Raw genomic sequence first — 72,089 nt, forward strand, 5'->3', positions numbered from 1 at the left:
AGAGACAGTCATGATATATTTAGGGATCCTCTACCACCCCGGCCTAACACCCATTCTATTAGTATAACATGCAATGTGGAAATGTATCAACAGCAATGGCACCAATCCACCTGTAGTAGATACTGCTGACTGCCTACCCAAAGGCCATTTTCCCCTTCTCCTATGATGGCAATGCCCTAATTTGGTTTCTCGTGTCTGCCCTTCTCCTCTCAGATAAAGGGCACCTTGGTCTATCAAGGTGATCTCATTCTCCTTCACACTAACTGGTTTAGAAGGATGGGAATGTTACCCAGTTTGGGTCAATGAGATGTGAAGAGACGTCTTTTCTGAAACTCTCCTACCTCCAGTCTTATTTTAAGAAATAATAAATCTCCATAATTAAGCTAGTCTATATTAGGTTTCCTGTTCAGGCCAAAAATTCTACAACAGTTTAAGTATTTCTCAATATGATCAAAAAATAAGCTTAACTTTCATATTTTAATATTTTATTCAAAGACTTCAGTTTTAAACATCTGTAAGACATTCATCAATCTATTATTATTTTAACATTATAAATTTAACTTCAAGTGGCAGAAGAAACAAAAATACATAATGAGACTATATTTTAGCAGTATATCTTCAAAAAGGGAAACCAGAAAACTCACTACCACCAAAACAAACAAATAAACCTAACTTATTAGGCATGTCTATGTTCTATTTTCCTTTAGGTGATATTTTTTTGGAAAACTACACTTTCAAAGAATCAGCCCTTGCAAACAGAGCAGCTAATCTTTCCAAAAGTAAAATTCCGTATCTAGATTCTTAAAACTCACAAAACCAAATGGAAATGCCTGGTTGTCAGCCAATAGTGTCATGCTCAAGTCAGTTTCACATCACATGGAATAATCTATAACTAATTTCTGTAGGCGAATTTCAATTCTAAATATTACTAAAGACTACCACTGTTATTCCCAACTTTGTTGACAATTGTCTTATTGCTGAATTGTAGATGATAAATTTTCTTTGGCAACTTTTTATATTATCAATTAACACAACTGGACAACTATAAAGGTTTGGATTAACTTAGTATTTCAAAACTTCATTATAATTATTTAAATGTAATTTCTTATAGATGCTAGAATAGGAAAGCCTCCAAACATACCTAAGGTAATATAATGACAACAAAAAAATCGCAAAATAATCACTACTAAAAGCTTTTCAGTCGTATGTGCAAGTATATAATTAAACTCAAACACCAGTGAAAATATTACAATGTTAGCTCCAATTCTCTATCAGACCTTCTGTGATAAAGGACAAAAATTAAATGTAGAAACTAACATCTGGGTATTTGTCAATTTTTCTAGAAGGTTGTTTCGTATGAATTCAAAATGGTCTAAAATTAGCCAGAATATAACATGAATTCTCACTACAATACATAAAATTAAAATTAAGAATATTGATAATAATTTTTAATTCTTGTTCTATGGAATAAGCCTATTTGGGAGGCTTGGTACAATATTAACAAGAAATTTAAACAGGTAGCTCAAATCCAGATGTATAACTAAGAAATCTTTTCTATATATAACAAAATCACCAACTTAAATTATAAATGGCTTCCACTAAATATTACCACTCCAAAATTCACACAATGTAAATTAACACAGTTATGGCAGAAAGTGCATTCTGAAGCATGTTCACATTACAAAGATAAATGATGAAGTTTAGCCAGCAAAAATCCAAATAGGCATATACACAAACAATTGTATGCAAACTTTCATGAGTAAGAGATAAGAAATGATTCATTTTGATAATTTTATGTACAGCTTGTATACAATTTAAAACAATTACAACTGAAAACATTTCTATGTAAAAGCCACAATAAAGTCAAATGAAATACTAAATAACAGTCTTACAAATTGGTCTCTCTTAGGAGGTCTCAAGAGAATAACTGAGACCTATTTATTCTAAGAAATGCCCTCTTCTTGATCAATCATTTCTGTTTTAACTGAAAAGACATCTGCCAGCATATGTTTTGGAATTTCTGAACCTCTGACTTTCAAGGCATAACAAGCATTCTCCACTTTGGCCAGACTTTGTTTCAAGGTATACAGCTTCTTAGAAACCTCATAAGGTCCAGTATTGCCAATGAATGAAAATCCATCATAAACGTGACGTAAAAACTGGCTCACTTCAAAGGGGGTGTCAATGTCTCCATTCCCCACACTGTTAATACACATCCGCATCAACTCTCCAGTTAAATCAGCCACTCCCAGGAGGTAATCAACAGGTGTGATTTTCAGTCTCCAAGTACCACACTGCTTATTATCCTGTGCATCAGAGGAAGACTGGTAAAAAAACACACACACACACACACACAGAAAATACACCATGAAAAAGAGTGAATATGCACGTATCACATTTATTATAAGGTACAAAATCAACAGCAGATCAGTCAAACTAATCTTCTCTAAATAAAATGATCTATTTTGTTTAACCACCATTTGGGATGTTATAAGAGGCATTCATGCCCTGGGTAGGGAGTTGAACTAAATGACTTCAAGATAATTTTGAAATCTAATACTGTATCATTATAAAATCAACTATTTCCAACTTCACTTGATATACAAAATAAAAGTGAAACATTCTTAAACAAAGCCTAAGGACTTTATTGCTTGATAACCACTTACTTATTTGAAGGAAAAATCATAAAGCCCTCCAAAGTTTGTGATCCACTCATTTTTTCCTAAGTCACTTAGGCCCCTTCTGGCCTCTCTTCTATTCCCACTCAGCACTGACCATCAAGATTTATTACTCTCCTGCTACGACCGCCTCGGTTCCTTTAGATTCCTATTTTTCTACTGCACCTGCCCAGCAAAAACAAAACTCTGAATCAATATTAAAATCTACTCTTGTTAGTGCTTTATTCAAGTGGCTGAGTACCACTGAGCTAAAAAATAATAATAATCACAACTCTATATAGTTTGTACTGCTACAAATTACTCACCAATCCTTTTACTTATTCTTAGATGGTTCTCTCTCCAGTTTCTTCAAACACTATTGCAAACCTTCACCACTCTCCTCAGCCCCCTACTGAATCCCAAACCACTTCACTCTCAGTAGATAATCTTGCCTACTTTCACTGGCCTGGTCATTTGCCAGATCACCTGGCACAAGCTCTCTCAATTACCTTATCCCTACAAAAATAGAAAAAACTTATTTATGTCCACATCCATCTTTACCTTCTATCCTCCAGTCTCAGATGATGAGTTGTCCCTCCTCTTGTTTGAGGTTAACTCTTCCAAATGACCTTGACCCATCTCCTCCCACCTCTTCCAGGACCTTGCTTCATAAGGTGTATGCCCTTGGGCAAGTTATTTCATCTCTCTAAACCTCAGTTTCCTCATCTGTAAAACGGGATAACAGTACCTACCTCAGAGGTTTATTTTAAGGATGAGATAACATTTACCAAGTTCTTGGCATAACGCCCAACACAAAGTAAATACTCAATAAATGTTAGCTACTATCACCATTACCATCATCATGTCAAGCTCCCCTGTCCACATAAATTTTTCCCTCTCTCTATAGGATTCTTTCTGGAAGAGGCGATGCCTAAATCGTTATTAAAAGTCTTTATGCGACTTAGCTAGGTGAAGCTGCAACTATACTGGAGGACATTTTATGCAGAGGGAACTGCAAAGGCATGCAGGTGAGGACTGTGTTCTACATTTGAGGAACTAGTGAGGTATTTCTTTTGAGTAAAGTTTAAAGTAACAAGTAGTGCAGGATGAGTCTAGAAAGATAGGCAGGGGTAAAAAGTCACATTAAGGAATTTGAACTTTACAGGTAATAAGAGAATTAAGCAAGGAAATGACAGAGTCCAATTTAAGTTTTATTAAATATTCATTCATTCATTGTACATTGTTGGACTCTTCAAAGACCATCTGGAGCAAACCCTCTCAATGTAGAGGATAAGAAATGAGGTCCAAGAAACACCATAGGTAATATAGCTAGTTAATGGCAGAACTGGATAAGTACTCAAAGTCGGCTTCCCAATTATTCTGATGCCCTGAAACTACATCCTGACATAAAAGTATCTTCTATATTTTGTTTGTATTAACTGTTAGAGAACTGGCATTTTTTTTAGAACAAGTAGATTGTGGTTGGGGGTCGGGGGGAGAGCTGCATTTCATAAGTCGTTTATAAAAATAACTTTTGCTTAATAAAATACTAATGTTCTTTGTTTCTATCATTAGGTAGAAGGAGTTCCCTGGTCATAACTAAGAAGTTGATTATGCTAAAAAATTAACAAATTTCGACTAATAAAGTGTCAAGGAAATAAATTCTGCTTCACTGATCATGTATATTAAAAACTAGGGAAAAGAAAATTACTTAAAATGCAGTTTTTCAGGATGGATCTGAAGTACTTAGGGGTGAAATATCATGACATCTATTATTTATTTTAAAGTGGTTTAGTAAAAAATATTTAGATGAAGCAAATATGGCAAAATGTTAGCTATTATTGAATCCAGGTAGTGAGTATATGACTGTTCATGTGTTACTATTCTCTCTACTTTTCTGTATGTTTGAAATTTTTCATAATAAAAAGTTAAAAAAAAATTTAAATGGTTTTGACAATATTCCCAATAAGCAAATCAGGGCAAAATACCTTTCTATCGAATTCCCAGAATTTTCAGCACGAAGAATTTTTAGCACTAAAAGGAATAATTATTAAACAAAAAAAAAGTGGGGGGGCCAGCCTAGTGCTGTAGTGGTTAAGTTCACGGGCTCCACTTTGGTGGCCCGGGGTTCACAGGTTCGGATCCCCGGTGAGGACCTACGCACCACTTGTCAAGCCATGCTGCGGCAGGCGTCCCACATATAAAGTAGAGGAAGATGGGCACGGATGTTAGCCCAGGGCCAATCTTCCTTAGCAAAAAGAGGAGGACTGGCAACAGATGTTAGCTCAGGGCTAATCTTCCTCACAAATAAATAAATAAATAAACAGAATAATTATTTATGAATGTGGTCTTAACAACTTGAAAAGTGTTTATGAATATTATGACATCATAATCTTTAAATCATTTACTACCTAAATCCTGAAAACAGTGCATTTACTCTTAGTTTCTCTTTATCTTTTTGCCCTGATATTTCCATTTCGATTTGGAGAGAACTTGAAAGGAAGGTGTGGTAACTTCCCTAATATATTTAAGAAGCAGGGTCAAAGAGGCTTACCTTACTGCTTTCTGTAATTCAATCTTCTCTAAATGAATCAAAAATATGAAGGAATTTTACTTCTTAAAATGAACTTTCTCCTTAATAAACTTCATGTCATTTTAAAAATTGAGAAAATGCATAGCTTCCTTAAAGTAAGTTACAACTGTCATGCCAAATTTTCACTTTTCAATATTAACATTTTAGTTGATATTCAAGAAAATATTATTTCTACACCTTCTTCTATCTTCTGCCTAACTACCCTGACTCTTTTGAGTGATGTTTTAAATTAAAAAAATAGAGAAAGAAAAAATGATGAAAAATAAAGGAAAGAAACTTTAATTTTATCTTTAAGTGCACTGGTATCTCAGGAGGTATCAAATATTCAAAATCTCACCTCATTGCCTGAATATTTTATCTTGAAACCCAGGAAAAAAATAGTATTTATTTAAAAGTCAAACTGCGAAGGTTTCTCTTTTCTTAATTCAGAAGAGCTACATAATTTTCAAACAAAAGCATTATGAACTAAGTGATTAACAGATCTCACTATATAATAACAACTTTATATTAACTTTGCTAATGACAATTAACTATTGAGCACTTATGTGCCATGTGCTATATACCACCTAAGTTAAAACCTTTAAATCAAACCCTTTAAAACACTTCTTTGAGGTAGATATCTGGCACAGGGGTCCCTGCAGCACACTTGGAGAAACACTGGCAGAGTGGACAAGGGCACTGGCTTGGATTCAAGACACCTGGTTACAAAGCTTAGCTCTGTCACACTTATCGGTTGTGTGGCTTTTGTAAGTTACTTAAAACTCTCTAAATGCCTGTTTCTTTCTTTCTAAAATGAAAGTGATAATTCTTACCTCATAAGGTTAATAAAAGTATTAAATGAGACAGTGCTTATGAAGAGCACACAGTAAATACACAGTAAAACCAAAAGTGGACTTACAGTAATCATACAATAATGCTTTAGGTAAAGAGTATTATTTTCTCCCAACATACCCATAGTTATTCTTATTCTATTCACTAACTAAAATATTTAAAAAGACCATTTCCCTAGTTGGGAATCTATGAAACCACACTTTAGAAAGAACATAGCTGTCTCAATATTCTTAGCATTGTAAACCAGTAAATCTCCTACAATCATTATACTGTTAAATAAATTATGTAATAAATGTGAAATATGATTTTAAACTCTTACGGTCGTATTTTCTTTCCCATTGTCTTCTGCTGTAAATATCAATTGTTTATTAATCTCATCCATACTGATAAGTGATCGTGTTTTGATGAAGTGTTGAAAAGAGACAGCCTCCACATATTCCTGCAGTCCTAAAAAACCAACCAAGAAAATTACTAAGAAACAACCACTAAATTAATAAGAATGTCATAATAAAGAACTTCAAATTGACCATTACCTAGGTCAACAAAAGCTTAACCGATGCCTATTATAATGCTAGCACTAGATTTGATACTTAGAATACAAAGAATCTCCTGTGGGTAGATGGTGGGGACTAGCACTGAACACAGCAAACATTTCTGTGACTGAACTTTATACACAGCTTGAATATAAATGTATTCAATTTCTTCTACTTCATGAGTCATTAGTCTTAAAAATCTACTCTTTACTACAGAGAAATGTCAAAGATTTTTAGAAAAAAAAATTTCAAGAGAGCTATTACAAAAATTCTAATGGGCTTTAATAGACAGTAGATTATCTTTTGCTCCCTTACGCAGCAAAACAGACAATGATTCAATCAAATGAGACACAAAAATTAAAGATTTGGACCTTTCTTAAAATTTTAATAGGTAAAAAACACTAAATAATGTAGATTAAAGTGTCAAAATACAAAATATTGTTTTTCTCCTCATACTTCAAACTCAATCTAAGAAGAAAAGATAACTCCTTTCTGCTTTAAGAAAGTAAGTAGTTTAAGTTAAAAAAAAAAAAAGCTAATGAGCAATACAATTTTGTACCAGATGTAAATTCTATAAAATTCACTGAATTAAAAATAAATTTTGGTAAAGGTCAAAAATAGTACTATAAATACTTTTTTCAAGTGTTTTGAAACAACTAAATTCCATAGCCGCAATTTTCAATACTATTTTACGATGTCTTAATCTATAAGGTGATACTCACAGGGAAAAAGAATTTCTTAAAATGATTATCACTATTGTCAGGCTAAGAAACTGTCTTAGTCTTCTTTTTGAAAGCTTTATTGTAAAAACAGGAAGAGGAGAATGAAGTCTGGTTATGGCAAGAAAACTCAGAATTTAACTCAGTAGAATCATCACTATGTAAGTTCTTTCTTCAACACTTCTTATGACCAAGTCCTGCTACTCACACAACCTCCCAGTAGCTGATACTACAAATCAGGCTTGGCAACAATAGTGTTGAGGAGGCTGACCACTGCAGTACCATATCAAAGGCCACACAAGGGTCAAAGACACAAAGGGAAATAGATGACCTGGTTTTGACAGCAATAAGAGAAAACTAAATGAAAATATCCTGACTCATTCTGAGCCACAAATGATGTTAAAGTAAGGTCAGAAAATAGGTGCCTTCAACTGACAGAATAGAACATGATAGAACAGGACACTTGGTTTAATAAACCATAACGTGCTGAAAAATGAAACAATCAAGTTTCATTTAACGAAACAGATAACATCTTTTACATTTACAATCAAAAATATTTCTGTAAAATTTTAGTTTTATGAATAGGTAACCACCCAGTTTCCTTCCGTAAAACAATCTATATTTCTCATTTCCTTCCAGAAATATTTCATGTTTACAAAAGCAAACAGCAAAACTTAAGGACCACTCACCACATCTCTAAATATGCTCTAATATGGTTAGCTCTTATGAATGCATTACATAAGAAGATATGTGCACAAAGATTTATGTACAAGAATGTTCATCATTACAGTCATTATGGCAAAATAACGGAAAAACTTAAAATCAATAATACATGTGCCACTTGTCAACTTATTGTCTCTCAGCTCCATTATTTCAGATAATGGAAGTCGACTCTAAAACATTTCTCCTTTGCCAGCTGGCAAGATGATAAACTTTGTTGATAGAGGGCACTGGAAGGACAGCAGAGGAGGGAAAAGCTCTCTTCCTGGTTCTAGTGTGCCCCTCCTAGCAGCCTTCTAAGCGTGGGACAACCAGCAGCTCAAAGTGGCCAGTAGCACATGGCATCTCCTTGAGGGCAGCTTCCCTTTGTACTCCAGAGAGCAGCTTCCCAGTGAGCCACCTCCTTGGGCAAGGGGCTTCATGGCATGGCACTTCCCCCTCAACAGTTTCCCAGAGAATTCCATCAGCTCAACACCTCAGCAAACTTCTCTGCCATCCAATGAGCCATGCCTTCAGGGGGTGAGGGAGGGTGGGGGTGAGGGATGGACTCTTCCAGATTTGTTCCTTCCTTAGACGCTCTGCCTCAGCCCTAGGGTAGTAGCTGCTCCCTCTATCGGATATCTCTGTACTCTTCAGAGCTCATTTTCCTCTTATTAGGTAATCCCCTGCACGGTTCTTTATATTAAACTTTCCTTGTTCAAATTACTATGCAGTCTCTATTTCCTGTTTAGACTCCAATAAATACAACAGGAAATTAGGAAAATAAATAATAGTATTATTTCTCCTTCATCCCTATTACTATAGAGGAGGTGTTCCATCTTTTGAGGCTAGTCACTGTACCAAGGCTCAGGATCAAGATGCAATCCTAGCAGGAAGCTTAACATGGATTCTCCCTTCAATGTACTGGGTGCTCCACCTTACGTTCTCTACTGGATGCTAATTGTCAATACTTCAACACACTCAGATCGCTTCCATCCATTAGCCCTATTCTTCCTCCTCTATTGCCCCATCTCTCACCTCCCCTTCAGAGCTAAATTCCTTGAAGTAGCTGATTACATTGTCTCACTAACCTCACCTCACACTTCTCAACCCACTTCATTCTAGCTTAAGCCCATATTTACAACCAAAACAGCTATCACTATGATTATCATATTTAATAAGTCTAATGGACATATTTTCGGTCTTAATCTTAGCAGCATTCAGCATTTTGACCACTTTTTTCCTTCTTTAAACAAGTTTCCTTTTTGTTCCATTGACAGCATCGTCTCCTGGTTTCCCTTTTTTCTACCTCTCTGGCCATGTCCTCTTAGTCTCTGCCTCTATTAGTCATAGGCTTTCTGAATTTCATCTACACTTGACTTCAATTAACCCTGCCATCCCTCAACTTGACATCTCTGGCTTAGAGTCACATATCCAAATGCATACTTGACAATCCCATCAGATGGACCTCAAAATCAACATGAATTCATGATCTTCCTTCCAAACCTGGTCCTTTGTTTTGCCAATTCTAAGACCTCCTGGCCTTCCCTCCACCCATTTTTTACCTCTTCTCATCCATTCTTGCACTGTTCACCTTTTTAATATAGAACTATGACCACATCACTCCCCTGACAAATAGCTTTCCACGGCTCTCAGAATACAGAATAAAATCATTTACACGGCTTGTAAGACCCTACTTAATTTCACCCCCACCTACATCATCAGCCTCAACTCATGCCATAGTCAAGTTATAACTCACAAAGGGTTACATTTCAAAGATGGGTACATAAACCCATATTTGTATAATATCAGAATTGTTCCTAAAAAATCAACAAAAGTATATGACTTGTATATACTCTATGATATGAATTTTTACTACAGCTAGTATAAATCACTACTTCTTCAATATTTCTAGGCATCATCCTGTCCCCAAATTCCTGTAGTTAGCTTACATTTCATTCCATACTGAGCAAAAATAGCAGTGCTTTAATTACTAGAATCAAACATAAGTGGCATGGCAAAGTTCCTGTCCTGCACGTGGTAATTGACAGAGGGAGGAGAGAGCATAAGAACTAACACTATATCAGTTGAGGGTGGTGCACACAACTTTTCCTAAGACTTCATGCTAAGTCTCAATGATATCACCAAGCAATCATTATCTCAGTCGAATGCACATAAGCCAGCGTAAGCTTGGATGGAGGATGATCACATCTGTACACCTATAAACTCAAATTGATTTGATGGTCAAGGCACAAATTCCAATGTGAAGTATAAAGTATAAGAAATCAGTCAGAAGTGAGGTAGGTTATCACTTACACTGAACCAGTCTGTTCTCTACTCTCTCATGGCAATACTGTGTGATACTTAACATTATGTGTCAATCTGGCTAGCTAAGGTGCCCACTTGTTTAGTCAAACACCAGTCTAGAAGTGGCTGTGAAATTATTTTTTAGATGTGATTCACATTTAAAGATAGACTCTGAGTAAAGCAGATTACCTTCCATAACGAGGTGGAGGGGATCATCCAATCAGTTGAAGGGCTTAAGACCAAAGAATGAGGTTTCCCAAAGAAGCAATTCTGCCCCAAAACTGCAACAGAGAAACCCTGCCCAAGTTTCCAGCCTGCAGATTTCAGACTCAAGATTGCAACATCAACTTTTTAATGAAATTCCGGCCTGCTGGCCTACTCTACAAATTTCATACTTGCTAGCCCCCACAATCACGTCAGCCAATTCCCTTAAATACATACATACATAAATAAATCTCTCTCTGTATATATACACACACACCTTATTGGTTCACTTTCTCTGGAGAATCCTGACTGTGAAATGGTGGAGTGGCATATCTGGTGAGGCAGAATGCTTTAGCTGAATTCACATAACTTAAATGTGCATATAATGCAAAACTTCTGTAATCCCTCCTTCACTTTTTGTGCTCCACCTTTTCCAGCTCCTCAACCACACTGTACCCGCTCTTGCCTCAGGGGTTTGTACGCTGTTCCCTCAGCCTTCATTCCATGCTCTGCTCACTCCTTCATCTAATTAATTAATCCTTTAGAGTTCAATAAAATACCACCTTCTGAAGAAACTGTCTCTGACACCACCCCATTCTAACTCCAACCCCTGCTATATGTTCTCCTGGTACCATGTGCCTTTCCTTTATAGCACCAATCAAAGTTGTATTTACATAACATAAAATTCCTGACCTAATGTCTAATGCTATTCTTTGCTAAAGGGCAACCACCATGACTACCTTGTTCACTGCTAAAACCCTAGTGCCTAACAGAATGCCTTGCACATAATCGTCACAAAAACATATGACTAAATGAGGAGATTAAATGACAAGATCTATTTTTTTTTTATTTCTGGTGAGGAAGCTTGGCCCTGAGATAACTGCTGTCGCCAATCTTCCTCCTTTTGCTTGAGGAAGAGTGGCTCTGAGCTAACGTCTGTGCCCATCTTCCTCTACTTTGTATGTGGGACGCTGCCACAACATGGCTTGATGAGTTGCATAGGTCCGTGCCTGGGATCCGAACACGCAAACCCTGGGCTGCCAAAGCAGAGCGCCCCTGAACTTCACCACTGTGCCACCAGGCCTGCCCCAGAAAGACCCACTTTTTAAAAACTATTTGGTAATTTAAAATTATGTTTTGTAAGAACGTTTAATAGGAAAATGCCCATTTTGAAAAAAACACAAAATAGAGAAATAAATGAAAAATTAAAACACAATATATACACTATAATTATAAACAAAAAGACAGTGGGAAATAGGGGAAACTTGCTACCTAAAACAACATCAAAAGGATTCTAACTACTTCAGCTCTCTAAGCAAGGTGGCTTAAATCATTCTAGAGGGAACACCTATTGTTATACTGTGCTATTTTACTTACAGAGATTGGTGGGGGAAAATCACGTCTAAGAATTTGATCCTGTTCAAGGAAAGACTGAAATTCCAGGACCTACTCCATGATGCTTAAGGCACCCCAAACTAGAAGTCCGTTTGCTTAACAGAGTCCTTTAAGGAGTGTCTGGACATGCAAAGGTAGAAATGGAGCAAAATTCATGGCAGGGACCATACTGAAATGTCTTGCATAATAAGAGAGAAATAATTTTAAGTTTCAAAGCTCAGCAATAGGAGAGGGAGAAGAATAAAAAAAGAAAACAAGCAGTGAAAACACAAACTAATATTTTTTAAACTATTCCTGACTCTGAACGAACTTTATTTAACAAGGATGCTAACTACAGGTGAGTAAATGGTAAAACATCATTCCATTGTGAATAGAAAAAAATATTTGGCTGAATTCATTAGTTGTAGAGTTGTTTTATCCATGTAAGACAATTCAAAGCACAGAAAATGGTTTTAATGAATATATTTTTTAAAATGATTTGTAGTTAATAAAATCAACTAAGTACAACCAACTTCCAGGCCTGTGCCTCAACTGTAAAACAAAAGTACTAGACACCGTGATCTCTATGGCACTTTTCAAATTTAAAATGGTATGAACTATTCTTCCTACTGAAATGTAAAAAAAAAAAAAAAAGTCCCTCTTGGTGAAACTGAATTATATGGCAACCCAACAGGAACGCCATTTGCTTCTGCAACAAAGCACTGCTGAATGATATAAAAAAAATTAGTTGTACCTTGTTGCTAAAATGTTTGCAGTCTTATAAACAAATGCATATGAAATAATATTAAACTCACCAAATAGGGTAAACATTTACCATTTTAACCATTTGAAGTGTATAGTTCTGTGGCATTGTTTTTTTACATTGTTGTGCAACCATCACCACTATCTATCTCCAGAACTCTTTTTATCTTATAAAACTGAAACTCTGCACCCATTAAATAATAACTCTTCACTCCTCTCTCCCCTAGCCTCTAACAACCAGCATTTTATTTTCTATCTCTATGAATGTGAATACTCTAGTAGTTCATGTAAGTAGAATCATACAGTATTTGTCTTTTTGTGACTGGCTTATTTCACTTATATAATGTCCTCAAGGTTCCTCAAGGTTCATCCATGTTGTAACGTGTCAGAACTTCCTTCAAAGGCTGAATAGTATTTCATTGTATGGATATATGACATTTTGTTTATCTATTCATCCACTGATGAACACTTGGGTTGCTTCGACCTTTTGGGTATTGTCAATAATGCTGCTATGAACAAGAATATGCAAATATCTGCTCGAGTCCCTGCTTTCAATTCTTTTGGATATATACCCAGAAGCCTCCAATAAGACTTTTTTTTTTTGCTAAGGAAGATTCGCCCTGAGCTAACATCTGTGCCCACTTTCCTCTATTTTGTATGTGGGTTGCCACCACAGCATGGCTGATGAGTGGTGTAGGTCCACACCTGGGATCCGAACCCATGAGTCCAGGCCGCCAACGTGGAGCATGCCTAACTTAACCACTACGCCACAGGGCCAGCCCCAAAGCTTTTAAAAAATATAAATAAAATATTAGGAGTAGCTTACTAAGTCTTGAGTGGCAATTATAGGCAAGATAATGTATCTGGTACCTCACATCCATCTGTTTTTTTTTTTTTTTTGGTAAGGAAGATCAGCCCTGAGCTAACATCCGATGCCAATCCTCCTCTTTTTTTGCTGAGGAAGATTGGCCCTGAGCTAACATCCATGCCCTTCTTCCTCTACTTTATATGGGACGCCACCACAGCATGATTTGACAAGCAGTGCGTCAGTGCGCGTCCAGGATCTGAACCTGCAAACCCCAGGCCGCTGCAGCAGAGTATGCACACTTAACCACTTGTGCCACCGGGCCGGCCCCTTCACATCCATCTTTTTAATGCTCATAATCTTACTATCCTTCCTTTATGGATGAACAAATCGAGGCTCAAAGAAGTTAAGAAATTAAAAAATTCACCCAGGTTACATACTTAATAGTGAAAAAACATTTCTATAATTCAAAATCTCATGACCTTTCTACCTTATCTCCTTCTATACATTCAACTCCAAATAAAACATAGTCACTTTCTCTCACTTTCTCTCACTTTCCTCACTAAATCGCCAGTTCAGCTTTTCTCCATGCTTTATTTAACTTTATTCTCTAGTCTCATACTGTATACTTTCATGATTCTATGCTATTCTGTGCCTCTGTTGTCCTCTCTCAAATCTTTTTCTACCTGTAAAAAAAAGTTTAAATGTTTTGATACACCACAATCAAGGCAGCACTCATTTCTTCATACCCAATACATAAAACTTATACTTCAATTAAATGTTTCAGTCAGCTTTGTATTAAAACAGCTGTATGATCACCGATTTTGCACCCTAGAACTTTGAGGGCAAGGAGGATGCCTTTATAACTTTGCTCCTTTCCCCATCCCCAAAGATAGCACTTCATATATGGAAGAGATTCAACTGTTTAGTAAATTGCTTATAGTAATCTCTCCCTGTTCCTCCTCACTAGTTTTATGAAACTATAAGTGTTTTGACAAAAATATTTTAAACTCTGGTATTCAAATGTTCAGAACTATCTAATTGTACTTAATTTATTAAGTAAATTAATTGTACTTTAGATTTAAGTCCATTAAGAAAGAAATATCCTTGGGGCTGGCCCCATGGCATAGTGGTTACGTCTGGCACACTCTGCTTCAGCAGCCCAGGTTCACGGGTTTGGATCCCAGGCACAGACCTACCATGCTGTGCCATGCTGTGGCAGCGACCCACATACAAAATAGAGGAAGAGTGGCACAGATGTTAGCTCAGGGCTAATCTTCCTCAAGCGAAAAAAACAGGAAGATTGGCAACAGATGTTAGTTCAGAGTGAATCTTCCTCACCAAAAAAATTTAAAAAAAAAGAAAGAAATATTCTTAAAAGAGTAAAGTTCAAACTGATGAAGTTCAGAATTAGAGGTCTTATAGTTATCTGATTTATTTTTTAAAGGGGAAAAAAGAAGATATGGAACAAGAACCCTCAAAATTCATCTGTGTGTCAATCTCTATTAATGTAGGTGGCTATCAAATACTACATTCTCAAGTATATTTAAAGTCATTATTTAAGTTGTCCTTGGGATGTGTTTGTTCAATTAAAGTTACTTCAGAGATGAGGTGGCCATTTCTGCTCCACAGAAATTAGGTTTCATGATATACCATAGAGAAAGTTCAAGGACATCTAGCCCCAAACACTGAAAAGCATTTTTGGTCACATCTAGGTAAAAGGATGTTTAAACAAGTTGTGTTTCAACTTGATGAAAAGGACATCCGCTATTTTCAATGAATAATCCCCAAGGTGAAAAATTTCAACCTACTGCCATATTCCATCAAACAATGCCTTCCCTTTCTGCTTTTGCCTTGGAAGAAATCCAATTAGAATTATTTACAGAATAGGCTGCCAGTAAGAGAGAAGTTTGTAGGTTGCTTTTATGTAATTTGTTATTTTTCTCCTTGTTCTCCTATTAGAACATATACAAGGAAACCCAATTAAAGGCTTCTGATTATTTTTACTTATTCATATAACATTTAAGCAATATACACCCAGTCCAAATCTCCATCAAAAACCATTTATAAAGGTAAATAGACAAGACAGAGGTTTCATTGTCAATTCGAATTTCACATTTCAACTTTCTTCCCAGGCTTTTAGTGTTTTAAAAAATTGTTTGCCATATGACCCAGCAATTCCACTCCTAAGTATGTACCCAAGAGAACTGAAGGCACATGTTCACACAAGACTTGTAGACAAATGTTCACAGTAGTATTATTCACAATAGCCAAAAAGTAGACTACTACTATGTCCATCAAACTGAGGAATGGATAAACAAAGTGTGGTACACATGTACAATGGAACATTATTCAGCCATAAAAAGGAATAAAGTACTGATACATGCTATGACATAGGTGAACCTTGAAAACATTATGCTAAGCGAAAGAAGCCAGACACAAAAGGCCACACACTGTATAATTCCATTTATATAAGATATCCAGAATAGGCAAATCCATAGAGACAGAAAGGAGATTAGTGGTTGCCTAGAGTTGGCAGTACTGGGATGGAGGGAGATGGGGAGTGATTGCTAACGGGTAAGGGGTTTCTTTGTGGGGTCATAAAAATATTCTGGAGTTAGTGGTGACAGCTGCATACCTTGTGGTTATACTAAAAACCACTGAATTATACAACTTAAAAGGGTTAATTTTATGGTATGTAAATTATATCTCAATTTTTTAATTGCATTTTTAACTATTTGTAAGAATACCACCTGAATTTTTTCAAAAGTTAGCGTTACCAGATCACTGAAATGTTAAAAAATCAGATCAGATTTGATTCACAGGCCACTCTACTAAAAATCTCTCAAATACATAAATTGTACATAGAAATAAATATATCTATAAGTCTTAGCTTTGTGAAGTATGTGCAATTATACTACCAATAGTAAAACTTAAATGCAATTCCATTCATTTGGATTTTGTCTATCTGAGCAGGGCTTCTACTTTAGCACTGAAGAGTGCATGTTGAGCAAATCAGTACTACTGAGTTTTTATCCAAAATGAAAATAAATTTTAGAATTTAGCACACTATTACAGATTAATCCTGCTAAATTCCAGAAAGGAAGAGAACAAACATTTGTTAACAGTTATTTGCATAACAAAATTAAGAAATGCTTTCCATAAACATATTTCATTTAATTTTCAAAATAATCCATGAGGTAGCTATTACAGCTCCCATGCTACAGGTGAGAAAGTTGAAATTCAAAGATTGTATACTTTGTTCCAAGGTTGTAGACCTAAGGAATATCAGAGCCCAAACATATAAGCCCAAGTCTGTCTGACAACAAAGCCTCTCTTTCTACTTCACCTCACTGAGTAAACTTCATCGGTTAAAAGCAAATCTGAACGAGTAGAAAAGATAATAGCAATCAGGGGATCTTCTAAATCTCCCAGAGATGACGTTCCTAATACCAAAGGATCACATTCTCTTCCTATCTCAATCACTATAGAAATCCCTTAAACAACTTTGTCAGCACTTCCAATGCCCTTGTCCCTTGGAGTGATAGTCTAAATATTTTAACAGGAATATAAATTATTATATAAACCAATATAAACCCAGAATTTTAATTACATTTTTTATTCTCTTACTACATTAAACTATATTTATTATAAAACTGCTTACCAAGTGATATAAGATATAGCATAAACTATTCATCAAATCATTCTGATAACTCTCAAATCATTTCTTGATTTTTAGATGCTGTTGGAAAGATCTTTTGATTTGTCTTTCTCTAGCTAAATGATGCCCTTATCTGAGCCATGATTTGATATCAGGACCATTATCAAACTCTTCCCATGACTTCCTCCATTAAAACGACAGTCATTAGGCAACAGGGGATCCTGCCTATGTGGGGATTCACAGGCCTGCCTCCATTTCAACTTCCAACTTTCTCCACGATTTATCAAACCTCTGTTCCTCTCACATCATCTTCTCTCCTCTAACCATTGGGGGATAAGGGGAGTAGAAAGAGAAAAGAAAGGAGGTTTGTGATGTCTCTTGTTGGGGGCGTGTGCCGTCCTTTGGTAGTTCAATAAGACCCAGGACAGACTCCCTTCCCCAAGACCTCTTCCCTGTGTGCAGAAACAGCTGTGCCCCTCTCCATCAGGGGTTATGTCTCAAATAAAGCAAAGCTACCTGAAACCATCTCAAAGCCTATTACCGCAACCTGAGGGAACATGTTCTGCATGAAACACCTGTTTATATCCCTGGTTCCCAGTAGATTTCCCAAATACCACCTGCTTCTCCCCTTAGACAGGGCATTTCTTTTCGAAGTTTACAGAAGAGGGCCACAGCTCAGATGCACAACACAAATCCCCCCACTCTACCCCTGAACTTAACTCAAAGCAACTCCCCAGTCTCCCCACCCAAAAATAACGATTTCTGCAGCTTGCCCCTGGCTGCAGTGCACAAACCAAAAAGTATGTTATGAGCTGAATTACGTCCCCCCAAAATTCATACGTTGAAGCCCTAACCCCTAGTACCTCAGAATGTGACTACATCTGGAGACAGGGTCTTTAAGTTAAAATAAGGCTATTAGGGAGAGCCCTAATCCAACCTGACTGGTGTCCTTATGAGAAAAGGAGATTAGGACACACAGAGAGACACCAGGGATGCCCGTGCACAGAAGAAAGACCCATGTGAGGACAGAGAGAGGGCGTCCATCTTTAAGCCAAACAGAGAGGCCGCAGAAAAAACCAACCCTACCAACACCTTGATCTTGGACTTGAAACCCCCAAAACTGTGAGAAATTAAATTTCTGTTGTTTAAACCACCCAGTCTGGTATTTTATAATGGCAGTGCTAGCAAACTAATATAGTATTTTGGAATCACAGTGCACGTTTGGCTTCTGAGATAAACCCGATATGCTGAAATTTGTATTATTAATTAATTTTACCACTCATCACAGTTAATAATATACTACTTACCAACAAACACAGAAGTATGTTTTAATTTTAACAACCAAAATGGCCATAATAGTGTATCAAGCTGAATATCTTGCCCTACTTCTCTCCCACTGTCATCCTGCTACAGCTAATTAGCAAAATCCTAACCAAGAATCAGTCTAACTTTCTACTTCATTCATTTCTATTGCTGTACAGTAGAAAAGATCACATTTACTGATCAAACTTTCAAAAATGATTAACAATACCTATTAAACGTTCCTGTTTAAGTTCCCACCCCCATTCCCCTCAGAGTCATTCTTCTGTCTCCAGTCTCCCATCATTTCCAAACCACTGTCCCACCCCCCATCCCTTCTCAGCACACAACAGGAAGAGATGTTATTGAGCAAGAACTTCCTCATTTGCCTACCTCTACATCCAACCTTAACTGCCCATCTCAGAAGAGGTGGCTTTCCTCTCATATAAGGCTTGTCAATCTACCTAAGTTTTGGATCCCACTCTTCTCTTGATTCTTCAGGGATCCTATTCTATCACTCTATTCTACTTCCTTTATTTAAGGTTCCACAGGACCCAGTGGAACCTACTTCTCACTCTACACTCTCCTTGGATAATCTTATCCACGTCTGTAAATCCAACTACAGTTTATAAACTGATGGCTCCAAGCCTATAACTGCAGATTAGTCCTTATTCTGAGTTCTCTAGACCCATTTTTCCAATTGCCTGTTAGGCAGCTACTTGGATGCCCCATAATCTCCAATTATGGTAGTTCCCCCTTATCCATGGTTTCGCCTTCCAGTTTCAGTTACCCACAGTCTGAAAATATTAAATGGAAAATTCCAGAAATAATTCATAAGTTTTAAGTTACGCACCATTCTAAGTAGTGTGATGAAATCTTGTGCCATCCTGCTCCATCTTGGACATGAATCATCCCTTTGTTCAGCAGATCCATGCTGTATATGCTACCCGCTTGTTAGCCACTTAGCTGTCTCGGTTATCAGATCAACTGTCAAGCTATGGCAGTGCTTGTGTACAGGTCATCCTTATTTTACTTAATAATGGCCCTGAAGCACAAAAAGCAGTGCTGCTGGCAATTCGGATATGCCAAAGAGAAGCCGTAAAGTGCTTGCTATTTAAGTGAAAAGGTGCAAGTTTTCCACTTAATAAGGAAAGAAAAAAATCGTATGCTGAGGTTGCTAAGATCTACAGTAACTTTTATTACCGTATATTGTTATAATTGTTCTATTTTAGTATTAGTTCTTGTTATTAATCTCTTACTGTGCCTAATTTATAAATTAAACTTTATCACAGGTATATATGTATAGGAAAAAAACATAGCATATTGGGGTCAGTACTATCTGCAGCATCAGGCATCCACTGGGGATCTTGGAACTTATGCCCCTACAGATAAGGCGGACCTACTATAATCACATCCAAAACCTATTCCCTCTTCTGCTTTCTTCTCTTAACAAATAACATACCCATTCAACCAGTTAGTCAAACCAGAAACCTACAGGTTTTCCTAGACTATGCCCTTTCCCCTGCACTTTTTTTTAAACCATATATAAAAGCATGCCCTTTCCTTTCCATCCCCACTGCTAATACCAAACTGGAAGCCCTATTCATTTCATACCTACAATGACCACCAAAGCATCCTTACTCATGCCCCTGCTTCCAGCCTTCCTCCAAATAAATATGATAATGGCCTAACAGAGAGCACAGACTTGAAATGAGGATATCCTAGGTTCAAAAACCAATTCAGTCTCTTACTACCTGTGTGAACTAAGGAAGTTTATTAACTTTACTGCACTTCAATTTCCTCATTTGTAAAGTACAGACATCTACCTATACTGTAGGATTTATACAGAATGATATATCAGTGTCTAGTAAAAGGGCCCTCTGTAACTGCTGAATTAAAATGAAGCGAGAATAAAATAAGAATGATGGGCATTAATTTTTGTTAGACAATATTTTATAACTTCTTTAAAGAAAGCAGTGAGGTTTCTTCTTCTTTTTGTTTTCTTTTCAATGTGTTAACTCACAATTAAAACAGGCCATTATTCCTCCAAAATGTTACCCTAGCCCAACATGCATTACAAAGCTAAGAAGTAATAGCAAATTATGTTAATGGAACACTACTGTTTATCCTATTAAGGCATGATAAATTAAGACAGTTTGTCAAGGTATAAGGACCTCTTTAACTTGGTGCAAAGGTCCACAAATGAGTAAGAAGCTGTCTCTTCCATGTTCCCTACTTAGCCCCTTAGCTGACAGACCTCAGCTCAAAAGAGTAATTTTCTGAACAATGATTTCAGAAAAGCAATAGGAATGTTCATAGATGAAAACAGAAACTGGGCTAAAAGACCTTCATATACTTGGACAGTCTAAGTAGTGTGAATCAGACATTTATCTCAAAAAAAAAGTTCACAAACTGAGTTTTTGCAACCCAGAAAATGCCTACAGGGCGATTTTCTCATGGTCACAGTATTCACAGCAGAAGTCTGCAGTATGATATATACACTTATTAAATTGTAAATAAAATAGGCATGAAAAATGTTCACTGAATCATCTCACATTTAAATGCAAATTTAAACTATATTTATTTTACTTACATATATAGTAAAATTAAAGGAAGTATGACTATATTTAACCAGATACAGGATCTGAGACATTCAAGTACAAGCCTCTGGCTTTTGAGAAAACAATTACAGTATGAAGCACTAAATACTAGCTATCAGAGAGGAGGTGGTCTAGCAGAAAGTGTATAAGAACAGATAAAACAAGTCAGATTCCAATTCCAATACCAAGATCATTTACAAAATGACGTAGTGGGACTAGATATCCTCTAACTACTCTTTTAGTTGTAAAATTATTTTCATATGAGGTAAATGAATGCTTTCAAACAAAATTAAAATAAATTCAGAAAAAATTTTTAAATCCATCAACATGCATATACCTGGATTTTCCAAATGGACATCAAATTACAATATTGGGCAGGGAAAAACTAACTATTCATCAAACATACTTCATTGTCCTTGGCACAGAAAGAAACCATTATTTCCCACTGTCCCTTAAGTTAGCAGAAGTGATCTACGCCACTTCCAGGGCTGGCCCATAAAAACCTCAGGCAACACCCTACACTCCTCTTTTCTACCACCTGCCAGGCATATGTTGATGCCCTAGCTCATCTTCGAAACCATGTACTGATAATACCAGAGCCCCATGATCCTGGGTCCCTGAATGACTAAGTGGACAGAGCATACTCAAACCACCATCACAAAGCCTGGACTTTAAGTGAGAAAAAAAATGATTCCCATTTGTTAAGCCCTCAAAATATCGCAATTTATTCATGTTTCAGTACTTAGCTTTATGTTAACTAACGTCTCTGGCACACAATCTCACTCATAAACAGATAAATTCAATTTTTAGCTATATCTTTCCCTTTACTACATTCTTCTCACTATTATTCCAAAGGCTTACAGATCTTCATATCCTAGTTCATTTATTCAGTGAAACTTCTCAATTGTGCTAATACGCTGAACCTATATCAAATTTCTCTGCATTGACATAATGAGTTTTAGAACTTCTCTAAATATTACTACTGATCCTACTTCTGCTATTATATCTAAGGAACAGCCCCCGGAAACATGTTCTCTTTTGGAAGAAACAAAAAACAATCAAAAAACTTGCAAAAGTAAACCATCAGATAAGGAATTTGGTTGAATAAAGAAAAGCCCTTTTAAAATAGTTTTGTTCTTCATTCTGTCAACATTTACCAAATATCTATTAAGTGACTGGGATACATCAGCGAACAACAAAAAACTTCTGTAGAGACTTGTAGAGTTCACATTCTAGTAAGGGAGAGAGAGAGTCAATAAAGAAATACATAAGGAGATTACACAGTATGTCAAAAGGTATTAAGTTCTATGAAAAAAAAAGCAACATAAGAGCTGTAATGTGTGCTGGGTTTATAAGGAAAACCTTAATATTTGGGGGGAGGGGAGTTTAAGCAAGACAAAGCCTTTACTAGAGGTTCTCAAGTCAATAGGTAAATTAAATCCATATGGTAAGAAACCAATGGTACCACTTACTAGCTTACAACCTTGGGCAAGCTGCTTAACTCCTGTGAGCCTCAAATTCCCCACTTATGAAGTGGTAAAAATAATATCTATGACTTACGGATACTGCAAAGGTCATGAATATAAAGAAGGATGGCTTAAAAAATATCTCTAACTGGCCCAAACCACCCACTTAACCCATCATTCACATTTTTGGATAGAAGAATTAAAATATTAGTTAGGGTCTGAACTCAGTTTTGTGCACCAAGTACCTCAAAATTAAATGACAATTTTTATCATTAGCACAATGACATAAATTAAGCTAAAAAAAGAAAAGAAATATTTTTTCATTGAGATGAAGGACATTTTCCCCTAATGGTTACTTTTTTTCAACAAGAGAAAAAAACAAAACAAAAACATGATAGGGCACAAAAATTTTTTGAAGTGATTTATTTCAAGAAACTAATTATTCGTCTATTTGTTTAACCATCCCTTGGGACAATGCATAATCTACTCTGATAAGAAATGTGTAGAAAACAGACCTTTTTGTTGTTCTTCAATTATTAGTAGGATACTCAATGTTTGAGCTCACACAAGTATCCCTCAGGGAAATGCTCTGCATGCCATTAGCACTATGCTTAATGAGGAAAAGCTCAGAACTCCTTTAGTTCAATGCCAGAATTGTTTTATCTTCAAGTCAAAAGAACAACTATTTGGAGTAACACCAACACAAGCATTTAACAATTACAAGCAGCAAGCTATTCATAAGCATCATATTGTTAATGCTGCTCTAATTATAAATAACCTTATTTTATCAAATAAAATATCTGTCAGCAAATTTTTAAGTCCCAGATACCTCTTTATTTGACTGCTTTACTCCTTAACTTTAAGAAAAAACATCTTTACTACTTCAATTTAAAGAACTTCATTTTATTTTAAAGACTTCCTACGGAAAAGTGAGACATAGAGAATTCTTATATTTTTAATCCATGAGTAGGTAATCTTCAAAGAAAACTTACAAATCATAAACAAAGGCCTTAAACAGAACATGATGCTTATAATAATCCTCAATGATACAGTGAAGTGGGAAAATCTGAAGTAAGATTGCTCTCATTTTACTAACGCCCTACCTAAACTCTATCCAATACAGCGCTTCCTTCCTGATTTAAGAAACACCCCACTGACTCAATGAAATATCCCTTTTGCCCTTTTTTCTCCATTTCTCTGTTTTGTTCTAAAAGCCAAGCGCAACTTTCTACGTTTCTTTTTGTATCACTCTCTACATGGTCCTTACACCTTGTTTAAAGTCTTGCCTTACATTTTACTCATTGATGAATGAAGGACATACAAAATAGATTAATGGGCCAAAGAAAGCAAATCTAGGATGTCCCACCAGATATCTGGGGAACTTGAAGTTGTCAGGATTAATAAGGTTTACCCATGAAATAATATGGAACTGAGAAGTTTAATCTAAACACATCATATGATGAAGTACCAACACTGTAAGGAAAATATACGTCTCAATAAAAATACAAGAGTTTTAAGTGTGGATTAAAGTCAAGGTGAAGATTACTGTAGTCAGCTATTATATGTATCACAATGTCATGAATTTTTACAAGATAGGCTTACGGCATGACGTGATAGAAAAAATGACCAAGATTATGGAAGTTACTCAAACTCTTGCCTTTAATTATCCACGTTAATAGGACAGACGAAGTTGTAGGATGGTATTTCTGTTTACTTTGATGCAGTGAGACATTCAGACTGTACTGCTTCTTCAGATCAAGGACTTTCTAGAAACTGAGAGATCCACTTGCTCCCCCACCACCAACTCCACCACCTACTAGCCCTCAAGATTATGCATGCATATCTATTTATATACAGCAGGACCACTGTGATTGAAATATCTGCCTGTCATGGATCTACCTCTAGCATGGTTAATGCTGCTACTCCAGCTATGGGGGAAAGAGCAATAGCGATAATTCACTGGGACTCCTTATGGCAGTATAATACTCGTGTATAAACAACTGATAAATACCACTGCTCTTGATCTAGATCCCTGAAAAAGATCTACAACATACCTGAAGCCTAGAGATGCCACTTTTGGATTCCAACCAACTCTGAGAACTGACAGAGGTGTAGGTGTGCTGGATGTTCCAACTCACCTCCTACCCACTCCATTTCCACTGGGAGAGGCATATAAAAATTTCAGGAGATCAAAGAGAACAAGCAAAAGTTGCCACAAACATATCTGCCCTGCCTACCCACTAGAAATGACACAGCACCCAAGAGAAAACTCACCAAAGGGGTTTTGACAGAGTATCACTAATATGAATGACATGGCTGTTTTCATGAAACATGGCACATTATTTTCACCACAGGACTGCCATGCAAAGAATTATTATTGATATGATCTCCTGACACAAAAAACTGCTATGGGCAAAGGAGCTAAGAACTCATCAGTCAACAGTGACTTTTCTTTGTTAAAAAAAAGAGTTATAATTTATATACAGTCAAGTGTATAAATCTTAAATGTATAACAATGAATTTTTACATATGTGTACACCCATGTAACCCCACCCACATCAAAATATAAAACATTTCTATCACTCCAGGAGGTTCCCTCATGCCTCTAGTCATAACTCCTGTCCCTAACCTCCACCCCCAGGTAACCACTATCCTGGCTTTTATCTTCCTAGATTAATTTTGCCTCTTTTTGAACTTCACATAAATGGAATTACCCAGTAGATACTCTTTTGTGTCTGCTTATATTGCCCAACAGAATGTATGTGAGATTCATATTTGCTTCTGTGTATGTTTATCATTTTTTATTGCTATGTAATATTACAACTATACCACAATTTATTTATCCATTCTCCTGTTAATGAACATCTGTCATTTTTTAGTTTTAAGATCTTATGACTACAGCTGTTATGAGCTTTCTTACACATGACTTTTGGTGACATAAGCCTCACCTCTCTTGGGTACGTACCCAGAAGTGATCAGGCTGTAGGCGTGTTTTTAGCTAAATACTGCCAAAGTTTTTTTAAGTGGTATTATCAGTCTTTATAACTTAGTCATGCTGGTGAGTGAATGGAATCTCACTGTGGTTTTACATTGCATCACTCTAGCAAATAATGATGCTGAGCACCTTTTCATATGCTTTTTAGTCATCTGAATATTCACTTTTTTGAGGCCCCTGTTCAAGTTTTTTGTCCATTTTTAAAATTGTTTGTCTTCTTGTTGATTTGTAGGAATTCTTCACATATTTTGCATGAGTCCTTTATCCAACGTATGTATTTAAATGCCTTCTCTCAAACTTCAGCTTGCCTTTCACTTTCTTAATGACGTCTTTTGATAAACAGAATTTCTTACTTTTAATGAAATTCAATTGATCCATTTTTCCTTTAGCACTTAATAATTTTTTGTGTCATTTTAAAAAATCTTTCCTACCAGAAGGTCATGAAGATATTTTCATGTTTTCTTCTAGAGGTTTGTTTTAGCTTTCACTTCACTCTTCTTACCACCAATACCTCTGATCTTCTCTCCCAACCCTGCCAAATTTGTCATATTCAAGGTTGTGCCACTTGACAACACAAACTGAATTCATTACATCTTTTTTATTATGTATGCTATTATTTAAAAAACAAAATAAATCTCTGATAGTAAATAATAAATCATGATGATGGGGATCTATCTCCTTTAGGAATATACCATAATGACTCCTCATAGTTTATCACTTCAATTTCTAATAACATACCCCCAGTTTTAACTGATATATGCAGGTACTTTTTCTTACCGATTAAAAAATACTTCAAGTGCTTGCCAGAGGCAGGGAGTAGGGGGTAGGTGAAGGGAGTCAAAAGGTACAAACTTCCAGTTACAAAGTTAAGTCAGTCATGTGGATGTAATGTACAGCATAGCAACTATAGTTAATAGTACTGTCTGGCATATTTGAAAGTTGCTAAGAGAGTAGATCTTAAAAGTTCAGCACAAGAAAAAAATTCTTTAACTGCGTATAGTAACCAGACTTACTGTGGTGATCATTTCACAATATATACAAAGATCGATACATTACATTATTACATTATATTGTACACCTAAAACTAATATAATGTACGTCAATTATACTTCAATTAAATAATATATAATTATTGAGCAGCTACAACAAAAAAAGACATTTCAACACACTACACGTTGTCATTTCTGAAAAACAAGTGCTGAAATTATAAATGCTTAGACTAAAATTGGACACACATTGAGCAGATACCAAATGAACTCATTTCCCACTGTTTAATTGACCTGAGCTCAATGGAATCAGCTATTTGATAGAAAGGAATATAGACCTTTCATATATTTCTACAAATATGAATCAACCTTTGACTTTGTCTGTCTGCAAATTTTAGGGTATGTCTGAATTATACATACATTATCTCTCCTGTCAGTGCACTCACATTAAGAATCAAATGGGGGCCAGCCTGGTGGCACAGGGGTTAGGTTCACACATTCCGCTTCAATGGCCTGGGGTTCACCAGTTCGCATCCTGGGCGCGGACCTACTCATCGCTCATCAAGCCACACTGAGGCGGCATCCCACAGAGAAGAACTAGAAGGATCTACAACTAGGATATAGAACTATACACTGGAGGCTTTGGGGGAAAAAAAAGAAGAAAAGAGGAAGATTGGTAACAAATATTAGCTCAGGGCCAATCTTCCTCAAAAAAAAAAAAAGACAGAAGAGGAAAGAACTAAGCACTTTAAATATTTATGCAAGTAATTTGTAAACGGTGATAATGCCCAAGATCCAGTTGTCCCTGAACCTTTTTATATGCATATATAAAACCCAGTACTATCCTAAAATCCCCACTATGAGATGTTTGGGTCCACCTAGCTAGGTGACACACCCTATTTTACGAACCTACTAAAACTGAAACCACCAGTGAGAAATACCCATAGTGGGAAATGAAATGTGCCTGGTATAAAAACACCCTACACACTCAAGAATAAAGTTGATTCTATTAAGTCTGTTTTCTCAATTACTTTATTAAAATCTATTAATGACTATTACTACACAGTTACAAAAATAAAGGCAATTAAACATTTCTTGATTACTTTTACATTACTATTCAGAAGTCTCAATTTTTTACAGCCAATAATATTTCACCAATTGTCTATTAAAATTCATGCAACTCACAGATAAATCACGTAATCCACTATTTAAAAAAAAGTTACCACTGAAGTGAAGCTAGACTTACCTGTAGTAATGGCTCTATGGAACTGATGCATGTCTTCTCCTGAGAGCTCTTGGGCTACCTGCAATATCTTTTGTCTGACACCATCCAATTTAATTTCTGATTCAGTCAATATTTCTTCCATATCAGGAGCACTATAATTAAGATATTGGGAACTTTTGGAACATCAGCCAGATGCTTTGATAGTGAAAAACTGAAATAATCTAAATATCAGTTAACACAGGACTAAATAGACATTGTATGTATTTGGATACTTTTAACTCAAAACCACAATTATATTTTATTAAAAGTACGTAAAAACATGAAAATGCTATAACGTACTATTAAGTGAAAAAAGAAGTATACAAAGTTTCATGTATAATAATGATAATTATAAGGAAAATTATGTTCATAAAATATGACATCGAGACGTCTGCTTTTAGTGAGGATGGAGTAACACTTGGACAGGATTTATCCTCACGTCATAAACAACTAAAAAAAAAATATATACAAAACAATGGTTTTCATGGGGCCAGCCCCATGGTCCAGCGGTTAAGTGCACACATTCTGCTGCGGCGGCCCGGGGTTCACCAGTTCAGATCCCGGGCACGCACCGACGCACCGCTTGTTAAGCCATGCTGTGGCAGCGTCCCATATAAAGTGGAGGAAGATGGGCATGGATGTTAACCCAGAGCCAGTCTTCCTCAGCAAAAAGACGAAGACTGGTAGATGTTAGCTCAGGGCTAATGTTCCTCACACACACACACCAAAAAAAACAATGGTTTTCAGACATTGGACAACAGGCAGCCCGGGACAGTGATCCCTGAGAGGGGTGAAAAAAAGGACATGTGCCCTATGATTGCCCCATCTTATTGCCTGGAGAGTTTCTGAGTAACAGCGCAGGGATGAGAAACTGAAGTGGAGCGTGGGAGTCTCCCTGAGAAAGTATTTGGAACTGAATGAAAATGAAAAACAAGATATCAAAATTCGTGGAATGCACCTAAAGCACACTTAGAGACTTAAAAGGGAAATTTATAGCACTAAATGCCTATATCAGAAAAGAAGAAATAACTAATTTTCTTCTTTGATCTCAGCTTCCACCTTAAGAATACAGAAAAAGAGAAGCAAATGAGTCCAAAGCAAGCAGAAAAAGAAAAAAAACAGAAATCAATGTAACAGAAAATCAAAAAAACAGACGTCACTGAAACCAAGTTGGTCTTCTAAGATCAACAGAACTGATAAACCTTTAGCCACACAGATTATGAAAGAGAGAGGACACAAATTACCAACATCAGGAATGAGATGCTTATCTGTTTACTAATCAAAAAATGTGTGTACAATATGGTCACAACTACAATAAAAAAACAGTACATAAGGGTCCGGCCCAGCGACGTAGTGGTTAGGTTCACGTGCTCTGCTTAGGCGACCCAGGGATCGCAGGTTTGGATCCTAGGTGCAAAGTTACACACTGCTCATCAAGCCATTCTGTCGCGGCGGCCCACATACAAAATAGAGGGAGACTGGCACAGATGTTAGCTGAGGGCCAATCTTCCTCAGCCAAAAAAAAAACGGGGGGGGAAATAAAATATGAAATCTGCTGACTGATAGTAGCTATCTTTGGGTATTGTGACTAACTTTTGTCACTCAGTATCTTTTCTGTCATTTATTATTTTTCTAAAGATTATTATTTTCTAGGTTTACTATAATGAGCATTTATTATGTTTTGCTGGACAAATACAAGATGAATTTATACAACAACACGACTTTTTCTAAAATATTAACTTCTCTTGTCACAGTTCTATTATTTCTTTAAACTGATGAATATTGATGGCAACTGTTTTAGAATTGCAATTTGTATTGAGAAAAGTGTTCATAATTAATCAAAACAGTGTTGCTTCTTTCCATAATACAAGCTCAAGTATGTACAAGCTATCTGAGAATTTGTTAAAAAAAAATAAGCAAAAACTAATTTTAGAGCCAGGTAAGATAAAGAAAAGGTTAATAGTGCCACATTCCCATAAATCTAGGTATGACAAATTTATTCCACATCATGGAATAGAAATTAACGTATTAGAGAATCATCCTAAAAGTTGTAAATTAGTGAATAGAATACTTCAGTAATGTCTTTAATAAAAAGTTGATAAATTATATTTGGTCTTCCTCCAATACTTTATAAGATACATAGTGTAAAGCTAATCATAGCTTTCCTTCTAGAGGCATTTGGAATTCGTAACAAGAATCTCTCTTAGAGAACTGCAGGGTGGGCACTTTCCACCCCAATGTGAAACAGAGAAGCAAAGAAAGCTGGTCAAATGAAATATGAAGCAAACAAAGATGAAAGATGGAGATACCCAGCTGCATTCATAAGATATTCCTGAATCTTTATATTCATTTCCCTTCTCTGTTTAGGCTAGTGTTTAAGCTGGTTTCTTTCACTTGTAAACAAGAAATCTATTAAATATACAGAGCCTACCTAGAAAAATAAAATAGTAAAGCCCTAGAGAAAGAAATTTCAAAGAAATTAATGTCACAGAGCTGAAGGAAAAAGAAATTTCAAAGAAGAATTAAGTAGTCAACAGTATCATATGCTGCAAAAATGTAAAACAGGAAAATAGCAGAACAGTGTGTACTAGATTTAGCGATATGAAGGTAACAAGGGCAATTTCAATAGTTGTGAGGCAGAAAGGCAGACTGCAGTGAGTTGAAAAATGATTGGGAAGAGAAGATAAGCAGATTTTAAGATTTATTTAATATTAAAATTTCCGCATATATCATCCAAATAAAGCTTTAACGTTTTAGGCTCTAAAAAACCATCAAAAATTTAATATTTTCACAAACAATAGCTATATCAATGAATGATCTTAACAGAACACAAAATCCCCAGCTGCTCTGAAAATCAGAATTTTTCCCTCCTATTTCTATTAAAATATTTCTTAAAATCTACCTGCTGCTACAGTCCTCTGACTTCAATGTTCACAGAATAAGACACAGAATATTCTCACAGCTAGTTACTGTCCATTGAGGTATAAAGCATTACAAAATACATATCAAACTGTATCCAATTGTAACAAATTTTAAAGATATTCACTTACCTTGTAATCCTATGGAGGAGAAAAATTGTCCTTTTACTTTCAACAGTTATATCCCGACTAAGTTTCACAAGTCTCTCGTATTTGTCATGTCTTGCATCAAGTTCCTGCTGAAAAGCTAAGAACACAGTGTTATGATCATAAGCATACATATTCTATACTTGAAGCCTATCAAACAATATCGTTACTATTCACGATAAAGCAAATATTATTTACTCTATAAAAATGAAGAGGACAGGGGCTGGCCCGGTGGCGCAAGCGGTTAAGTGCGCGCGCTCCGCTGCGGCGGCCCGGGGTTCGCTGGTTCGGATCCCGGGCGCGCACCGAAGTACTGCTTGGTAAGCCATGCTGTGGCGGCGTCCCATATAAAGTGGAGGAAGATAGGCACCGATGTTAGCCCAGGGCCGTCTTCCTCAGCAAAAAAAGAGGAGGATTGGCGGATGTTAGCTCAGGGCTGATCTCCTCACAAAAAAAAAAAAAAAAAAAAAAAAATGAAGAGGACAAAACCATCTTATTTATTTTTAAAGTACTTGGAAATCAGACTCTGCTAGTAACCAAAATATTCTGTCTTTAAATACAAGTATGCCTTAACTGGTTTTACCACTCAGAGCCTCACAATGAGAGGTATATATTGTAAAAATTATCTAGTCTAATAAACATGAGATTACTACAAAATCATCACACATAACTTCTTACAAAAATTACTCCCAGCTCTCTCCCTAAGTTACATAAAGTTTTTTTTAAATTACCTTACCACATACAATATCTCCAAAAAAGAAACTGGAGTTTTTTAATTAAAAGTTTGTAACTTTCAGGACGGCCCGGTGGCGCAAGCGGTTAAGTGCACGCGCTCCGCTGCCGTGGCCTGGGGTTTGCCGGTTCGGATCCTGGGCGCACACGGACGCACTGCTTGGCAAGTCATGCTGTGGCAGCGTCCCATATAAAGTAGAGGGAGATGGGCACGGATGTTAGCCCAGGGCAGTCTCCTTCAGCAAAAAGGAGGAGGATTGGCATTGGATGTTAGCTCAGGGCTGGTCTTCCTCACAAAAAAAAAAAAAAAAAGTTTATAACTTTTAATGGGGCCGGCCCCGTGGCATAGTGGTTAAGTGCACGCGCTCCGCTGCTGGCAGCCTGGGTTCGGATCCCGGGCACGCACCAACACACCACTTGTCAGGCCATGCCGTGGTGGCGTCCCACATAAAATGGAGGAAGTTCGGCACGGATGTTAGCTCAGGGTCAGTCTTCCTCAGCAAAAAAAAGAGGAAGATTGGCATGGATGTTAGCTCAGGGCTGATCGTCCTCAAAAAAAAAAAAAAAGTTTATAACTTTTAATAATATCAACTTTCTGAATTTTTAAGCGCTAGTCACTGAAATACCCATAAACCACTTAATACTGCCGCAGCACAGCTTGCCAAGCAGTGTGTTGGTGCGTGCCCGGGATCAGAACCGGGGAACCCCGGGCCGCCGCAGCAGAGCGCACGCACTTAACCGCTTGCGCCACCGGGCTGGCCCCATAAACCACTTAACTTTTAAATAACCACTTTATTTCAGAAGGATTGTCACTTCAAAGACCTAGCAAGTTGCCTGTCATATAGGGAGCACGCAACAGATGTATTTTGCATGAATTACAAAAAATCCAAAACTTGAATAAACTACTAAATTAGTAGTTAACAAGGACCTAAATACATCTTGTCTTTTATTATTGAGATAATAATTAGGCTAGGACTTTGCCTAATATTTCAAGACAATCAAATGTATTCGTTATTTATTATGAATACATTAATGACCACTACACAGCTGTCATTATGAATACAAAGTTAAATAAGACAGATCCTATCCTCAAGGAGTTTAGTCTAGTATGAGACAGAGATGTAAACAAATAAAATGTGATCACACTATAATAAATATATGTAAAAGGTTCAGTAAAACAGGAACCACATTTTTTTTGTTCACTACTAACACATGCTAGAACACAGCAGATGCTCAGTAAACACTTCATGACTGAATGGATGGAGGGATAATGAATGAATGCCATGTTTGTCACCAACCTGCTTGAGAGAAAAATCCGAAAGGCTTCAAATAGAAGCTACCTGATCTAGGTTTTGAAGAAAACCATAGTTCACTGATGGACAATGGGGGCACCAAGTTAGAAGCAATTCCAAGCTTAAAGAACTATGTGTGAAAAGGCAGGCAGAAACATAAAACACCAAAACACACTTGGAAACAAGCAGCTCTGTAGTCCACCGAGTATATAACTGTATCAATATGCTCTCTACTCAATCACAACTAGTTGTCTTACACCTCTGAAGATCACTTTAAGTGCGGTGGTGGTTTTAAGACACATCCATAAGTTATTTGAGACTCTTCCCTTCAAAAGGTGGAACGTAATTCCCTTCCCCTTAAATATGAGGCAGAGTTTTTAAACTGCTTCACTTCTAACAAATAGAATGCAGCAAAAGTGATGGTGTATGATGTCTGAGATCAGGACATAGGGGACTGTGGTTTCCTCCTTGCTCTCTGTCCAGGGGAAGCCGGATGCTGAAACATGAGTGGACTCAAACAGCACTACAGAGTGGGCCACGTGGAAAGGAACCAGAGGTGGTTTTTGGCAGAAGGCCTAACTCATCAATAGCTGTGGATCCTCCAGCCCCAATCAAGCCTTCAGATGACCGCAAGTTAGAATCAATAGCCAAGCCCCTCTCGGCGTCCTGAACCAAGAAACTATAAGGTACAGTACGGTAGATAGAGGACAAGAGAAAGGAGAACTTTGCCTTACGTTTTGTTTTGAAATGAGGAACAACTTGACCAAGTTAAAATACTGAGAAAAGGGGGATTGTGAATACATATATACATAGGATTCCCACAGGATCCTGTACATAGGATTCTGCACGAGTTCCCACTCTGTGCAGAGTGCTACAGTCAAAATAAAATTATAGCTCCTATCTTCAAAAGTCTAGTTGAGGAAAAAAAACCAACACACGTTAAAAAATTAATTAGAGGCCAGGCCCAGTAGCATAGTGGTCAAGTTTGGTGCACTCCACTTCAGTGGCCCAGGTTCACGGGTTCAGATCCCCTGCACGGACCTACACCACTCATCAAGCCATGCTGTGGCAGTGAATCACATACAGAATAGAGAAGATGGGCACAGATGTTAGCTCAAGGCCACTCTTCCTCAAGCAAAAAGAGGAAGGCTGGCAACAGGTGTTAGCTCAGGGCCAATCTTTCCCACCAAAAAAAAAAATTTAATTGATCATATATGTATATAAACACTTGACATATATATACATATATGTACCTGATATACATATATCTAATTTATATATATGCATATATCAGGTACACAACAATTTTTAGTTATGTGGCATGTCTGACATTAATGTTTACCTGTGAAACTTTAATGGGAAAAAAAAACCCAGGCCTTTTGTAATCTCAACTTTCATGGCAGACCTGGCACCACGGCAAAACCTCCAGGAAAAGTAAAAGGCTCAGATATGCACATCTTAAATTCTCAAGGGCTGTTTTCTTGCAGACAACATAACTAAATAATCCCTGTTATAATCTCTTTAGTTCTCTTCCCTTCGCCAACTTACATGACAGAGAACTTACATTTGAAGGCCAACATCACAGGCGAAGAGGAATTAACATCCTTCCCTTCTCTTCTCTGGTTATGTGGGAAATTGTCATGCTTCCTTTTCCTGAACCCTCCTGATCCTTACGTAGAGAAGGAGAAAAAAGTTGGATAGGGCTCTTCTCTTACCAAAAGTTGACAAAATATAACACAGGCAAATCCCTTCCTTCCTTTAAACCAGAGGCCCACAGAGTGCTCTCCTTACAGGCTTTCTCAGCTGAATGGCAGGAAAGCAGCCCCGCTCTTTTCCCCCCAAACTCTAAGCTCACCTCATCCAGGCCTCCAGCAATGATGTGCACAAGCTGGGGAATTACCGAATTAAGCTAAAAATCAGCTCGAGAATTTAATAAAATGAGAGGTGCAAATAAGGCCATTTGGCCGGGAAAATCACCAGGGCCGGCCGCTCCCACCCACCGAGCCTGCAAGGGGAGAGGGCATCCCTCAAGGGTGAGGAGAAATGGAAAATCCCACAAAACGGTTGGAGATCCTCTCCCTCTGAATAAATAACGCCCAATGCTGCCGAGGACGCCACCTTCTTTGTTGCTCATGTCGTCACGGCCTGCTGTGAGACGAGCGGAGGCTGAGGGCCTTGGTGAAAGCGGAGCGCCGAAAGCCTGCCGAGGCGCCCTTTGCTGCTGGCCGACGTCGACGCACCCACCGGAAGGCGCGCCGGCAGCCACTCAAGCCTCTCCCTTCTCTCTCGCACACTTCCGGCCTGCGACTCAGCCTCGCCGCCACTGGCTCCGCCCCGCACGTGGCCCGGGGGACCTCGCGGCCGGCGCTGTCGTTGCGCCTGCCCTCGGCTGTGCCTGAGGACAGAAGCGACTCCACACGCTTCGTTCTATGCGCTGTTAATGAAAAAGACGATCCGTCCTCCTGGAGGTGAGTCTGTGTGAAGGTGGGAAAGCGGCGAAAAGTGTACGTGATTTTTTTCCCTCACGGCACCTTTGGAACACCCTCGCGTTCCCGCAGCATGGACCCAGCCCCCCGCGCGGTGCATAGTGGGGGTTGTAGTTCCCTCGCAGGAGAGGGCCATGTGGTGCTGGAGACCGGGCTGTGAGAAAGGACTGCGCCAGCGATCTCCTGTGGGAGGTCCTCTCAGGACCAAAGTCCAACCTTACAGAGTTAGGAGTGACGCCAGAAGCTAAAAGTGATGGAAATATGCAAATCAATAAGTTGATGGCGTTATTAGTATTTTCTCTGACGAAGGTAAAACAGCCCTCTGTTCTCCCTCTCCGTCCCTACCTGTCTCCCACCTTCTCCTCCCTCTTCTTCCGTCCTCTCTCGCTTTACCCCTTTTTCCTGGCTTTCTAGAGCCAGACTGCCTGCGTTCAAATTCGTGTCTGCCACTGAGTGGTTACCTGACTTGGAGGAAGCGGTTAACCTGTGTACCTCAGTTTTTTTATCTGTAAAATAGGGATGGAATAGTACCCGCCTCGTAGGATTATTTGAGGACAAAGTGAGTTAATACTAAGGCGCATAGAAGAGTGACTTTGACATGGTAAACGCTCAAGTATTAGCTTTGATACTCTTTTCCCAACGTCGCTCTCCAAAAAAAACAGACATCAGTAATAATAACGGGTGTGCACCGGTAAATTGTGAGCTTTTTATTATGGGCAGGAGCTGCCATATCTTATTAGACTTATTAGGCTTTGTGCCCACGCCACCCCCAATACTGCCGTAGTGCAGTGCCCTGGTAACTTCCGTAAGTGTTTGTTGAAGAATGACGCTCCCATCATCAGGATGGGTAACTAAGTGGCAATCTAGCATCCTCCACATATAAATTTAGGGTAAGGCTTGGTAAATTGGGTGGCCTAGGCCTAGTAGGGAAAACACAAGTATGTTTTGTTACGCTTTCTCTAAATAACCTCTGTATTGTAGGCATGTGTTGTACACACAGTCTTTCTTCCTTATTAATTGAGAAACAAAGGAACGGTAAATGAAACAAGTTGGCTAGAATATGGCAGTAGTTTCAAGCCCCTGACAGGAGTGTGTCATAAGAAGGTTTCCTGCTCCAAGTAATCTCTAGGGTCTTTTCCAACTCTGAAGCGAGAAGTAGCCAGCACCCATTATACCTTTGCAGCTTTTTGAATACAGGAATTGGTTAGCCAAATTAATGGTAGATAAAATAGGCTCCTGAAGACCTGGGCTGAACACTTGCTTTGTGGATGTTGGGCAGATAATTCTGAGTTTGTGTGAGGTCTGACCTTCCTGACATTGTCCACCAGTATCCCTCCAACTCTTTGATTAGAGATGACTTGATCATGAAAAAAAACAAGACAACTTTAATATAAATGTAGTCATTTTAATGTGACTTCCTCTAGATCTAAGGAAGCCAGTAAGTTATGGATATTTTTAGAGTCAGTACTTATTTTACCATAGTCTGGGAAAAGTGTATTTTTCCTGTCTCTACTGGAATAGCAGCTCCCTGTGAGATAGGTAGCTAGGTAGACATGAGCTGGGGGTCATAGTTGGAGACCTTGCTGCATGCAATGGAGCGTGTTACTGGCATCCAGACATGAGTGGAGGATCATGGCTGGAGACCTTGCTGCATCAATGAAGCATCTTGCTGGCATCCTACAAGATGCAGATAAAGGAGAACCGAGACCTGCCTGGCGCCACCGCTGGAAATCTGAGGCCATCAACCATGACAATAAAAATAACGGGTACACAAACAGCACGTACAAAGCCTTCTGCTATACACCTCTAGAGGACATTGACTTTTCTTTAATTTACATACAAATTCCATATGCATTAGCCCCCTTCCTCCGGGGATGTCTGCCATGACAGTTCCAGAGACTCCTCTAGAAGGTTAAGAACTCCCCATCCCAACGTGTGGGTGGAGGAAAGACCATTATTGGTGGATAACCAGATAGTGCTAATTCCCATCAAAACAGCCCAAATAAAAATAAACCTAACCCACGACGCAGGGCAGATGCATTCTCTGGCGCTGTCTGCTCCTCACTTGAAATGTATCTGACCTTTCCTCTAATAAATCTGTGCTTGCTTGCTGTTGCCATTGTGTCAGTGTCTGAATTACTCTCTTCCACTGACCAAGAACCTGGGCGATTGGACTCTCCAGTCCAGTTACACCTAGACCTCAACTTTGTAAAACTGGATGAGCCATATTTTCTTTCTCCAGCCACCACTCCAGTTCAACTGTTCAACTATAGCTGTGTTACTTGAACTGCTTTTCACTGCTTCCCACAAATGTGAGGATTAGAACACTAAGTTTCGGAACCTGTAATGACTTCTCAAAGTACTTAATGAAGGTGAATCCCAGTGACACTTTCCCAGCATTCATTTGCATATGCAGTTACCCCAGGTGTCCCAACCATAGCTACTCCTTTGTCAGGAAATACCTTTCAGTCTCTGACAACCTGCAGAAGGCATCTCCACTCTGTCTGCTTGTTTTATTGCTTCAGGTGCATATACGTAGTTTTGGTGTTTGACAAAACATATTTTTGTTTGGTTTTAAAGGAAAACTTCTACCCCAAGTCAGGGAGAGGAAGGTAAAGATCTTTGGTAAGACCTTACCTCTGGAATGGTTTTCTTTCCTCCTCCTATTGTTGCATTCTAATTGCCCACATTTGACTCTGAATAAAGCTCTAAGGCTTTTAAGCATACCTGTTTTTATTTGGTTTATAAATCCTCACTTTTGTTACCTTTACAGGAAAAAAAATCACATATCAAAACTGGTTTTGGATATTGAAAAAAAATCATATACAGTCATGCGCTGAATAATGACATTTCAGTCAATGATGGACTGTGTGTACGATGGTGATCCCATAAGATTAGTACCGTATAGCCTAGAAGTATAGTAGGCTATACCATCTAGATTTGTGTAAGTACACTCTATGATGTTTGCACAACCACGAAATTGCCTAACGATGCATTTCTCAGAATATGTCCTGTTGTTAAGCGATGCATGGCTGTAATCAAATAAGAGAAGAAACATAGGCCTTCAAGAGATTTTCTGTTCCCACGTTTACCTTATTATGTAGTTATTACATAAACTCTGGAGGTGGGGGAGCAGAAATCATGGGGAATTGCCAGAATCTTGAGTGACCATTTTTAAAATGGTAACTATAATATTTAAAAGATACCTGTAGGGTCCAAAGTGGTATTTTGAAGCATGCACATAGCAATGCACAGATTTATTTTTCAAGCAACGCTAGGACTTAGTAGGAGAAAATGATGTTCCAGTTCTTTACTGGAGAGGGAACCTGGTATTTGAGGGAGTAAAGAGAGATGGGCAAAACCAGAATGAGATACCACTTCACATCACTAGGATGGCTATAATAAAACAAACAAACAAACAAAAAATAACAAGTGTCAGTGGGCATATGGAGAAATTGGAACTCTCATACATTGCTGGCAGAAATGTAAAATGGTGCATCCACTGTAGAAGACAATTTGACAGTCTCAAAAACTTAAACATAGAATTACCATATAACCCAGTAATTCCACGCCTAGGTATATACCATGTGCGTGAATGTACATAGCAGCACTCTTCACAATAATCAGAAGGTGGAAACCATCCAAATGTCCATCAACAGATGAATGGATAAATAAAATGTGGTATATCCATACAATGGAATATTATTTAGCAATAAAAGTGGAATGAGATACTATTCATGCTGCAATATGAATGAACCTTGGAAACATACTAAGTGAAAGAAGCCAGTCACAAAAAGACCACATGTTATATGATTATATTTGAAATGTTTAGAATAGGCAAATCTATAGAGACAGAAAATAGATTCACAGTTGCTTAGAGCTGAGAGCCATGGGAGAGGGAGTATAGGCAGGTGATGGCTAAAGAGTATAGAGGTTCTTTTTCAGCTGATGAAGATGTTCTAAAACTGACTGTAATGATGGTTGCATGTAACTGGTTCAGTATTCAATCACTATTGTCAAAAACTATTGAATTGGTCACTTTAAATGGATGCATTATAAATAAGTGAATTATATCTCAATAAAGCTGTTAAAAAATTTTAAAAAGAGTGATGGGAAACATTCTTTTTGAGTCCTATAAATATATATATATGTAGATATATAGACATACTTCAATGTTATTAGGGAAAAGTATTGAGAAATATGGCTTAAATTTATTTCTAATAATCTGTAATTTAAAATACATAAAATAACTTTACAGATTTGATAATTTTCAACAACGTTTCAATGCCTAGTTAATGCCTGGCAATATAATTTGTGCTGTAAATGACAACCATTTTCTTATTCATTCAGCAAATATTTATTGAGCATCTACTCTGTTACAGGTATTGTAAGGATTCGTGATCCCTATTCTTATGAAGTTTATTTTCTAGTGAGAGGAGACAGACAAAGAACAAAATAAGTAAAGTATATAGCATTAGGAAGTGATCATTGCTGTAGAGAAAAATAAAATGAAGGAAAGAAAAAGAGATAAAGGATAGAGTTTTCTGGGGTGGGGGTGAGAGTTGCAATTGAGATAGGATGGTCAGAAAAAGAGCTCACTGGGAAGGGGACCTGTGGACATAGATCTGAAGAAGGTAAACATGGGAGCCATGCAAATACCTAGGGTATTTTCCCTTCCCTCTGTGCTGGTGACTCTCCCCTTTCCTATATTATTATTTTTTTTCTTTTGCACTCTACTGCATCATTCCCATCACCATACAAACTTACTGTCATATTGTCCATCTTAAAATACATCTCCTGACTCCACTTCTGTCTCCAGCTTACACACCTTTTCTCTGCTCCCCTATACTATCTCTATTTCTCCCATTCTTCCTTGATCCATCTCTAATCAGGCTATCACTCCTCAGAAACTGCTCTTGTCAAGATCACTAATGACTTCCATATTGCTAAATATGCTGATCAATACTTAATCCTCATCTCACTTGACCTATGAGCAGCATTTAACACAGTCGTCATTCCCTATGTCACTTCCAGACACCACATTCTCTTGGCTTTCCTTCTGCCTCACTAACCAGTTCTCCTCAGTCATTTGTGGTTCCTCCTCATCTCCTCAAACTCTTAACATTGAATTGCTCCAGAAGACGTCCTCTACTCTCTTACAGTTATGCTCTTTCTCTCTCTCTCTCTTTTTTTTTTGGTGAGGAAGATTGGCCCTGAGCTAACATCTATTGCCAATCTTCCTCTTTTTGCTTGAGGAAGACTGTCCCTGAGGTAACATCTGTGCTGATCTTCCTCTACTTTTTGTTTGTGGGATGCCGCCACAGCATGGCTTGATGAGCAGTGCATAGGTCTGCGCCTGGAATTCGAACCCGCGAACCCTGGGCCACTGAAGCGGAGCAAGTGAACTTAACCACTACACTGCTGGGCCAGCCCCTACACTTACTCTCTTATTGATCCCATTCTCATGGTTTTTAATGCCATCTACAATCTGGTAATCCCTAACATTATATCTCCAGTCCAGAAAACTCATATATCCAGTCCAAACTCATATCAAATTACCTATTCAGTATCTCCTCTTGAGTGTCTAAGATGTGTCTCAAAATTAACACGTCCAAAATTGAACATAACAATTCCCCAAAACCCATCTCTTCAGCGTTATCCCTATTTCTGTTAATGTAAATCTCTTTTTCCAGTTGATCAGACTAAAAAACTAGAGTCATCTTTGACTCGTCTTTCTTTTACATTCACATCCTATTTACTATGGATTGTGTCCCCCAAAATTCATATGTTGAAGCCCTAACCTTCTATGTGACTATATTTGGAGATAGGGCTTTTAGGAGGTAATTAAGGTAAAATAAGGTCATAAGGGTGCGGCCCTAATTCAGTAGGACTGGTGGCCTTATAAGAAGAGGAAGAGAGTGCGAGCTCTTTCTCTCTCCATGTGCATACACCAAGGAAAAGCCATGCAAGGACACAGCAAGAAGGTGGCCATCTACAAGCCAGGAAGAGCAGTCTCACCAGAACCTGACCATCCTGGCACGTGATCTAAGATTCCAGCCTCCAGAACTGTGAGAAAATAAATTTCTGTTTAAGCTACCCAGTGTACAGTATTTTGTTATGGCAGCCCAAGCAGACTAAAACACTATTCGTGACCAAATCTTATTGGCTCTACCTTCAACATATATTCAGATTACAACCAATCTCCCCAAATTCTACTATTACCCCCTTAGCCCAAGCTGCTATCATCTCTTACCTGAAATAACTGCAGTACCCTCCTAACTGAATGCAGATGTCAATCCTCATCAAGAGATGGAGTCAGTTTCCCCTTCCCCTAAAACTGAGTTGGCCTTTTGACTTGCTTTGACTAATAGAATGTGGAGAAGTGGTACTAGGCCTTTAAGAGACCTGACGGCTTCCTGTTTAGCTCTCTTGGAACCTCAAGCCAACATGTAAGAAGTCTGACTACTCTGTTGGAGAGAGAGGCCTGACCAGCACCCATTTCTTAACAGCCAACCCAGCTGAGCCACCAGACACGTGAGTGAAGCTATCAGGAACATTTCAGTTCCAGCTGAACTCCATGAGTGCGACAGCATGGTGACCCCAGCAATCACCACCACGGAGCAAAAGAACCATCCAATCAACCCACAGAATCATGAAAAATAATAAATTGTTTTAAAGTCCTTAAGTTTTGGAATAGTTTGTTATGGAGCCAGAGATAACTGATACACACTGATCTCCTCTTTTCAATTTTGCTCACCTGTCAGTCATTTTTCCACACAGCAGACAGAGTGATTCCATTAAAATATACATAGATGATGTCACTCCTCTACTGAAAACTTCAAGGACTCTCATCTCCCTCAAAGTAAAAGTTGAAGTTGTTACAAGGCCTTATATAATGTGGCCTAACCACCACCCCATTACCTTGTTCTCATCTATTTGCTAACTCTGCTCCATGCTGTTTGACCTTCTGTTCTCAAACAGGTTAAGCATGGTCCTGCCTCAAGGCCTTAGCGCTTGCTGTTCCTTCTGCTTGGATTGCTCTTCCCACAGATTTCTTCATAACTTGTTCTTTTCTTCCTTCATATCCTCACTGAAAATGACGGCTTTTCATTGAGGCCTTCTGTGGTAGCCCAAATAATGGCCCTCCAAAGATGTCCACATCCTAATCACCAGAACTTGTAAATATGTTACCTCAATGGCAAAAGTGACTTTGTAAATGTGATTAAATGAAGGATCTTGAGATAGAAAAATTATCCTGGATTATCCAAGTAGACCAAATGTAATCACAAGGATCCTTATGAGTGAATGGGGGAGGCAGGAGAGTTGGAGAAGGAGATGTGATGATGAAAGCAGAAGTCAGAATGATGAGATTGTTGGATGGAGACCATGAGCCAAGGAATGCAAGAAACCTCTAGAAGCTGTAAAACATAAGGAAACAGATTCTCCCCTAGAGCTTCAGGAAGGAATGCAGCCTTGCTGACACTTGATTTTAACCCAGTAAGACCCCTTGCAACTTCTGACCTCCAGAACTGTAAGTGGCTTGCTTTAAGCCACTAAGTTTGTGATAATTTCTTATAGCAGCAATAGAAAACCAATACACCTTCCTAGCAGTCCTATCTAAAATGGCAACCCATGTCATTTCTGGCACTTTCTATCTCCCTTCTATGCTTTATATCATAAATATAATATATTTTATCATTTATTTTATTTATTGTCTTATTTGTTCCACTAGAATGTAAGCTCCATGTGGGCAAGGATTTCTGTCTGTTGTTCTTTGCAATATCTCCACTGCCTTACTAGTATAGCATAGCATCTGACACATAATGCACATTCAATACATATTTGTTGAATAAATGAATGAATGAACAAATGATATGCAAATATATCATCCCTATCTGTAGATTATCTTTTTCTAATATATATTTTTATTGAAATATATTTGACACATAACATTGTATAAATTTAAGGTATCCAAAATGTTAATTTGACTCATTTATACATTATAAAATGATTGCCATAATTAGTACCTCTATCACATTACATAATTATCCTTTCTTTTTAGTGGCTGGAGTACAGATTGTCTTTTAATTTTGTGATAGTAACTTTGGTTGAAAGGAAGTTTTTAAAATTGTAATATAGTCGAATTTATCAATCTTTTCCTTCAAATACATGTATTTTATGCCTTGTTTAATAAATCCTTTCCTCCATCAGGTTATAAAAATATTGCCCTGTATTTTCTTGTAAAAATTTAAAACTTGCACTTTTTCCAATTAGGTCTTTAATCTACCTGGAATTTATGTTATATATTGATAAATGATTGACCCAGGACCACATATTGAATATTTAATCATTTCTCCACTGACTTTTTTTTTGTGTGTGTGAGGAAGATCAACCCTGAGCTAACATCTGATGCCAATCCTCCTCTTTTTTTTGCTGAGGAAGATTGGCCCTGAGCTAACATCCATGCCCATCTTCCCCTACTTTATATGGGATGCTGCCACAGCATGGCTCGACAAGCAGTGCATCGGTGCACGACTGGGATCCCAACTGGTGAACCCTGGGGCCGCCGCAGTGGAGCACACACACTTAACTGCTTGCGCCACCGGGCCGGCCCCTCTCCACTGACTTTTAATACCATAGTGGTCATTTATCAAGATTCTGTATACACATGGGTCTGTCTCGAGCACATTGTCTTAATTCCTATAGCTTTGTAATATGGCTTGATCTCTGGAAGGCCAAGTTCCCCTAACATCTCCCTACAAGTATTCTTCATATAATTTGTAATTGGCCTTTACTGTTTCATATCAGTTTTTTTTTTAATTGAGGAATGATTGACATATAACATTATATAAATTTCAGATGTACAACATAATGATTCAATATTTGGATACTCTGCAAAATGATCACTACAATAAATCTAGTTACCTTCCATTATCCCACAAAGTTACAAAAATTTTTTTTCTCGTGATGAGAACTTTTAAGATTTACTGTCTTAGCAACTTTCAAATCTGCAATACAATATTATCCACTATAGTCACCATGCTGTACATTACATGCCCATGACTTATTTATTTTATAACTGGAAGCTTGTACCTCTTGACTGCCTTCACCTTTTCACCCAACCCCCAACTCCTCTCCCCTCTGGCAACCACCAATTCATTCTCTGTATCTGTGAGTTTTGTTTTGTTTGTTCATTTGTTTTGTATTTTAGATTCCACATATAAGTGAAATCATACGGTATTTGTCTTTCTCTGTCTGACATTTCATTTAGCATAATGCCCCAAAGTCTTTCCATGTTGTCGCAAATGGCAAAATTTCATTCATTTTTATGGCCGAGTAGTATTCCATTGTATATATATACACATCTTCTTTACCCATTCATCCACTGATGAACGCTTAGGTTGTTTCCATATTTTGGCTATTATAAATAATGCTGCAATGAACATAGGGGGGCATATATCCTTTCAAATTAGTGTTTTCATTTTCTTCAGATAAATACCCAGAAGTGGAATTGCTGGATCATATGGTAGTTCTATTTTTCATTTTTTGAGGAACCTCCATACTGTTTTCCATAATAGTTGCACCAATTTACATTCCCACTAACAGTGCGCGAGGGTTCCCTTTTCTCCACATCCTCACCAACTCTTGTTGTTTTTTGTCTTTTTGATAATAGCCATTATGAAAGGTATGAGGTGATATCTCATTGTGGTTTTGATTTGCATTTCCCTGATAATTAGTGATGTTGAGCATCGTTTCACATACCTGTTGGCCATCTGTATGTCTTCTTTGGAAAAATGGCCATTCAGATCCTCTGCCCATTTTTTTTAAATTGGATTGTTTGTTCTTTTGTTATTGAGTTGTATGAGTTCTTTATGTATTTTTGATGTTAACCCCTTATCAGATATATGATTTGCAAATATTTTCTCCCATTCAGTAGGTTGGCTTTTCTTTTTGTTGATGGTTTCCTTTGCTGTGCAGAAGCTTTTTAGTTTGATGTAGTCTCACTTTTTTTTTTTTTTTTTTTTTTGCTTTTGTTGCCTTTGCTTTTGAAATCAGATCCAAAAAATAATCACCAAGACCAATGTCAAGGAGGTTACTGCCTATGTTTTCTTCTAGGATTTTTATGGTTTCATATCAGTTTTAAAAATTTTAAAAATTGAGATATAATTTGTATACTATAAAATTCACCCTCCTAAAGTTTACAATTCAGTGATTTTTAGTATATTCACAAAGTTGTATAACTATCATCACTATCTAATTCCAAAAAATTTTTATCACCCCAAAAAGAAACCTGTACCCATTAGCAGTCACTTTCCATCCTCCCTCCTCAGCCTCTGGCAATCACTAGTCTACTTTCTGTCCCTATGAATTTGCCTATTCTGAACATTTCATACAAATGGAATCTGACAATATTTGGCCTTTTGTGTCTAGCTTATTTCACATAGCATAATATTTTCAAGATTCATCCAGGGGCCAACCTGGTGGTAAAGTTTGCTTGCTCCACTTCAGCGGCCTGGGGTTCACAGGTTCAGATCCTGGGCACAGACCTATGCACAACTTATCAAGCCATGCTATGGCGGTGTCCCGCCATATAAAGTAGAGGAAGATGGGCACAGATGTTAGCCCAGGGTGAATCTTCCTTAGAAAGAAGAGGAGGATTGGCAACAGATGTTAGCTCAGGGCTAATCTTTTTCACCAAAAAAAAAAACCAAACAGATTCATCCAGATAATAGCATGTATCAGTACTTCATTCTTTTTCATGGCTGAATAATATTCCATTGTAAAGATATGCTATGTTTTGTTTATCCATTCATCAGTTGATGGACATTTGGGTTGTTTCCACTTTTTGGCTATTATGAATAATACCGCTATGAACATTTTCCTACAAGTATTTGTGTGAACATATGCTTTCAGGTCTCTGGGGTATATACCTAGGAGCAGAATTGCTGGGTCATGATTCCTATCCATTTTAGAATTGGTTGCTAAGTTCTATGAAAAACACTGTTAATCTATTAATCAAAATGCACTGAATATAGAGATTACTTAGGGGAGAATTTATGACAATGAGTTTTCTATTAGGTCTATAAACTATGGATATACTATATCTCTTGATTGACTCCTTTTTTTATGTCCTTCATAAATAGAGTTTCACTTAACTTTGTTTAGATTTATTCCTAGGTTCCTTATAGTTTTTGTTAACTTTATGCTATAAAACTTTATAGTTTTATAGTAAGTACTATGAATGGGATCTTTATTTTTTTATGTATTAAAGTAGTTATCTAACTAGTAGATAGATAATATTATTTTGAGCCAGTAAAGCCTGAATACTAAGTCTGTGTAGTTATCTTTTGCAATATCAAGGATAGTAGTAAGCATAAAGATTTACCTTTAAGATGTTTTTAGCTGAATTATAATAGAGAAAAAAATAAGTATCCAACAATAAACAAATGACTAAAGTGGGTATTTGGAAATAATACTAAGATATTGTAACACAGAAAAGTGTTATGATTATTTAAGTGAAAAAGTTTGAATATAGTTTGATCACAACCAGGTATTAAAAAAACACAGGAAAACATGTTAATATATTTGCTCCTGTGTGTACAGTGAGTTAGGGACTAACAAAATTATTGGGAATATACATTGGAGCAACTCTTCTAAAAAGCATTTTGGCAATTGTATTAAGACTTCTAAAAATATTTATGCCAGTTGAGCTAACAATTCTACTTTTTGAAATTTATCCTAGGCAGCTATTCAGAAATGTAGACAAAGATTTAGGTACAAACTCAACATACTAGAGACTAGCAAAATTTGGAAACAACTTAATCTATAGGAATAGGCTAAGTTGTATAAATTATGGTTAAGTTGTATAAATAAGGTTAAGTTGTATAAATTATGATGCATCTGTCACCGACTAATTGCCCCAAGGAACTCAAGGGAGGTTTCAGAAGCATTTAAGAGTTTAAGAGATGCAATCACCAACCACCCTGAACCAGACCAAGCCCCACCACAAGACCACCAACAATGACCTTTGCCTCATTTTTAATCCTAAAATCTCCTCTCTGGGAGGAATTTAGGCCTTTTTACCATAATCTGCAATGTATGTGGAAGCATGTTTTCCAACTGAGCCTGCGCAAACGAATACCCACCTCTCCCTTTTGAATATTCATTCCCCATACATCCTGTGCTCAGCCACAACTTTGGAAATGATTCTGCATGGCCTCCTATTTGCTGCAAATAAGCTCTACTTTGTGTGACAACTACTTCTGGTCAACAGTCTGATTTTAACTCACCAGCAGGTAAAGCCACTTTGGATTTGGTAACACATCTGAAACCGGTGAACAGTTAGCCATTGATGATTAAGTAGCTGGGAACTAAAGTTTTTTTCCTTTTTACGATTACTGATTGCAGCTTTTAGTTGTTCCCCTGCCCATTGTTAACTGGGCTCTTTAGGCAATACACTGTCTGACTCCCACTAGGTTCCTATAGATAACATCTCCTTGAAGCCTGGGTCACCATGGTAATGGATGTTTGAGCTGTTTTTCAGGAATTAGAGCCCCTTGTCCACTTCAGGCCAGTTGAGTCCACCAACCCATCAACTGGGCCTGTGCAGATGTCCAATAAGCAACATTTCGATGTCAAGAGGATAAAAACTCTACCCTTGGGTCATGCCAATGCTGCCATTTTGTGAACACGTGTCCTATGAAGAGGCATGAAGTCTGTCTATGCTTGCGCAGATCATCAATTACCTCACCTCTCCTTACCTCCAATCATCTATCTCCACATTTCAGACCACCTTGCCCACTATCCCATAAATATCCCTGAGTCCCTATTTTCAGGGAGGCAGATTTCAGACTTGTTCTCCCATTTTCCTCACTTGGCTGCCTTGTGAGTAGACTCTCTCTCTGCTGCAATCTTGTTGTCTGGGTATTTGACTTTCCAGGCAGCGGACAAAACCGAACCTGGTTCCATAACACATCCATCTGAAGGATAATTATGTAACCTTTATAAACACATTTAAAAAAGATATTTTAGTGTTTATTTCACACAGTTACAATATTCCACTTTTGTTAAGGTCTGAAATTTTACCCTACTTACAAGCTAATAAATTAGCCTAGTACTATTTTATGGATGCTGCCAGAGGATGCATGTTTTCTGCCAGTCAGCCTATCAATAGTGATGCTATTAGCTAGAAACGCCTGTGGGCACTCACCTGGGTCCATACTATTTGTGGAAAGCCCCCACAGACATTTACGCAACTGGAGCCAATGTTGTGGCTGGACTGGCCCTTGTGGTCTTGTGGTCTTAGATTGCAAGACACACCTGAGCAACAACCATCGGGGAACTTTGAAAGACAAAGTTTATTACAAGTCCTAGAGGGTACAGGGCATGCCCAGGGCCACACAATGAGGTCACGCACGGGTAGAGAGAGAGTGCGCAGATCTGGGGTTCTGTCTTTATTGAGGTCAAGGGTGGGGAGCCTAGGGTTTCGTGGATTCACTCTTTATGGATGAATTTAAAACATAAGAGTGAGAATGAAAGCACGGGAGGGGAAAAGCTAGTGGTCAGACCATCAGTTATCTAGGTCAACCAGAGTTCTCTAGAAAAGGGAACTTCATGGGTGGGACAGCCGGGCTCTTTGTCTAGTTCTGTAGCTGGTGATGTATTTATTCAAGACGGATGTCTTTGAAGTGGATGCCTCAGCAATCAAAAGCTTAATGTCATGCACTTAACATTACGATCAAAAAAGCTAATTGTTAGATGCTTACGTTACAGTGTGAGATCCCTGGGTCAGAGACAAAGAAATGTATTTCTCACGAGTAATGTGTCGTGTCGCATTGGTTTCCCTTCCTCTCCAAGTTCCACAGGAGCAATGTGGAGGATGCCCGGGTGGATTCTGTGCATAGTGGATTTGTATCACAGTTGAGGAATGCTGAATTGGAGAATCTATTGCTTTTATAGTAAGCAGTAAGCAAGCTTGCTCTTTTCCTGGAGAGATGTTACCTCATCTCTCAAGATTGCACACTGCAAACACAACCCTGAAAAATAGACCACTAATGAAATGTATGTTTGTGTTTTTATAAAAACTAGTTAAAAAGCACCAGATTTGTGCAAATATATATGGGCGTGTTGTGTGTATATGTATACACACACATATACACACACATATACACACACCACACATATATACATACGAGATGCTCCTGGCATCGCTGTTTATGGTATTTAAAAATTGGAAGTTATTTTAATGTCCACTAGCACATTAGTTAAGTAAAAATTTGGAGAGGCCAGCCCAGTGGCATAGTAGTTGAGTTCGCACACTCAACTACTGCTTTGCAGCCTTCGCAACCGGGCTCACAGGTTTGGATCCTGGGTGCGGACCTGAGCGCCACTTGTCAAGCCATGCTGTGGCAGCGTCCCACATACAAAATAGATTAAGATGGGCACAGATGTTAGCTCATGGCCAATCTTCCTCAGGAAAAAAAAATTTGGATACACTCATACAATGGAATATTATACTGACTTTTAAAAGAATGAGATAGATTTAGGTATTTACATTAAATGACATCCAAGGTATATCATCAGGAGAAAAAGGCAAGTTGCAAAACAATATTTATGTGAGATTTTATTTCATAAATTTTTAAAAATACAATTCAAGATATATATAGAAAAAAATATGGGAAAGAACACAACAAAATGTTAACAGTGGTTATATCTGGAGTCAGAAATAGGGAGAACTTTCACTTTCTAAATATAAATTCCTGTAATGCTTGATGTTACAATAAGTGAGTATTACTTTCACAATAAAAAAGAAAATACAAGTTTTCAATTTTGTTGTAAAGACTGAAGCAAATATATCTCAGTGTTAAGTGTATATTTTTCTGAATGATGTGATTATGGGGTTTTATTTTCATTTTTCTTTTCCAAATTGTTTATAACGAGTATACATTATATTGATAATAAGGGAGAAAATGTTATTTAGAAAAATATTAACAGTGTTTGTCTCTGAATGTTGGGATATGGGGATTTTTTTCCCCTCTTCTCACTATAGTTCAAATTTTCTATAACAAGTTTATTGCTTAATGTAAAGTGGATGGAGTGAACTTCTGTTCCTTTGTTCTTCCCAGCATTCTTTCCTTGCATGAATTACCCCTTCACACTTTAGTGGTAAATTGCCCTTCAGTACTCCTGATGTGGCAGCTATTTGGAGGATCTTCAACATTCAAAGCATAGGCTTTGCTGGTCAAGAAGTGATAGTAACAAAAGAGAAGAGTAGTCACTAAGGAAAACTGGACTGAGACTCTCACCTGTCCCTTTGGGACTCTTTAAACTACTAAACCAGTGGTTCTCAACAAAAAGTGATTTTCCTCCCAGGAGACATTTGGCAAGGTCTGGAGAATTTTTGGTTGTCATAATTGGGAGGAGGGAGTAGGATTGCTATTGGCATCTAGTGGGTAGAAGCCAGGGACACTGCTAAACATTTTTAAATGCATAAGACAGCCCCTCACAACAAATAACTATCCAGTCCAAAATGTCAATAGTACAGACGTTGAGAAATCCAGCACTAAACAAACAGGCGGGGCTGGGGGATGTGGGATCTACTAACTGACTTTAACTGTCAAAAGGAAATAGGGTTGCTCTTTCACAATAGATGCTGGGAGAAATACAACTAGAACACAAGAGATCCCCAGGGGTCCTTTGTTGTATACTATGTGCAATGGTCAAAATTATCAGCAGACTATTGCAACCCATTACAGGCAGGACCATTAAGGATTTAAGAATTTAAGCCCCACAGAAATAAAGGTGAGTCTATTCAATCAAGAATAGACTTTACTTCATAAATGTGTTTTGCAATGTTTGTGGAGGAGAGCTAACAACTGCAGTTTCAGGATAATCTCTAAGTGTGAAGTCACATGAATAGATTTCAAGGGTTGTGCTTGTGTTAAAAGCATCTTCCTCTTGGGCTGGCCCTGTGGCCTAGTGGTTAAGTTCAGCACACTCCACTTCAGTGGCCCCGGTTCGGTTCCCAGGCATGGACTTACACCACTTGTTGGCGGCCATGCTGTGGTGGCGACCCGTATGCAAAATAGAGGAAGATTGGCATAGATGTTAGCTCAGGGAGAATCTTCCTCAGCAAAAAAAAAAAAAAGAAAAAAAAAGCATCTTTCTCTTAATAAAACTACTCCTTCAATTTAGGAGAGCTGTCCAAAATCCCTTAACAAATTCCTTCTCTGATAAACTAGTTATAATGGATTGTATAGTTGCAAAGAAAAACTCTAATTGGTACAGAAAATTGTTATGAGGAATAGTTTCAGGCCCAGATCCTCAAGGAAATTGTTATGGGGCTTAGTTGGATCTGAAGGCACCAATGATTCAGTGAGAGTGTTTCTCGGGTAGGCTATGGCATGCAGAGGCAAAAGAGTTACTCAAATTATTACTTATGCCAACTGTGATGAAGGGCCTGGTAAAGCAAGGCTTTGGGGGACAAGTGGCTTCGTTCCTTCTTTAAGTGCTGAAGAACTTTAAAGAAAGATAATGACTGGCTTAAGATAAAAATTCTTGGCTCAGAGTAGAGAACCAGGAGCTATCTCTAACTGTGCTAAAAGAAATTTTGGGTTATTTGCCTCAGAACTGAGCTAGCACAAAGTCAAACTCAAAATTTGATCCTGTGAATTGCAAAGTCAAATTGCATCTACAGCATCACCAGGCCTCATGCAAAATTAGGACACCAATTGGGATAGAATGGAAGATTCCAAGAATTGAAATGGGAAAATGGAGGAGAATTTGGATGACTTAGACTACTCCACACTCCACTGAGCATTCCTTGCAAGTAGAACTGAAATTTCCTACCCCACACATCTGATGAAGATGTTCCTGCTTTGCTTGGAGATCTTACAATGACCTTGCCTCAAACAGTTACCTTGTAGGAGGTGGCCAAATTTCTTCATGCCTCTTTTCTATCACTTCTCATTTGCCTCTGTATCTACAATCAGGGTAAATCCCAGCAGGCACCTGTAGGTCAATTACAAAGTCAAACCCTAAAGGAGAGCTCACACAACAAAAGATTTTTCATTTATGTGGCAAAAACCTGAAGAATATGAATGATAATGTGTTCTGAGAGTGTTAGACTAGGGTAAGAGGAATAATTTTAGATAGAACTGAATTTATTGATAGTTGCCAAGCAGGTGAGAGTGATTCTAGTTTACTTACTCAGTTATCTGAGACCTGGACTCAATGGTGGCCAACACTAAATGCAATGAAGTTGCAAAAAATTCCTTTTTATAAAATAGAGGAAAGGAGCTAGGCATGTTAGAATGGATTTATTAAATCCATCCACTCACTCATCCTTTAATTGTGTCCAGTAAGAGGACTCTGAATACATTTTCTTCATTATAGCATTGAGAAGTACAATGGTGAGGGATAAATCAGAATTTTCAAAGTACTATAGTGACTGTTTTCAGTCATCTGGCGATGCAGGTAGGTGATTCTGCCATTGAAATGGGCTCTGTGCAAGAACTCAGTCTGCAGAGATCTTGCTCATTTCACTGTCTCAAATGGGACATTGCTTTGGTCTATTCATTGAAAGAATGATCATACGAATAGGAACTAAATAACATTTTTTAATGTTTTTAGATGTTCAGAGCTCCATCATTTATAAAAGCGTAAATCAAGTAATTGTCTAAATATCCAACAACAGGGCATGAACCAAATCATGGTCCACTTATGTGGTATAATATGAAAAGAAATTTACCAAGAGCTTGAAACATATTGGCAAAATGTTTATATTACTATACTAAGTGAATAAATGATACAATATAATCATACTTATATTTGTAACTATGCGTGGAAAAAGATATTAAAAATATAATCCATGGTAAGGGTCCAGCAATACACGCGCTCGTATTGCTGGTGCCAATATGAATTCTACAACCTTTTTGAAAAATAATTGGTCAATATACATCAAGAACCTTAAATGATGTTCATATTGTTTATTCCAATGATTTCACTTCCAGGAGTATCCCCTAAAATTACTCAGAGATGCAAATAAAGCTTTAGAAACTGAGATGTTCAATGCAGAATTATATTTATTAATCAAACTTGAGAACAACTTAAAACCTTCAAATGTGGGAACCATCATATTAATTAAATTATGATATCTGTATAAAATGGAATATTATATAAATATTACATTTAACTCACAAGGATTTTGATAACGTTTGAAAAGTTTGTGATGTGCTAACTAATAAAGCAAGATATAAACATATACACTATGATGTCAATCTATTAAATATGTGCATTTCTATAGAAAGACTGATTCAGAAACATAATTCAGCATAGATACATGGTCAAGGATTTTTCACTGAAGCACTGTTTGTAATAGTTAAAAATCTGAAACAACTTAAATGTCCGTTAATAGAATTAGTTCAATAAATTATGGTGTGTCCATTCAATAGAATAATATAGGGCTCTTGATGAGAATGAGGTTAGAGTATATGTACTAACATGGAAATACTTTCCAATATACAGAGTTAAGTGGCATAAAAGTAAGACAGTATTTAATGAAGGAACAACAGAATTCAATTTTCATTAAATAAATAAGATATATTTTAGTATATGCGTATGTAGAAGTGATGTGAAAAAAATCTCAAACTTTTAACAGTGATTATCTCAGGGAGTCAGAATTATAGGAAACACTTGCTTTATGTTGTATTCATTTCTGCAGTGTAACCAGCATGCTTGTAGTCCAAAAACACTTTTAACTTTAAAAATTTTAATGAAAGCATGAATACCACCAAAATGTAAGATTGTTTGTATCTGCATTTTTTTTGGCAATTTTAATCTATTGTATTCATCTGAATTATTTCAAATTATCTGTAGTTAATCTATTGGGGAAAATATTATTTAGAAAAATAGTAACAGTGAAAATCATTGGTTAGTGAAACATGGTAGATTCTCATCCCCCCATTTTCTGTACTTTCATATTCCCAAAATGGGCTTGGATTTGAATGTATTATTATGTTATTATATTATTGTAGTATATAATGTTGTTTTTCCCTGCCCAATATCATTTCCTTTAGGCACTTGTTCTACCATATGCCGTATAATCCTCAATCAGTCTATTCTTTCTCCCAGAATTTGGCTTTGAAACAGACACACCCTGAGAAGAAAGGTGATCTTAGCTGAGTCATTTGCAGGTCGATGATTTCCCAAGGATGAGATTTCTAAAACTGTACTGGTTCCTATCCTCCCCAAGCATTCATTGCTCATCTTTTATTTTGGTGCTGGCTGCTTTCCAGAATGTCAAATAAATCCTTTCATATTGTTTAAATTAGTCAGAGTCAGTTTCCATCGCTTGCCACATTAATGGACTGCAGATCACTGTGGAGAACACAGTATTGGTTATAAGGATAAGATGAAACAAAAGAGAATCATATTTTATATTCCAGGATGGGAAGGTAGCAGCTCATATTACACAATGGCAAAATGTCATTACCTGTGGCCATCTGGGACCATATTCTCTCTGAGACAGAACTTCTATGGGACCATGCAGGTACTGCAACAAGCCAATTTAAAGGGAATGTAGAAAATGGGAATCATGAAGGACAGTATGGTTGTTTTTAATGGGTGTAAATAATTTAAGAAAGTAATAGAAGCATTTGTTTGCATTTGGTAGGGGTAACGGCACACATTTGCAATCCTGGCTCAGGATATTTAGCTCTTGTTCTTTGCCACACATAACTAACTGCCTTCTTATTCTTCAGGGCAGCACACTACTTCACTACATTGATACGGCATGCCAATAGGATCTAGAGAGCTGACAATAGCAGGCACTCAAGATGGCATGTATGACACATATTTACAGCTTTGAAAATAAAAATCCGTGAAAATACAAGATCCTGCCACATTACAGAAGTTATGCCTTTAGTTGGTTATAGTGTGTCAAGGTATTTTCAACCATGTCATGGAAAAGATATTCTGTCTTTTGCCCACAACCACAAAGAAGGAGGTACAATACTTGCTGGGCCTCTCTGAATCCTGGAGGCAACCTTTATAATTTCCTTTATCCTGCTCCAATACATTTACGAAGTGACAGAGAAAGCTGCCAGGTTTGATTTTTGCCTAGAGCAAAAAGGTTTTCTAGCTGGTCCAGACTACAATACAAACAGTTCTGGTACTTGGTCCTTGTGCCTCAGCAGATCTAATGCTTCTCAAAGAATCTGAGCTGACTCGGATGCTCTAAGAAGTCTGTGCATGTCACAACAGGAACATCACAGTGCAGGGGCTGAAGATTCTGAAACAAGATCAAACTTCTTTCAGCAAGTGACTATTATTCTTTAAGGAAACCACCTGCTTAGCTCACAAAAATTCAGCCTTCTTGTACAGTGTTTGAATTCAATGACACAAAAATCCTTTAAGCACCGCTTTGGTTACATCCCCAAAATTTTTGTGTGTAATTTTTCATTTCTTTCTGTTTAAGCATTTTTAAATTTCTAATACGATTTCTCCTTTGAACTGTTATTTATTTTAAATGTACTTATAAATTTCCAACTGTATGCTATTTTTTTGCTTGTTTTAGCTATCTCTTGGCATTGTTTTCTAAATTTAATTGCATTCTGATCAGAAAAGGTGATCTTGATCAGACCAATTCTAAAATTTGTTAAGATTTATTTTATAATTAATACTTCTGTTTTCATAAATGTTTTGTGTCTTTTACAACTGTTCTGCAGGGTGCACGATTCGTTATCATTAGCTTGTTATTTGTCTTGTTCAAATCTTCCATATCTTTACGTTTTGCTTGTTCAATTGTTTGACCTTTCAACTACTGGGAGAAGTGCACACAAATCTTCCCCTGTGATGCTAGATATATCATTTTATCATTTTTGTAGTTCTGCCAAAATTTGTTTTATTGATTTTGAAGATATGTTATTGGGTACATAAAAAATTGGAATTGTTCTGTCTTCTTGGTAAATTGACTTTCGCCATTATATAATATATATTAAATAATTATATAGGTGCTTTTTTTTTGTGAGAAAGATAAGCCCTGAGCTAACATCCGTCACCAATCCTCCTCTTTTTGCTGAGGAAGACTGGCCTTGGGCTAACATCCGTGCCCATCTTCCTCCACTTTTTTTATGTGGCACACTGCCACAGGACGGCTTGACAAGCGGTGTGTATGTCGGCACCCAGGACCCTAACCTGCGAACCCTGGGCCGCTGAAGTGGAGCGCCCAAACTTTAACCGCCACACCACCCGGCAGGCCCCATATAGGTGCTTTTTGTACCTAGTCAGTCTTTTTTGCCTTAAAGTCTATTTGTCCAAAATTAATATAGCTATACTATCTTTCTTTTGATTTGCTTGGAATTTTTTTCATCATTTACTTTTCATCCTTTTTCTGGCACTATGTTTTAGGACTGTCTCTTATAAACAACAAGGAGTTGTTTTTCTTTTTTTTAATCCAGTCTGACAACATATGCATTTTATCTGGACAGTTAAGTACATTCATGTTTATTATGATTACTGATATGATTTGTTTCTACCAAATTATGTTTTCTATTTGTCTGACTTTTTCTAATTTTTTCTGGTCTTTTTCTCTCTTTTCTTCCATTATTAAAAAATTGATTGTGGGTTTTATTTCTCATTGTATCTTTCTTCTCCACTGGATTGGAAGATATATATGTCTATATTTGGTGGCTTTCCTTGAAATTGTAGTATCTATACTTAGCAATACCAAAAAAACATTTATCCTTCTTCAAAAAAAACTCACTGCAGGCGGGCTCCGTGGCTTAGCGGTTAAGTGCTCGTGCTCCGCTACTGGCGGCCTGGGTTTGGATTCCTGGCGCGCACTGACACACCGCTTCTCGGGCTGTGCTGAGGCCGCATCCCACATACAGCAACTAGAAGGCTGTGCAACTATGACATACAACTATCTACTGGGGCTTTGGGGGAAAAAAAAAGGAGGAAGATTAGCAATAGATGTTAGCTCAGAGCCGGTCTTCCTCAGCAAAAAGAGGAGGATTAGCATGGATGTTAGCTCAGGGCTGATCTTCCTCACAAATAAATAAATAAATAAATAAAACTGTAAAAAAAAAAGAAAAGAAAAGAAAAACTCACTCATCTTTCTTTATACCATCAGTTTGTTAATTTTTACCACTTTCATTTCTCTCCATACTTACTTAAATTTCAGATTTTCCTTCTGAGACCATTTTCCTCCCTCTAAAAAAAACTTCTAAATTGCAAAATGTAACCTACGTACAGAGAAAAATACACAAAACCTGGTACATCCCAATGAATTATCACAGGATCAATGTCCGTTGTAACAACCATCCCATCAAGAATTAGAACGTTACCAGCACCTCAGAAGACTTCCCTACTGCCTTCTCTTAATCGTTAATCTTTCTCTCCACTACATGTAACCACTAAACTGACTTTAACGCTGTAGTTTGATTTATGTTTTGAATTTTCTATAAAAGACTATTTATTCTTTTATGTATGACTTCTTTCATTCAACATTATACTTGTGAAATTCAACCACATTGATGTATGTAGCTGTAATTTGTTCATTTCCATTGCAAAAAATTTTCTTATCCATTCTACTGTTAATGGAAACTTGAGTCCTTTTGAGTCTTTGGCTACTGCAAGTAATGCTGCTATGAACATTCTTGTATAAGACTCTTGGTCCATGAACGTACCAAAAGTAAAATTGTTGGGTCACAAAGTATGCATAGGTTCAGCTTCAAAAGATAATGCCAGGGGCCGGCCTGGTGGCATGGTGGTTGAGTTTGCATGCTCCACTTTGGCAGCGCAGGGTTCCCAGGTTCAGATCCCAGGCTCAGTCCTATGCACCACTTATCAAGCCATGCTGTGGTGGTGTCCCACATATAAAATAGAGGAAGATGGGCACAGATGTTGGCTCAGGGACCATCTTCCTCAGGAAAAAGAGGAGGATGGGCAACAGATATTAGCTCAGGGCTGATCTTCCTCGCATACACACAAAAAGATAATGCCAAAATATTATACCAAGTGCTTGGACCAATTCACACACCTCCCAGCAATGTATGAGAGTTCCAGTTGCTTCACATCCTTACCAACCCCTTGGTATTGTTTTTTATATTTTTATCATTCTGCAAAGCATGTAACGGTATTTTATTGTGATTTTAATGTGCAATTTTCTGATGACTAATGAAATATATTTTCACACGTTCAGTGGTCATTTGAATATCTTCTCAGGTGAAGGACCTATTGAAGTCTCTTGCCCATTTTTAAATCAGATTTTTTATGTTGTTTTTTTTTAATTACTCTCTAGAATATTCTGCACAAGTTCTTTGTCATTTATATGTATTGGAAGTATTTTTTTCAACTCTTTGGAATGCATCTTTGCTTTCTCAGTGGTGTCTTTTGAAGAATAGAAATCCTTACTTCTATTATAGTTAAATTTAACAATTCCTTGATGGAGATTTTTGTCTCACACTTAAGAAGTGTTTCCCAGTCCTAAAGTAATGAAGATATTTTCCTATATCAACTTCTAGAAGCTTTGTTATTTTGCCTTTCACACTGAAAGCTACAATCCACTTGGAATTGATTATTGTGTATAGTATAAGAGCAAATTTCATTTTCCTGCAATTTAGATAACCAATTAGGCATAATTTATTAAAAATCCATTCTTTCCCCACTGCTCTATAGTGTCGTAAATTATGTGTCCATACACTACATTGTCTAAATTATCATAACTGTATACATTTTCCTGATATTCAGTATAGCAAATGTTAAAGCAAGCTTTCATCACAAAAATAAACACAAATTATGCTTTTAGATAAAGCTGAATTTGCTTTACTATTTTTTTTTTTAGGATTTTTGCATCTATCTTCATGAGAGAGATTGAACTTTGATTTTCCTTTCTTATGATTTCCTGATTGGATTTTGGTATCAAGAAGATGCTGGCCTCATACAACAAAATTGGGGAGTACTTTTTTTCCTATTCCATTTCTCTGGAAGAATTCATGTGATATTGGCATTATTTATTCCTTAAATGTTGGTGCAATTTATCACTGAAATAATTAGTCCATGAGTTTTGTGTTTGTGTGTGTGTGTGTGTGAAAGTTTAAACTGTGGGTTGAATTTCTTAATAATTATAGGACTATTCATATTTTTACTTCATCTTGTGTCTGTTTTTGTCAGTACTATTTTGCCAGGAATTTGCCCATTTATCCAAATTTCCAACCATTTAGCACAAAATTCTTCATGGTTATCTTTTTAATGTCTGGAGGATATTTAGTGATGTCCCCTTACTCATTCTTGATATTGGTTATTAGACTCTTACCTTTTGTTTCTTGATCATTCTTATTGGGGTTTATTAAATTTATTAGTCTTTTAATATCTGGCTTAATCTTCTTTATTGTATGTTTGTTTTCTGTTTCATTACTTTCTTTTTCTTTTTATTTTATTGAGGTCGTATTGGTTTATAACATTGTGTAATTTTAGGTCTAGTGGCAATGAACTTCCTCAGCTTTTGTTTATCTGGGAAAGCTTTTATTTCTCCATTGTATCTGAAGGATAGTTTCACTGGATAGAGTATTCTTGGCTGAAAGTTTTTGTCTTTCAGTATTTTGAATATATCATTCCATTCTCTCCTAGCCTGTAAGGTTTCTGCTGAGAAATTTGCTGAAAGCCTGATAGGGGTTTCATTGTAGGTTATTTTCTTCTGCCTTGCTGCCTTTAATATTTTTTCTTTGTCATTGACTTTTGCCAGTTTTAATAGTATATGCCTTGGAGAAGGTTTTTTTTTTTTTTTTTTTTTTTGCATTGATGTAATTAGGAATTCTATTGACTTCATGTACTTGTAAGTCCAGTTCTTTCCCCAGGTTTGGAAAGTTCTCAGCTCTTATTTCTATGAACAGCCTCTCTGCTCCTTTCTCCCTCTGGAATACCTATAATCCTTATGTTGCTTTTCCTAATTGAGTAGGATATTTCTCAAAGAATTCCTTCATTTTTTAAAAATCTTAGTTCTCTCTCCTCCACCTGAAGCATTTCTATATTTCTATTCTCTACATCACTAATTCTGTCCTCTATAACATCACCTCTATTTTTTATGGATTCTAGATTATTTTTTATCTCATTACTTGTGTTCTTCATATCCAGAATTTCTGTTTGTTTTTTTTTTAGAGTTTCAGCCTCTTTGGTGAAGTATTCCTTCTGCTCATTAATTTTATTCCTGAGCTCATTGAACTGTCTTTCTGAGTTTTCTTGTAACTCATTGAGTTTCTTTATGACAACTATTTTGAATTCTCTTTATTTAGATTGTAAATTTCTGTGAATTCAGGGTTGGTTTCTGGAGACTTGTCATTTTTCTTCTGCTCTGAATTGTTAATGTAGTTCTTCGTGGTGTTTGATGAAATGATCCTTTTCTGGCACATCTGTGGTAGTATCAGGTCACAGATTCCACCTGTTGCCGCTGGGGGGCGGGCAGGAGCTATGTTTTCTAATCCCACCCCATCTGCTGGAATTTGTGCAGGTAGGGCTACTCTGTGTTTGCCCAGGCTGGCTGCAGCCACACTGCAGGTTGCAGTCATGTGGGCAGGACCTCTGCTCTGGTTAGGCAGGTCGGGCACTGTAGGCAGGGCCTCTGTGCTCAACAGGGGACCAGCTGAGCTGCCACATGCTGGGGGGGGCGCCTATGTGGGGGCTGAGCTGCCACTCAGTGGGTCCTCTGGGCTGCTGTGTTCCGTGGGCAGGGGTGCCTTCTGAATGGGTGGGGTGCCTTTTCACCTGCACTGTGCTAAGGACAAGCTGCACCCACACAGGTGCTTAGCCACCACTTGGTGGGTCCTCGAGGCTGCTGTGCTCCACAGGTGGGGGCGCCTTCTCACCTGCACTGTGGTAGGGTGGAGGGGTACCCACACGGTGACTGAGCTGCTGCCACTTGGTGTAGAGTATTCCTTTGGGTGTGGCCGCAGTGGCACACTGGGCACTCCCACAGGCTGGGATGCAACTCTAAAAGCATTCACGCAGGCTGGGCTGTCCTCCCCTCTTCTTACAGTAGTGCGCATCTGCTGTGTGAGGATCCAGGAACTGGCTTGCTGCCACCGGGGAGGGGGAGGAGTACCCTTACTTAGTTCCACTGCAGTCCCCCCACCTTCAGATGTATAGCTGTGTGGATCTCTCAGAAGTCCTGTTGTGCTGTGCAGGGAGTCCTCTGCTGGTTAATGAATGTCCATTTGGTTGTAATTTAAAGGGGAGAGACTGTGGGCACGACTCACTCCACCATGATACTGACATCACTCCCTGTTTCATTACTTTTTCTCTTCGTTATTTCCTTCTTTCTGCTTCCTTTTGATTTTACTTGATATTCTTTTTTTATCTTTCTTGAGATAGATGCTTGGATCATTGATTCCTAGGCTTTTTTCTTTTCTTATATATGCATTGAAGACTATAAAATTTCCTCCAAGCATGGCTTTAGTTGCATCCTACAAATTTTGATATGTAGTTTTTTTATTTTTTTTTATTTTTTATTTTTGATTGAGGAAGATTCACCCCAAGCTACCATCTGTGCCAATCTTCCTCTATTTTGTACGTGGGTCGCCACCACAGCATGGCTGCCAATGAATGGTATAGATCAAAGCCCAAGAACTGAACCTGAGCCGCCAAAGCAGAGTGCGCCAAACTTAACCACTAGGCCGTGGGGCCGGCCCCTGTAGTACTTTTATCACCACTCGATTTAAAATATTTTTCGATTTCCATTTGTGATTTTTTCTTTGACCCCTTGGTTATTCAAAAGTGTATTTCCTAGTTTCTCAACGTAGGATTTTTCATTGTCTTTTTGTTTTGGATTTCTAGCTTAGTACAACTGCGGCCAGAAAATACATTTTATGTGATTTCAATCCCTTCAAAATTGTCAAGACTTTTTATTTTGACCCATCATCTTTGTTAACATTCTTTGTGTTTTTGAAAAGAATCTGTGTTCTATAATTAAGTGCAATTGTCTGTACATATAAATTAGATCAAGTTTGTTCATTCTGTTGTTCAAATCTTCTATGTCCTTACTGCTTTTTTTTGGCTGCTATTCTATCAGTTACTGAGAGAAGTGTATGAAAATCTCTTCCTAATATTTTGGATTTGTCTATTTCTCCTTATAATTCCATCAATTATATATATATATAGGGAAAGGCAGTCATACACAGTCTGTCAACCCCCACTCAGCTGCATAAGAATGGGCCTTCGACCTGGAACATTTCCTTACTAGGAGATAAAAAGACCTAACAGCCTGTCCTAGGCTAATCGCCTTGTGAGGGAATATCTTTCCCCATTCAGAGCGTGATGTATACTCCCTTGTTCTGCTTAAGGGGCTGTGTCAGCAGCCCTCAGGCACACCCCCAGCTTTTTGTATTTAGACCTGTCATAGGAGGGGTCAGGGTCCTTCTACAGCAGCATGAAGTGAGATGCATGCAGTCACCTGGTTGGCTGCAAAATGGATTCGCTGACCATGGGGGACTGGTGCATTGCAAGAGGCTGTATCTTGTGCACACTTCATCATTCGTTCTTGCTATAAGTAAACACTGGACCACTTGAGCCTGGTGTTTGTGTTGTCTGTTCTCAGCAAGCTTGATTCATGCACTGGTTTCTTATGTGGATGGCACTTGTCTGCCTTTTAACCTTGGCCACACTCATGTTATATTCTATCCTGTGGCATAGCCTGATCACCCAATGAGCAGTGAAACAATATATGTATTCAGGTTAGTTCCATACAAATTATATATATTTATATGCAAATTATGCACGTGTATTCCTGTTAAACTGAACCATTTTTCAGTAAGAAGTGAACTTCTTTATCTTTAGTAACAGTTCTTGCTTTAAAATGAACTTTTTATATATTAATATAGCAGTGACCAGTTTTCTTTGGGTTAAGGTTTGTATAGTATATCTTTTTCCATCTTTTAACTTTTCTGTACCCTAAATATTTTAGGTATATTGCTTATAAATAGCATATAGCTGGATGTTCTTTTATTCAATGTGCCTATCCTTATATTTTAATTGGACCAGTTAGTCTAATTACAGTTAATGTAATTACTGATATATTCAGTTTAAACCTACTACCTCTCTATTTGCTTTCTTTCTTTTTTTTTTTTTTTTTGTGGAGGGAGATCAGCCCTGAGCTAACATCCGTGCTAATCCTCCTCTTTTTTTTTTTTTGCTGAGGAAGACCAGCTCTGAGCTAACATCTATTGCCAATCCTCCTCCTTTTCTTCCCCAAAGCCCCCCAGTAGATAGTTGTATGTCATAGTTGCACATCCTTCTAGTTGCTGTATGTGGGACACGGCCTCAGCTTGGCCGGAGAAGCGGTGCGTCGGTGCGCGCCCAGGAACCGGAGCCAGGCTGCCAATAGCAGAGCGCGTGCACTTAACCGCTAAGTCACCGGACCGGCCTCTCTATTTGCTTTCTATTTGTTTCATCTGCTCTGTGTCCCTCCTTTTCTCCTTGTTTGCATTCTTTTGGATTGACTTAATTTTTAAAAATTCTTTTCCCCCAGCCCTTCTTCCACATCTCAGCCTTGTAGTTATATCCTTTTACCCCTCTGTTAGTGGTTCCCTGAAGACTGCAGCATGCATCCTAGACTTATCAAGATCTAATGTTATTTGATAATTTTACCCTCCTCCTGAACAATACAAGTACCATTTTCCTTCTTTTGATTTATATGCTATTGTTGTCATGTTTAAAAACTTTCTATTATTTTAAATTTCACAAGACATTATTATTATTATCTTAGGTAATCGATATTGATTGGATTAACTCAAATATTTACCATTTTCATTGCTCTTTATTCCTTCCTGCATTTCCAGTCTTCCATCTGGTGTTATATTTTCTACTGCCTAAATAATACCATTTAGTATTTCTTCCAGTGCAAGTCTATTCATGTCCAATTCTCTCAATTTTTTTTTGTCTAAAAAAATGTTTTTTATTTTTACTTTTTACTTGTTGAAGGATATTTTCTCTAGGCTAGAATTCTAAGCTGGTGGTTATTTTCTTTCAGCTGTTTAAAAATATCATTCCGTTGTATTCTGGCTTACATTGCTTTCAGTCTAGTTGTCAGTCAATCTAATTGTGGTTTTTTATTATCTTTATTAACAAATATTTTTAGAGTCCTTTTATTTTTGTTTTGGTCTTTTGGAACAGATAGTAGAAAAACAGAATAACAAGCATGTTTATGTACCAGTCCCTCTGTAAGCCAGGGGTCTGTGCTAACAACAGGCTTTTAGGAAAAGGAGGCAGGGAAACATATTTTAGATGTGAAGAGCTATGTTTTAAATGTATTGCTTATTTCTTGTTATTTGAAATCATCTTCAAATTACATGCAGTAAATAAAACTAGTGAAGTAGAAAGATCTCTACTGGTCATATTTAAAGAGCTAGAAGAGGTTTTCTTTATTTGTGAATTTTTATTTTTTCAACCACAGAACACAGTGTGGGATTGTTTATTTGTTGAAAAATTGGATCATTTGTGCAAAGGAGTTTTCTACAGTCTGGATTTTGCTGATTGCACCTCCATGGTGTGGTTTAACATGTTCCTCTTTCCTTGTATGTTCTGTGCATTGGTAGTTTCTGAGATTAAGGTTAAATTTTTTGGCCAGACTGTTTCAAAGATGGTGTTATGTTCTTCCATCAGGAGGCACATAATGCCTAATTGTTTCTTTTTGTGTAATGTTAGCAGCCATTGATGGTCAATGGTGAGATCCATTAATTTACTGCAAACGAATAATATTCAATTCAATTGTTTCCTCTTTGCTTATTATCTGGAATACTTCTCTAAAAAGTAACTCCCTCTCATCTACTATTTACTTACTCAGTAGCAGAGTGTGTATAGGAAAGGCAGAATCAATGCCTAATTCTTTCCCTTTATTTACCAGTTTTCTAAATGATGAATTGGTTTACTAGCATCCTCTAATGGTGACTTACAAGAAGCATTTGTCGGGAGGGCGAGGTAATTATGAACTTGTGGATTTAAATATATTTGATATGTTTCAAGCTTTTGCAGTCACCTTTGTTCTCAAATTGTCCCAACTTTGTCTTGTTCTGTTTCTTAACATTCTATTCTTTTTTAGTTCTTGAACAATTTTCCACTAGCATTCAATTGGTGTCTTCAAGTTCTTCGAGTGTATTTTTAAGCCCTGACATTTCGTCAGAAAATTTTTATTCTGTTTCTTGGTTTCTTAAAATATTTATTTGATTATTTGATCATCTAGTTAAAATCTGACATCTTTTAAAGATTTCTTCTTTTCTTTCACATTATTTTTAAACTCTGTGTAAACCACTATTTGGTCACTTGAAGTATTCTCTTTTTTATAGAAAGGAACATTCCCCAAAGAAAATGGCAAATGAATCAATCCCTTATAAGGCAGTGCAAATTTAAGCATTTCATGAAAATCAGACCTGGACTTAAGGTCCCCATGCACTTAATTAGCATCCAAGTATATTTTCCCATGATTTCTTTAATTCTGAGGACATCCCTCTTCACAGCTGTTAGGTTTGGTGACTCCATTACATTACTTTTCAGTTGGTCTTCCCTGTATACAGGTATGTCTTCTGTTGCGCTTACCCTTATGGCAAAATTTTTCACAATATTCACTTTTTTGGATACTTCTGTGATGGGCTGGCCATCTTCTGAGGCACTGGTGTTTCTGATCTCACATGGATCCAAAGAACCTACGTCTTTCAACATGTCTATACCTTCTTCAAGGATTTTCAGTCTAAACTACTTCTTACTTCTCTGGAAGCTTCTTTTTTTCTCAAAACTTCTGCTGGGAAATAATCCTCATTTATTCATCTGTGCTTAACTTCAATTATATTTCTTGTTGTTTCATATATCTCATAGGACTTTCATTTAATGTTTCAGCAGTGGCCGGTGGAGTATTTTCCTCCATTGAAGAATGTCTGTGCAGAGGAAAATAGAGCAGATTTTGAGTACCACACAGCACAGCAGCCTCTATCACATTTGCTGTGAATCACTTGCATTCTCCATCCTTGAATTTTGGCCACACAAGAATGAAACTTTGTCTCTACCACATCCAGAAAATATAACTTCCAAAAGTGAAAGACTTGGAACAGCCCCAGGTCAGGCTCTTCTACTGTCTCAACTTCAACTTTGATTCTGTGGTGTGTAATGTGGATTCTATCTGAAGGATATGCTGAGATCTGTACTACTTCTTGAATTTTTGTACAGCAAGGCAACTTTTATGGTAACACTATTCTCTTCCTCCACAGATCTCCTTTTTGTGGAATCTGAATGGTCAGGTTGTCTTCAGGTTGCTCAGTTCTAGGTATTTTTTCCTGTGTCTGTGAATTTCTTAAAGTCTTCACAATACTAGGAGAATTCTTCTACCACAAATTTCTCTTTTTTGTTTTCCATAGTGTTCCCTATTTCATTATTCAAAACTCTTTAGATAGTCTTGAAAATGAATGTTTTGATTAAGGATGTATACAAGTTAGAATTAGTTTCAATTCTAAATGAAAGAAAACCCCAAAACAGTGGCTTAAACAAGATATATATTTATGTCTCACACACGTAAATAAAATGATCTGAGAAGCTCTATCTTGAACTGGTGAGTTTATCCCAGTTCTTCTTATTATAAGAAGACAACTTATTTTCCAACCTATTCCATACTTTCCACTAACAGTAATTTCTGTTTCCTTTGCTCTCCTTTCCTACATCCCATTTGCTAGACCAAATTTTCTTCTGTTGGTTTAAAAGTTTTCCATTCTATATTTTTTATCTTATGATGGTTGCCCTTATCTTAAGAACCAAACTGAATACATTGCTTAGACTTGTCCATATCTCTATCTCCCCTGGTTAAGACGAGTACTCTAGCACATTCTCACATCTCTTCAGTCACCCCTCGGCCAATCCCACGTTAATATAGATAAAATTTTAGTTCTGAGGGATTTTTAATACTCTTTTTCTTTTTAAAACATTTTTTGTCTTTACTTTTTTACTAATTTGTTTCATCATATTTATTTTCTATGTCTATTGCACTGACAACAACAGCAACAACAACAAATGTCTATTGCATCATCCTCCTGAATTCTTCTCCTTTGAGTGTTTCTCCAGTAGTATTTTTTTTTTTTTTGGTGAGAAAGATTGGCCCTGAGCTAACCCTTGTTGCCAATCTTTCTCTTTTTGCTGAGGAAGATTGGCTCTGGGCTAACATCTGTGCCCATCTTCCTCTATTTTGTCTGTAGGATGCCACCACAGCATGGCTTGATGAGTGGTGCATAGGTCTGTGCCCAGGATCCGAACCTGTGAATCCCAGGCCACCGAAGCAGAGCCCGTGAACTTAACCACTACACCACTGGGCCAGCCCCTCCAGTAGCATTTTTTAAATAAATTTTTGTCTGACAAACCTGAAGAGTTGTATGCCTGAGAATGTCTTTAATATTGTTAGTACATGTATTTAAATGATAGTTTGACTGAATCTAAAATTCTAGGTACAAAGTACTTCTTCAGTGCTTCAAAATATTACCCCATTGTCTTCCTGTATCCAAAGTCCTTATGAAATGTATGATGTCAATCTAGTTCTTGTTTCTTTGAAGAAGATTGGCTCTTTGTGTAAGCTTTTTAATGTTATCATTATCTTTGCCGTTCTTAAATTCTATTATACTATGTCTAGGTATAGGTTTTTCCTTATCCGTCCTCTTCAGCATTCTTTGAGCCCTTTAAATCTAGAATCTTTCATCTTTAATTTTGAAGAATTTATCCATTTGCTTCAAATATTTCCTCCCCTCCATTTGTTTTTTTCTCTATTTCATAGACTCTTTTATCCAAATATTGGCACTTCTACACTTCATTTCACTTACCTTTATCCTCTTCTCCCTGCTATTTGATCTGGTTCACTAATTCTTGCTTTGGCTGTATCCATCTGCAATTTGCTTCATGGAGCCAGAATATCTGTGTTTAAATCCTAGCTCCACCTTGGGCAATTTACTTAATCTCTTTGTGTCTCAATTTCTTCATCTGTAAAGTAAAAATAATAGTGGTACCTACCTCATAGAGTTGTTGTGGAAACTAAATGTGTTAATATATGAAATACACATAGAGCATTGCCTGGTACAAAGTAAATAACGTATAAATTCTAGCTGTTACTATTATTATTGTTGCTATCTCTTATGTTTTGTTTTTTTGTGTGTGTGAGGAAGATCAGCCCTGAGCTAACATCTGCCAATCCTCCTCTTTTTGCTGAGGAAGACTGGTCATGGGCTAACATCCATGCCCGTCTTCCTTCACTTTATATGGGATGCAACCACAGCATGGCTTGCCAAGCAGTGCGTCGGTGTGTGCCTGGGATCCGAACCAGCGAACCCCGGGCCGCCACAGCAGAGTGTGCGCACCTAACCGCTTGTGCCACTGGGCCAGCCCCTCTTATGTTCTTTATTATATTTTTCGTACCTATTATTTCTACTTGTTCTTTTTCTGGCCTCTTGTACCACCTTCATATTACTAACATCTTCTGTGAAGATATTTGTTGTTTATTTTAAATTCATGGTCCAACTGTACTGATAATTCTGCTTTCAGAATTCATGTGGTATATGCCAATTCAGTTTTGTTGTTTTTCTAGTTAGCTGTGTATATTAGGGAAGAGCCAATGCCCAGGCCTAGTTTGTCTTCCTTTTGGGGATTTTAAGCTAATAGAGGAGATGAGCCTCAGGGCAGGGAGCCCAGGCACTGGGAAGGGACAGTCCATGGCCCTGTTTTCTGCCACTACGCTGAGAAACTTCTTTGGTCAGGAATTTGTTCTTAAAAGTCTTAGCGGGACGCTGCTGTGCTGGGAAGAAACAATCTTCTTAGAATGTGATACATGGGTCCTGGTGTTGAGAGTGGGATTGGGTGCAGGTGTGAGTGCTTAAGAACATCTGATGAGTCAGCACCTGTTTTCATCAGTACCTCACTGCACCCCAACAGGGCTTCTGGACTGCCCTGATATTTTCCTGGGACACCAGCTGGGCTGGCTATTGCTTCTGTGATGATCTTCCCAGGGAGTGTAGGGGAAAAGCAAGATTAGAATTTAAACGTTCTGGTCTGGCCCCTTTGGCCCCAGGCCGTTCTCCTCCCCTGGCCGAGGCCCCTGCTGGCCATCCCCTCACCCACACCTTTATGAATACCACATAGTTTATGAATCCTCCTGTCTATACTGGGCTTCTCACAGTTTTTATGTTAGGTCTCAGATCCTTGTTTCATTCTCACTTTTGATTTGGGGAGATAGAGCCAGCAGCCTATACTGAATGCCTTCTTATCAGGATCCCGGAGTCTCCACAGAAATTTTTTAGGCCTTTTTCTGTTCTCCAGTTTCAAAGATAAACTGGATTTTCAAACATTGTAAGTTTCTTGCATAAAGGGTACTTTGAAAAATGCCGTCATTTGGTAGTCAATCTGACCTGACTCACTCTTAGAAAGGCACCATTGATTGGACTCTGAAATAGGGCTTCATGGGAAGAAGACCAAACATCCTCTGCTCCCCACCCCAAAGGAGATTTTTTCTTTTCTTTTCTTTTCTCTTCTTTTGCTTTTCTTCTTCTTCTTCTTTTTTTAAAGCACAGTGCCTGGCATAAAATGGGCACTTGAAAAATATATGTTGACTTGATTTGGATCTATATCTAACTTTTGTTATGAGATGTTTTCGAAGGAACTGATTAAACCATCTGTAATAGAAAGTGTCTGCCTTTCTTTTTGTAATTTTAAGTCTGAGTACCTGAAAGTTCTGATGAAGGGTGTGTACAAGTGTAGAACAAATTCCTTATGTGATTAGTCAAGCTACCTGACTTCAAACAAGTTTTATTTTTGTCTCTATTACTGGTACACTGCATGGCCTGCTTCTGCTTGGCTCAGATCAAGTTTGATCAACGTGTTTGGCCAGGGTAAATTAGTAAATCCCTAAATAAATCGACTTGTTTGGGCAAAACAAATGAATCTATTATGACACGAGCCAAGCAGAAACTTCCCCTGCAACTTTCCTATGAATATGACACACATTCAATGTCTAAAGGTTTCACCCACTACTGCTGGGAGCAGAGTTGTACCTGCCTCAGTGCACGTTGACATTTACGCAAGTTTAGGAGTCTGTACCATGCTGTTGCTTTGACTCAGAACTGAGTGATGGACAGATTAATGTTACCCGGAGAGCACCCGATCTTAATCTCAAATCTGCCTCTGGTTTTTTGAGACTGTTGAGAACTCTGAGAAAGAAAACAAATGCTTTCCTATCTGGCATGTGAGAGATAAATGAAATATGTACCTTTAATTTTTAATAGCACTCTTTTGAAAGTGCCTAGATAAGCCCCTGAAAGTAGGAGTTTCTGCCATATGTGTAATGCTTTCAAGTCTACTGAGAATATAGTTTCTTACAGTATTTCACAATGAATTATCTTGGTTCTCAGCAATCAGTAGGTACTGTGTAACAAGAAAATTTGTGGCTCTTGACGGTTCATACATAGCCTCAGCAACTCTATACTCAGTTATAGATATTTGAGATGATCACTGGAAGCCAATATGTTCTTGGATTGCAATAGGGTTTATATTTAGAGGCAGCACTTTGGAGCAAAATTACATAGTTTGGGGAGTTAGATGGACCTGGGTTTGAGCACTGGCTCTGCCACCAAGTGAAAACTTCAGGCTTTCAGGCATGTAACTGCATCTCTCTGGGCCTCAGTTTCCTCATCTGTATATGATGGTAATTAAGTTACATGATGTATGGAAAGTGTCTGATACATAAGAGATGCTTAAATGATAGTTGCAGTGAGCCATTAAAGTTATGACATTCAAGAATTTATTTATTAATATTGTGTGCTGATTTCCAGGAAAGGGTAAAACACAAATGTTTTGTCTGTCTTTCAAATATGTGTATCTCAATATACAGAATATTTATGTTACATATATACATATTGGATTAATGTATATAAATAAACATGTCACATACCTCTTACATAACTCTGAAAATTAGAAATTGGAGAGTCAATGGAATGGCTTCCACTGTTTTTTGTCAAAGTTTAAACTATCCCAGATCCTTGGACTGACCATAATATCAACTGAATATAAATCGAAGTATTCTACTCCTGATTTATCACATTCACTTGTTCAGGAATGCAATAAAATGCTGTTGTGACATCTTATTTCATCACTTTTACTCATGCCTTTAGCTTCAGCACTTTTTATTACAAATTTTAGAGATAAATGAAATAAATTATTTTGGACTTATTTTTTTAATTTTTACATAAGAAAGAATACCTTCAATATTTTAATAAAATTAGCATAATATTACTAAATCATATCAAAACTCGATAAAAATAGCACCAAAAAATACCTTACAGCCCAATCTCACTAATAAATGTCACTGCTAAAATTGTAAATAGAATTATGTTCAACAGAACCCAGTAACACATTCATCAAATAATTCATAAATATCAGGTGGAGTTCATTATAGGAACATAAGAATAGTGCAATGTTAAGAATTCTATAAATGTCGTTCACTGTATTAGTATGTAAAAACTATATGATTTGTGATGGCTTTGTAATGTGTCATCTCTGCTAGGCTGAACCAAGTTCTATTAGTTCCCTTCCCTTAATTATAGAGTAAGTCAGTTGAAGTGATGTAAATATTAACAACTATGGACAATTTGTGCACACACGAGCAATGACAACTCCTTCACCTGACGGAGAGCAGCAATAAAATGTTATCAATTTTAAGACATATTCTGATTTCAGAGGTTTTAAAATGTCAAAAAGATA

The 72,089-nt window shown here is 37.5% G+C and overlaps 1 protein-coding gene across 2 annotated transcripts; it reads right to left on the reverse strand.

Moving 5' to 3' along the window:
• Nucleotides 1-468: 468 nt before the first annotated feature.
• TSNAX (translin associated factor X) lies at nucleotides 469-35,084 on the reverse strand. Of its 2 annotated transcripts, none has more exons than XM_058543023.1 (6): nucleotides 34,963-35,084; nucleotides 34,409-34,513; nucleotides 30,806-30,920; nucleotides 27,738-27,889; nucleotides 6,401-6,528; nucleotides 469-2,324 (listed from the first exon to the last, which is right to left on the reverse strand). In XM_058543023.1, exons 1-6 carry the CDS (start codon nucleotides 34,976-34,978, stop codon nucleotides 1,944-1,946), a joined length of 897 nt encoding a protein of 298 aa, XP_058399006.1. In that variant the 5' UTR covers nucleotides 34,979-35,084; the 3' UTR covers nucleotides 469-1,943. The 2 variants fall into 2 exon arrangements, with proteins under 2 accessions (XP_058399006.1, XP_058399007.1); XM_058543024.1 differs by having other exon boundaries at nucleotides 27,738-27,868; nucleotides 34,963-35,082.
• Between the last annotated feature and the right edge of the window lie 37,005 nt (nucleotides 35,085-72,089).

This window comes from Diceros bicornis, chromosome 6 (assembly GCF_020826845.1).
Source record: "Diceros bicornis minor isolate mBicDic1 chromosome 6, mDicBic1.mat.cur, whole genome shotgun sequence".
Taxonomy (NCBI): Eukaryota; Metazoa; Chordata; class Mammalia; order Perissodactyla; family Rhinocerotidae; genus Diceros; species Diceros bicornis.

Excerpts from the sequence above, each read along its gene's own strand:
- TSNAX (XM_058543023.1), bottom strand. Across the intron at positions 30,921-34,408 it reads TGTGATGTTGGCCTTCAAAT|CTTTTCAGCAGGAACTTGAT; the intron begins GTAAGTTCTCTG and ends CTGTGTTCTTAG. Across the intron at positions 6,529-27,737 it reads CCATAGAGCCATTACTACAG|GACTGCAGGAATATGTGGAG; the intron begins GTAAGTCTAGCT and ends TTGGTTTTTTAG.